The sequence below is a fragment of the Lemur catta genome, chromosome 1 (assembly GCF_020740605.2).
Source record: "Lemur catta isolate mLemCat1 chromosome 1, mLemCat1.pri, whole genome shotgun sequence".
Classification (NCBI taxonomy): domain Eukaryota; kingdom Metazoa; phylum Chordata; class Mammalia; order Primates; family Lemuridae; genus Lemur; species Lemur catta.
The window spans coordinates 190,270,753-190,342,841 of record NC_059128.1 but is presented as its reverse complement, the minus strand read 5'-3'; the positions used below and the strand labels follow the sequence as shown (position 1 = coordinate 190,342,841).

Genomic DNA, 72,089 nt, shown 5'->3' with positions numbered 1-72,089 from the left:
TAGAGTACTTCCTGGAGGGCAGATCTTGTCTTGACAAATTCCCTCAGCTTTTGCTTGTCTGAGAATGTCACTATTTTCTCTTTCATATATGAAATTTAGTTTTGCAGGGTACAAGATTCTAGGTTGGGCATTACTCTGATTGAGAAGAGTGAGAATGGGGCCCCAGCCTCTTCTTGCTTGTAAGGTCTCAGTTGAGAAGTCTGCCATTATTCTGATGGGTTTTCCTTTGTAGGTTACCTGCTTCTTTCACCTTACAGCTCATAGGAGGGCCTCTTTGGTGGTTATTTTGGTCAGTCTGATGACTGTGTGTTGTGGTGTCTTCCTATTTGCAATGAATCTCCCAGGAGTCCTTGAGCTTCTTATAACTGGATATCTAGGCTTTTAGCAAGGCCTAGGAAATTTTCCTCATCCAGTTTTCCTCTCAATATTATTATGCTATTTTATTCAAGGAAGACATTTTATAATTGATTTTCAAATTGCTTTCTGTAACTTTTTCTTATGATTCTTTTTTAAGGCCGGGCATGGCGGCTCATGCCTGTAATCCCAGCATTCTGGGAGGCCAAGGTGGGTGGATTGTTTGACCTCAGGAGTTCGAGACCAGCCTGAGCAAGAGCAAGACACCATCTCTACTAAAAATAGAAATAAATTAGCTGTACAACTAAAATATATACAAAAAATTAGCCGGGCAAGGTGGTACATGCCTGTAGTCCCAGCTACTCAGGAGGCTGAGGCAGAAGGATCACTTAAGCCCAGGAGTTTGAGGTTGCTGTGAGCCAGGCTGACACCATGGCACTCTAGCCCAGGCAACAGAGTGAAACTGTGTCTCAAAATAAATAAAGAAAGAAAGAAAAGAAAAAAAAGAAAATGATTCTTTTTTAAAACAAAGTCTTAAGGAGGAGCAACTATTCTTAGCTTCATCTTATAAATGAGAAGGAGAGAGAAAGTTTGAATGACTACCCAAGCTAAGCAAGTGGGAATTATGCCAAGTTACCCTGACTTCTACTTCAGTTTTTCCATCTTTATCTGTAAAAATCTGCAGTCACATTCTTCTAACAGCTTTAAAATATACTAATGAAATAGTTTATCAAGGCTTTCCTGTCTTCAGCTGAGGTGATCACTCATCTATTGCTTTTCGTTTGGGTTACAAAAAAAAGTTACATTTTATAACCACCAGATCCTAGTCACCTCCCAGCAGTCACCAGTGAGAATAAAGACGAGTGTCTGAATGTTTTTGTTCCCCCAAAATTAATATATTGAAATCCTACCCCCCAATATGATGGTATTAGGAGATGGGGCCTCTGGGAGGTGATTAAGTCATGAGAGTGGAGCCCATATGTATGAGACTGGTGCCCTTCTGAAAGGTACTCAGAGAGCATTCTCACGCTTTTGCCATGTGAGGTTACATCAAGAAGAGAGCAGTCAACAAACCAGGAAACAGGGCCCCACCAGACACTACATCTGTTGGCACCTTGATCTTGAACTTCCAAGACTTCAGAAGAGTGAGAAATAAATGTTTGTTGTTTAAGCAACCCAGTCTATGGAATTTTTGTTATAACAACCTGAACCAAATAAGATAATCAGGTTATTTAAAATGGCACCCGCATCACTGCTTATAATTCATAACCACCAGGAGAAAGAAACTGGCTGGAAAACTAAGTAAAATAAATTGATATATATATATAGTTCATAACCACCAGGAGAAAGAAACTTGCTGGAAAACTAAGTAAAATACATTGATAACAAAATGTATGTTGCAAATAGTGGGCCAAAATCATTCTCATGATATTAAGTAAAAGATTTCACCACTGTATGTTCAAGATGCCTCACTGATTTTTCATTTATTTTTTAGTTGAAAGGAATAAATATAAATGTAAATTTTTCCCATTTTTTTTCAGAAGAAACTTACAAAGAAAATAGGTCACTATGAAAGATTAGGAATGAAAGAATAGGAAAACACAAAAGGACTAAGAAAGTGTGATTAAAAACATTTTACTCATAGTGTTGTGTTATCTTTATTAAAAGCTTGATCCACCTAACCTAGTACTTTTAGTTACTTTTTCCTTTAAACCTGCATGATTTGTGCTAATTCTTTATACTCTCATTTTCCTCTGGCAAACAGCAACCTTCATTTGGAATATGGATGACTCAGCATAGAGTCACTATCTATGGCCATGTAAAGAATGAAGCAGCTTCCTCTTCTAGTGATAAAACCTTCATAGTCAGTGGACTTCATTACTAGTACATGCACCTGTGCCTACAAACTGAGAAGGAAAAAGGAGATAGAGAATTGAAACAAAGATGAGAAGACAGCTATGGAATACTGTTTTATGGCATAATCAGTGGTACCCAGAATTTCTCTTATGTTCTTCTACTGAGAACAAACAGAAAAGTAGCATATTTCTCAATGTACACAGCAGAACTTTTATACTTTTGACAGTTGTCTCACATTTCCATTAGTTACCTAAAGCACCATGCTCTTATCAAAAAAACAGAAAACTTTTCCATCTGGGAGGTTAGGTTAGGGGAATTTGTGCTAACCCTATGAAGTAAAAGACATGTAAAAGCAAGAGGATTGAATCAAGAACATGCAAATCAGCTATGAAGTGTCAGATTTTAGCTCCAAGAAAATGTCATAAAAAGAACTTGTACCAAACAGACTTTTCAACATGGCTGCAAAATTGCACATACTTGCCTACTGATCAACTTCCTCTACACCACCCCCTCACACACACATGCACACACACACATTCTGAAGAGTTGGTAGCTGCCTTGTGGGTGGTGGTTGTAATCATGGTGGTTGTTATAGTGGAGTTGGTTTGTTCTGGTTTTACTTTCATTTTATATAAAGAGCTGGATCTTTAAAACATTTTTAAGTTGGCCCTTGCATTTTTATGAACAAGATATTCAGGTGAATATATTATAAATGTAACACAAATATATTTAGTGGCCATGAAAAATAAAATTTTTGGATTCTTGGGATATATTCTGACAGTAATAAATATTTTTAAATTATGTGATATTTATGGTATAATAAAAAATTCTCCAAAAAGTAATTAGCTAAAAAAAAAAAAGTAATTAGCTAAATAAAATTAGCTAAAAACTGCAATTGTAGCCCCTATTAGAAATTGTCCTGACAATTACTATGAATAAAGCCAAAATAAAAAACTTAGTAAGATCAAGAAGATAAATTTACTTCTTTGGAAAATGGTACACATGGAACTACATGTGCTAAAGCTGACGGATCAGAGGATACCGTCTCAATCCAGGGCCAACCCTGCCTGACTCCATCGCCGCATACATGCAAGATGCTTTTCTTATCTGAGTGTTGGTTTCCTCCTTCATACAATGAGAGAGTAGCTGATATAACTCCTTCAACTGTTAATAAGATAAAAACAAAATTATTTGGTAAAAAGTATTTACAAACTCATTAATTTACAAATCACTATTAGTTATTAACAAAATTGTCAAAGATAAAATTTCTAAAATATTCAGGTTATTAAACACTGAGAATGAAATAAAGGATCAAGGACTGTTATAGAGGTTATATATTATCATTTATAAAAAATTAAGATAAAGCACTAAACTAAGAAAATAGAGTATTTCAGATAACATAACAATATAACAATAATAATAATGTACCTTGCATCTACATGCTAACTTACGACTTAAAAACTCATTTACCCTTCCCCATGTGGACATTAGTATTCCTGTTTTATAGCTAATAAAAACATTAAGTAAGCTGGTGAAAGCAGCCCAGCTCTAAACTGCGGATCCAGGACTGAAATCCAGTCTTCATGTGTTCTTTTCAAAGAAGTGCTATTTAGGAAGCAAATTTTCTAATGACTCTAAATGCTTCTATTATATGACAAAATTCAAGTTAAAATCTTTTAAGAAAAACTAAGAATAGATAAGAATATGGAGAAATCAGAACCCTTGCATACTCCTGGTAGAAATGTAAAATGGTGCAGCCACTGTGGAAAACAGTATGATGATTTCTCAAAAATTAAATATAGAACTATTATATAAGTCAATCATTCTAATTCTGGGTATATACTCAAAAGAATTAAAGGCAGGGATTCAAACAGATATTCATACATTCATGTTCACAGCGATACAATTTATAATAGTCACAAATTAGAAGCAACCCCAGTGTCTATTGACAAATGAATGGATAAGCAATGTCTAATATATATATTTATAGGAATATTAATTCAGCTTTAAAAAGGAAAGAAATTCTACAACATGGGTCAGCCTAGACATTATCCTAAGTGAAATAAACCAGTCGTAAAAGGACAAATGCTCTATGATTCCACTTAAATGAGGCAAATTGAGCAGTGATACTCACAGAGACAGAAAAAATGATGGTGTTTGTTAGAGTCTGGTGGGAAGGGGAAAATGCGGAGTTATTATTTAATGGTTACAAAGTTTCAGTTTTGTAAGATGTAAAGAGTCTGAAGATGAATGATAGTTATGGTTTCACAATAACATGAATGTCCTTAATGACATAGAATTTTACACTTAAAAATGGTTAAAATGGGCAGGAGGATTGCTTCAGCCCAGGAGTTGGATGGAGGTTGTAGTTAGCTATGATTATACCTCTGCACTCCAACCTTGGCAACAGCATGAGACCCTGTCTCTAAAAAAAAAGGAAAGAAAAAGGTTAAAATGGTAAATTTTGTTATACATATTTTATCACAATTTTTTAAAATGAATTAATTAATTAAATTTTTAAAAAATAATATGTCCATCTGATGAGAAGTATCTGTGGTGGTTAATTTTATCTGTCAAGTTGGCTAGATTATACTGACCAATGTTTGGTCAAACAGTAGTCTAGATATTGATAATTGAATTCAGTAGTCTCAGGTTACAAAGTCAATGTACTCAAAATAGTAGGACTGTCATACATCAATAACAACCAAGCTAAGAATCAAATCAAGAATACAATTCCATTTACAATAGCTGCAAAAAAGAATACAATACCATGGAATAGACTTAACCAAGGAAGTGAGACATCTCTACATGAAGAACTACAAAATACTGATTAAAGAAATTATACATGACACAAACAAATGGAAAAACATCTCCATGCTCATGAATTGGAATAATCAATATAAAATGACCATACTGCCCAAAGCAATCCACAGATTCAATGCAATTCCCATGAAAACACCAATGTCATTTTTCAGAGTTAGGGCAAACAATCCTAAACTTCACATGGAATCAAAAAAGAGCTCAAATAGCCAAAGCAATCCTAAACAAAAAGAACAAATCTGGAGGCATTGCATTACCCAACTTCAAATTATATTTCAAGGCTATAGCAACCAAAACAGCGTGTACTGGTATAAAAGTAGACACATAAATCAATGAAACAGAATTGAGAACCCAGAAATAAAGCCAAATACCTACAACCAACTGATCTTTGACAAAGCAGACACAAACATACACTGGGGAAAGGATGCCTCTTTCAATAAATAGTGCTTGGAAAATTGTATAGCCACATGCAGACAATGAAATTGGATCCCAATCTCTCATCATATACAAAAATTAAGTCAATATGCATTAAAGACTTAAATGTAAGTCCTGAAAACATAAAAATTCTAGAAGAGAACCTAACAAAAACTTTTCTGGACATTGGTATAGGCAAAGAATTTATGGTTAAAACCCCAAAAGCAAAAGGAACAAAAACAAAAATAAGTGGTACTTAATTAAATTAAAATGCTTCTGCATAGTAAAAGAAATAATCAACAGAGTAAACAGACAACTTACAGAATAGGAGAAAATATATACAAACTATATTTACAAACTGACAAAAGACAAATACCCAGAATCTACAAGGAATACAAATAAATCAGAAAGAAAAAATAATAATAATCCCATTAAAAAGTGGACAAATTACATGAACAGATATTTTTCCAAAAAAGAAATACAAATGGCCAACAAACATATGAAAAAATATTCAACATCACTAATCATCACAGAAATGAAAATTAAAATGACAATGAGATACCACATTACCCCTGTTAGAATAGCCATTATTAAAAGGCAAGAAATAATATATTGTTGGTGAAGAGGTGGTGGAAAAGAAATGTTTGTACACTTTTGGTGGGAATGTAAATTAGTACAAACTATATGGAAAACAGTATGGATATTTCTCAAAGCCCTAAAAGTAGACCTACCATACAACCCAGCAATGCTATAATACTACTGGGTATCTACCCAAAGAAGTCATTATATCAAAGGACACCTGCACTCATAAGTTTATTGCAGCACGATTCACAACAGTAAATGTAGAGGATATTAGAAAAGGCATAAAGGCCTGGGTAAAGGGACTGTGAGAAAGGTGGAAATCTGGCAGTCCTGCAAACAGGACTTGGGATATGAATGCTTATCAGCCAGCTGCATACAGCAGGCTTTGGAATGCATGGGAGTGTGACTAATGTTGGGTCCCTTCCCTTTTCTTTATAGCCTTAAGGAGTCACAAGGAATCCCAAGATAAATATAGATATGTTGCTTATCACTAACTAGATTTCTTTAGAATAGTGTGTTTACTGGCACCAGAGATTTTTATCTATATGTTCTTTCCAAACATTCTCTCTGTATGTTCTTTGCTTTGACCTTGAGTGCCTTTCTCTGCAATAAAGACAGAGGTTTGGGAGCTCTTTGAAATGAAAAGTCTCTCCTCCTTTAGCCTGAGATTGTGGTCTGGAGCATTCTTCATTGTGCCGTGACACTAGTAGAGAGGCTGGACAATCTCTACAGTAAAGGTATAGAATCAGCTTAAGTGCCTATCAACCTGTGGGTGGATAAAGAAAATGTGATGTATATACATGCACCATGAAATACCACTCCACCATAAAAAAGAACAAAATAATGTTTTTTGCAGCAACTTGAGTGGAACAGTTGTTATGCTAAGTGAAATAATTTATGAACCAAAAACCAAATGCTGCATGTTCTCACTTATAAGTGGGAGCTAAACTATGGGTACACAGTGGCACGCAGAGCAGTATAATGGACATTGAAGACCCAGAAGGGAGGAGAGTGCAAAGTGGTTATGGAAAGAAAAATTACCTATTTCATACAATGTACATTATTCAGGTGACAGGTACATAAAAAGCCTAGGCCTCACCACTATACAATTCATCCATGTAACCAAAATACATTTGTATACCCAAATCTATTGAAATAAAAAGGGAAAAGAAAGAAAGAAATTCTGCCTGATTTTCCAGGCTTCAGACTTAAGACTGCAACATCAACTCTTACCTGATTCTCCAAGCCACAGCTTGTGAGCTTCCATGTTTGCATAAGCCAATTCCTTTCTTTATGATTATTATTATTATTTCAAAGTATTACGGGGGTATAAGTGTTTTTGGTTACAAGGACCACTTTTGTAATGCTTGAGTCAGGGTTAAAAGTGTGTCCATCATGCAGGTAGTGTTCGTTGTACCCATTAGATAGGTTTTTGCCCATCTCCTCCACCCCCCTCCTCCCTGCCTGATTTCCACTGACTTTTACTTCCCTCTATGCACCTGCGTGCTCGTCAATTAGTTCCAGCTTAAGAGTGAGTACATGTGGTGTTTATTTTTCCATTCTTTAGATACCTCATTTAGGATAGTGGTCTCCAGTTCCATCCAAATTGTTGCAAAAGGCATTAATTTATCCTTTTTAATGGCTAACTAGTATTCCATGGTATGCATAAAAAATCACCCAAGGCCGGGCGCAGTGGCTCACGCCTGTAATCCTAGCACTCTGGGAGGCCAAGGCGGGTGGATCACTCGAGGTTAGGAGTTGGAGACCAGCCTGAGCAAGAGTGAGACCCTTGTCTCTACTAAAAATAGAAATAAATTATCTGGCCAACTAAAAATATATATAGAAAAAATTAGCCAGGCATGGTGGCGCATGCCTGTAGTCCCAGCTACTTGGGAGGCTGAGGCAGTAGGATCGCTTCAGCCCAGGAGTTTGAGGTTGCTGTGAGCTAGGCTGATGCCACGGCACTCACTCTAGCCTGGGCAACAAAGCGAGACTCTGTCTCAAAAAAAAAAAAAAAAAAAAAAAATTCACCCAAAAACTAAAGCTCAGAGCTCATATAAAACATTAGTACCACCTTTGTTAATCTACTCATGAATTGATGGGCACCTGGGTTGATTCCACATCTTTGCAACTGTGAATTGTGCTACAATAAACATTCAAGTGCAGGTGTCTTTTTGATAAAATGACTTCTCTTCCTTCTTTTCCCAGTAGTGAGATTGCTGGATCAAATGGCAGATCTGCTTTTAGTTCTTTGAGGAATCTCCATACTGTTTTTCATAGAGGTTGTAATAATTTACAGTCCCACCAACAGTGGGTAAGCAATTCTTTCTCTCTGCATATATGCCACCATCTGTTGTTTTTGGATTTTTAATAGAAGCAATTCTGACTGGGCTAAGGTGATATCTCATTGTGGTTTTAATTTGAATTCCCCTGATGATTAGAGACATTGAGCATTTTTTCACACATTTATTAGGTCATTTGTCTATCTTCTTTTGAGAAATTTCTGTTCATGTCTTTTGCCCAATTTTGAATGGTGTTGTTTGATTTTTTCTTGCTGATTGTCCAACTCAAGGAAACCAGAAAAATAATTCAAGAAATGAATGAAATATTCACTAATGAGATTGACATATTAAAAAAAATTAAACTTCTGGAAACGAAAAATTCATTTAAGGAAATACAAAACAGAGTGTAAAGTTTTGAGAATAGATTAGACTAGATAGAAAAAAGAATCTCAGAGTTTGAAGACAACTTTTTCAAATTAACTCAGTCAGTCAAAAATAAAGAACAGAGAATAAAGAGGAATGAACAAATCCTATAAGAAATATGAGATTATGCAAAATGGCCAAAGATAAGAATCATAGGCATCCCTGAGGATGGAAAAGAAAATGCACAGAGGCTGGAAAACCTATTTGAGGGAATAATTGAGGAAAATTCTCCTAGGCTTGCTAAATATTTAGATATCCAGGTATAAGAAGCTCAATGAACACCTGGGAGATTCATCATAAAGAGGTAGTCATCAAGACATATAGTCATCAGACTGGCCAAAGCCAACATGAAGAAGAAATTCCTGAAAACTGTAAGATGAGACCATCAAGTAACTCACAAAGTAAAATCCATCAGGCTAACTACAGACCTCTCAACTGAGACCTTACAAGCCAGAAGAAATTGGGGCCCCGTCTTCAGTCTTCAGAATTATGCCAGCCTAGAATTTTGTAGCCTGTAAAACTAAGCCCCATATATGAAGGGGAAATAAAGACTTTTCCAGACAAGCAAACACTGAGGAAATTTGTCAAGACCAGATCTGCCCTGCAAGAAATACTCAGAACTTCATTATACATGGATCAGCACAATAGTCACCCACCAGAGTAAAACCATCCAAAAACTAAAGCTCAGAGCTCATATAAAACATTAGTACAAGAAGTAAAACAAAGTAATGAGGTACTACCCAACAGGATGAACAGAACAGCATCCCACATATTAATTCTATCAATCAACATAAATGGTTTGAATTCCCTACTCAAGAGACATAGGTTGGCTGAATAGATAAAAATAAAATACAAGCCAAGTATCCTGTCTCCAGGAAACACATCTAACTCACAAGGATTCTACAGACTCAACATGAAGAGATGGAAAAAATATTCCACTCAAATGGAAACCAAAAGAGAGCTGGTGTAGCCATTCTTATATCAGATAAAATTGGTTTTAAACCAACAATAGTAAAGAAAGGCAAAGAAAGCCATAATTTAAATGGTAAAGGGAGAAATTCAAGAAGACATAACAATCCTAAATATTTATGCACCTAACACAGGAGAGCCCAGATTCAAAACACAAACCCTACTAGAACTAAGCAAAAAGATAAACAGCAACATCTTAACTGCTGGAGACTTCAACATCCCACTGATAGAACTGAACAGATCATGCAAGCAGAAAATAAATAAAGAAGCACTGGACTTAAATGGGACTCTAGAACAAATGGGCCTAACAGACATTTACAGAACATTTTACTCGAAAACTATTGAATGTACATTCTATTCATCAGCACATGGAACATTCTCCAAGATTGATCATACTTTAGTCTATAAAACATGTCTCAATAAATTAAAAAAAAATAAATAAATCATACCCTGTATCTTCTCAAACCACAGTGGAATAACACTAGAAAAAAATTTCAAGAGAAAGACCCAATTCTATACAAAGTCATGGAAATTAAACAACATGCTCCTGAATGATTATTGGATCAATGAAGAAATTAAATGGAAATGAAAAGATTTCTCAAAATGAATACCAAAGGGATACAAGCTATCAAATCTCTGGGATTCAGCAAATGCAGTCTTAAGGGGAAAATTCATAACCAATTCCTTAAAATGTTGTGTCTATTTCTTTCTTTCTCTCTGTCTCTCCCTCTGTGTATGTGTGTGTAAAAGAGAGAGAGAGAGATCTGTCTTATTGGTTCTATTTCTCTGGAAATCCCTTGATTAATATAATACTTAAAAATCTTAAAGAAACTTAGTCTTAAAAAAACTAATGTATTCGACATTATTAACCAGTATATGAATATAAATTAAAACCACAATGAGATACCATTGCACACCTATCAGAATACCTAAACTAAAAAAATAATGATAACATCAAATGCTGTAAAGAATGCAGAGCAACTGAATCACTCATATGTTGCTGATAGGAATGTGAAATGATATCACCACTCTGGATAGTTTTCCAGTTGCTTTCAAAACTAAAAATAGATTTCCTACATGATCCAGCAATTATACTTTTTAGTATTTATCCCAGAGAAATGAAGACTTATTTTCACAGAGGCTCTTTTATACAAATGTTCAAAGCAGATTTATCCATATTAGCCCCAAACTTGAAACTATCCAAGTGTTCTTAAAAAAGGTGAATGACTCAATAAACTATGATATATCTATACCGTGGAATACTATTCAACAATAAAACGCAATGAACTACTGATACATGCAACAACTTGAATGAACCTCGAAAAAATTATTCTGCATGAAGAAAGTAAAACTCAGAAGAATTCATATTGTGAGATTTCATCTGTGTAACAATCATGAAATAACATAATTATAGAGATGGAGAACAGATGGGTGGTTGCCAGGGGTTCGGAATAGTGGAGGAGTTGGGTATGGCCATAAAGAGGGAACACAAGGGAGTCTTGGAGTGTTGGTTCAGTTGACTATCTCGACCATGATGGTGATTACACAAAGTTACACATGTGACAAAATTGCATAGAGCCACACACACTCTCTCTCTCTCTCTCTCTCTCTCTCACACACACACACACACACACAGGGATGTTGCACACATAACTGATAAAATCTGAATAAACTCCATGGACTATGCCAATGTTGCATTCTGAATGTTGATATTGTCCTGTGGTTGTGTGGGATGTTGACATTAGAGGTTTGAGAAGGGGTGCCTGAGACCTCTCTGTACATTTTCTTGTAACCTCCTGTGAATCGATAGTTATTTCAAATTAAAAATTAGGAAAAAAAACTAATAAAACATGCTTGTTTTTAAGTAGAACCAATTCTGAATAAATTCTTCATTCTACAGTTTTTTCAATAGACATGTATTTTTCCTGATCCACTTTAAGACCATTTTTGTCCGTTTAATTTGCCTACAATTTATTTCCCAAATAATAAATGCCTGTGTAATGAAATAAAATTATCAGGAGGCAAATTCACACTCATAAAGTCTGTTTACAGGTTTGTGAAATGTAGCTACACAAAAGTTATCAAGCCTAATGAACAAAATAGTCATTCCACTCATACAAATAATGTGATTCTGTTATTTTAACAGTTTATGGCCTCCTTTAAAGAAAACAGCATTGAGACTAGGAATGCCACAGATCACTCCACCACCAGACATTTTTATCAACTAGGTTGGTGTCCTTTCAGTACCAAATTGATGAGCAATCATGGCAGACCATCTTATTAAGCTAGTTTGCATATTTATGAAGACTCTGTAGCTTAATAAACTGTTATAGGGCAATGAAAGTTTATGGAGATCACTAGAAATGTCAGACTAGTACTCCAAAGACAGAATAAAATTTAGTAATTCTTGTTTAAATCCCAACCCATCTAAAATAAAAACCAGTCTTTTTTTATTAGGCCTGTCTCACTCATAAGGAAATTCAATTTTCTTATGAAGTGTCCTGTTTACCTAATATTTAGTTGACCATAATGAAGCCCAACCATAAGATAGGATATATGTAACAAATTTCAGGCATTTAGGTTTAATTTCATAAAAATTGACTTCTGCTCTCTTTAGCTATACAAATAAAAGTTGGTGAATAGTTAGAGAGAGAAAAGGAGAATGGTAGCTAAGATTATAAACAATACACCATTCAATGAAACTGCAACAAGACTACCCCTAAAGCTAAAATATTATATTATCACACTGTGGTTTTGAACTTGATAATGGATCAGATCCTTTTGTTTTGAGCAGATCCTTTATCAGCTTAGAGTTTATCTCTACAGTGATGATTATTACTGCTCAAACCAAAATTGTAGTTACACTTTTATGTATTGTATTGACTAAAAGCAACTGATATGTTTATAATTATAATGGTCTTTAAAGGCAAGGTTCTGTAAGTTACTTATGGGGCTCCAGTTACAGCCTGGCCCTTTTTCTCCCAGTGGTGGCATCTATCAGCTTTCCTCCATTCCTAAGTCTATCTCCTCCCTCCGTGAAGCATGGAACATGGGACAAGCTGGACCTATTTTCATGGCTGGGAAGACATGGAAAAGATAAATGCCTAAAACCTAAAATCCTGTAATCCCAGTCCATCACAGCATATAGGGTTATTAAAATGATTTCTGCAAAAATCAAAGAAAAAATGTATTTGTTGTACTTTTAAGTAACTAATAAACGTAGAGGTTGTCCTTGAGAGAGTCATAGTGGAATTAAAACCTCTGACTAGCCAATAAGCTTAGGTGGATAAATCTTCTTTCTTTTTTTATTTAGCTACTAAGTGCTTTTTTCCATGTGTATTTTCTATATAGACCCAGCCAAAAGTACTTATACTTACAAACTAAACTGCTTCAACCAATATCTTTTCTACATATTCATATCTACCAATCAGTGGATGATGTTTGAGATAGCTGAAGGTAGAGAAAAAAAAATCTAGTGTCTAAGCTAAACCAGAGGAAAAATAGGCACTAGATTTTTGTATGCCTTACTTTAGAGACAAATTAAATGATTTTTGAGATGGCTCAACTGTTTCATTAGAGTAGAAGCTGCTCTCTTTTATATCAAGCTTTCTTTAGGAAACCAGGCAATCATGCTGAATTAACCTTCTAATCAGGTACAGAAGGAGCCCTAATTCACTTTTTTTTTTTTTTTTTGAGACAGAGTCTCACTTTGTTGCCCAGGCTAGAGTGAGTGCCATGGCATCAGCCTAGCTCACAGCAACCTCAGACTCCTGGGCTTAAGCGATCCTACTGCCTCAGCCTCCCGAGTAGCTGGCACTACAGGCATGCACCACCATGCCCGGCTAATTTTTTCTATATATATATTTTAGTTGTCCAGATAATTTTTATTTCTATTTTTTTAGTAGAGATGGGGTCTCGCTCAGGCTGGTCTCGAACTCCTGACCTCGAGCGATCCACCCGCCTTGGCCTCCCAGAGGGCTAGGATTACAGGCGTGAGCCACCGCGCCCGGCCCCTAATTCACTTTTATTTCTCGCTTTTAGGGTTTTCCAACTTCACTAAATATATTTCTTCTTTCTTCCTCAATAATCTAAAATTAAGTGAGCAAATTTAACACTTTTTAAAGTTAAATGTATTGTAAGAATAATACCTTCCATTTAAAGTCTACATAAACAAGTTAGGCCCTTTTGACTTCATTAAATCCCTGTAAAATAATTATTGTGACACCCTGATGAGCTACATAGGTACAGTATCATTGTCTCCATTTTATAGATGAAGAAACTGAGGCTCATAGAAATTAAATGATTTCCTAAAATAACACAACTCATTAACAAAATAATTTGTATACAGTTTCCTTCTATCTTCACCATGCTTACTGAGACATAAATTTTACAAATACATTGTTTAAATAAAGTTTACCCTAATTTGAAAAATGTCTTTAAATTAATACACAGAAATCTATAGAATATATTACTTATTTTCCTTTTAAATTCAGTTTGATAACCTCATATGCTATTATTACTGTCAGTAACTACAATATACTCTTAAATTTATCTTTAATTAATTCAAAGTACGGAATCTTTGAACAGACACCTTTTTAATGACTTAATTGATTCTGGAGCCTATTATGTCTTATTTTTAGTCTCCTACAGGGCCCAATTCTTGATAATCTTTCTTTTATGCAACTTAACTATTTACATGAATCTTCTCTGACTTTTTAGAAACTAGGCATGTATGCTCAGTAAAGGAAAGTTAGACACATAGCCTTTTAGAACACCACATCTGTGGAAGCACCACTCACACGCAGAAATAGTATAATTGTGTATTTATTAGAAAATGTTTTGAAAAGATGGCAGCCAAGTATCTTGCTCTAATAAAATCAATATTATTTGATAATTTTCTTTGTTACTATTTTTTATTTCAAAATATTAAGGAGATACAAATGTTTTTGGTTACATGGATTGCTTTTATAATGCTTGAGTCAAGGCTATAAGTGTGTCTTGACCCAAAAATTGTTCATTGTACCCATAAGATAGGTTTTTGCCCATCCCATCCTTCCTCTCCCCCATGCTTGATTTCCACTTAGTTTTACTTCCCTCTGTGCACATGTGTGCTCATCAGTCAGTTCCAGTTTAATAATGATTACATGTGATATTTGTTTCTCCATTCTTTAGACACTCCAGTTAGGATAATGGTCTCCAGTTCCATCCAAATTGTTGCAAAAGGCATTAATTCATCCTTTTTATGGCTGAGTATTATTCCATGGTATACATATACCACATTTTGTTAATCCACTCATGAATTGATGGGCACTTGAGTTGATTCCATATCTTTGCAATTGTGAATCATGCTGCAATAAACATGAAAGTGCAGATGTCTTCTTGATAAAATGACTTACTTTCCTTTGGGTAGATACCTACTAGAAGGATTTCTAGATTGAATGGCAGGTCTACTTTGAGTTCTTTGAGGAATCTCCATACTGTTTTCCATAGAGGTTGTACTAATTTCCAGTCCCACCAATAGTGTATAAGTGTTCCTTTCTCTCTGCATCCACACCAGCATCTATTGTTTTGGACTTCTTAATAAAAGGCATTCTAACAGTGGTGAGGTGATATATCATTGGAGGTGAAAGATTTCTACAAAAAGAACTATGAAACAGCGAGGAAAGAAATTACAGATGACATAAACAAATGGAAAAACATAATATGCTCATGGATCAGTAGAATCAACATTGTTAAAATGTCCATACTGCCCATAGCAATTTACAGATTCAATGCAATCTCCATCAAAATACCAATGTCATATTTCACAGATCTAGAAAAAATAATTCTATGCTTCATTTGGAACCAGAAAAGAGCCCAAATAGCCAAAGCAAACTTAAGCCAAAAGAACAAATCTGGGGTCATCCCATTACCAGACTTGAAACTATGTTATAAGGTTGGAGGTTATAGTAACCAAAACAGCATGGAAGGGTGGGTGCGGTGGCTCATGCCTGTAATCCCAGCACTCTGGGAGGCTGAGGCAGGAGGATTGCTTGAGATCAGGAGTTATAAACCAGCCTGAGCAAGAGCGAGACCCTGTCTCTACTGAAAATAGAAAGAAATTAGCTGGACAACTAAAAATATATAGAAAATATTAGCAGAGCATGGTGGCACATGCCTGTAACCCCAGCTACTCAGGAGGCTGAGGCAGAAGGATTGCTTGAGCCCAGGAGTTTGAGGCTGCTGTGAGCTGGGCTGATGCCACGGCACTCTAGCCAGAGCAAAAGAGCAAGATTCTGTTTCAAAAAAATAATAATAATAATAAAAAGAAAGAAAGAAAAAAAAGAACAGCATGGTATTGGCACAAAAGTAGAGACATAGACCAACGAAACAGAATGGAGAACCCAGATATAAGAGCATCCACATGCAGCCAACTGGTCTTTGACAAAGCAGATGACAATATACACCGGAGAAAAGGAGCCCCATTCAATAAATGGTAATGGAAAAATTGGATAGCCACATGCAGAAGAATGAAACAGGATCAATATCTCTTACCATGTGCAAAAACTAATTCTAAATGGATAAAGGACTTAAATGTAAGGCATGAAACCATAAGAATTCTAGAAGAAAATGTAGGAAAAATTCTTCTAGATGATGACCTAGGCAAAGAATTTATGACTAAGACTCCAATGGCAATTACAGCAACAACAAAAATAAATAAATGGGACTTGATTAAATTAAAAAGCTTCTCCATAGCTAAGGAAATAATCAACAGAGTAAACAGACAACCTACAGAATGGGGGGAAATATTCACTAGCTATACATCTGATAAAGGACTAATATCCAGAAACTACAAAGAACTCAAACAAATCGGCAAGAAAAAAATAAAACAACCCCATTAAAAAGTGGGCAAAAGACATGAACAGAAGTTTTTCAAAAGAAGATAGACAAATGGCCAATAAACATATGAAAAAAATGCTCAATATCACTAATCATCAGGGAAATGAAAATTATGATTTGATAATTTTCTAACAGATGGAAATAAAATGTCTTATAGAATAGATGGTTTCTTTATTTGTAAACAAAAGTATCTTATGGGCTAACAGTGGTCCTATAGAAATCAAATACCTATGGAATAATTAGCCAAATATGGAAACTATATAACAAAATTTTAAAATATCTCTAAGTAGAAACTTTCAAAACTAAAGGGAAAAAGAGAAACAGACAATAACAAATGTGACAAAGACACATAATGTCTTTAATTTTCAAAGAGCCCTTTTAAATGTATAAGAAAACTATTTTAAACAGTAAGAGAATTTAAACGGAAACATTTCAGGAAGATTATTAAAAAGCGCATGAAAAGTGTTCAACCTCATTAATATTCAAAGAATGTTGGTGAGTCTGTTGTAAAGTGTGATAAAGGTGTACTGCTAATGGCATTGTGAACTGGAAAAACCCTTTTTAAAAGGAACATGCAAATATGTTGCATGGGACATAAAAATATTCATGAAACCTTGACCTGACGGTCTCCCTCTGGGGACTATATTCTATATGTGGCAGACACTGTGAGGTCAGTGATGCACCCCCATCTTAACCTTTTCTTTAGGTGCCATCTTCTGGCTAAGTGTGGCCAGTGCCACAGTTCTGATCAAGAAGTAGAAAAGTAAGACTGCTGCTTTCATTGCTCCTTCTTCCTTTTTGAGTGGGAAAATGATAGTTGTAGCTGTAGTAGCCATCTTGTGCACATAAGAGAAAAACCAAAAATATTGTAGAGCTGTTGGGCTTGAAATCAGTGAATCACCAAATCAATGCCAACGACCACCACATAACCTCCAAACTTGCTGTGTATGAAAAACAATCTCTGGTTTGTTTGAGCCACTTAATGGTACACAAAGGAATGAATTTAATAGAAGAAAAAAGTGATGTGCTGTTGGGAGCGGTCTCTGATTACGGGTGAGCACATAGCCAATAGAATCATTGCTGGGAGCCTTGTCAGGGCCCTCTACCAATCACTTCCCACCACAACTACCTGCAATGGTATATAAGCCCACGGTCCTTCCTGTTCGGGGTCTCTCGCCATGTAACTAGACTAAATGCCTCATTAAACTGCTGTTGGAAGAACTCCAGTTTGTTGCGTCGTCCTTGCAGGTGAGTGCGGCGCGACAAGTGGTGCCGAAACCCGGGAACTTCTCGCACCGGCGGAGACGACCTCTTTGGAGGTGAGTTCAGAACCACAGCAGCTGGGGCGGCTTTATTTTGGACCCCTGCCCTCTTCTGACGCCAGCACCGGGTGCTTGTGACTTACCCCATGGGGAACTCTCCTAGTTGTCACCTGTTGCGGGCCCTGCGGGGTCTTCTGGCCGCCCAGGAGCTTCGTATCCCTGACCGTGTCCTGCGCCATTTTGTGCAGGACGTGGACCGGGTGGCCCCATGGTTTCTCCACTCGGGGTCTTTAACGATTCCGAGTTGGGATAAGCTAGAGCAGGACCTTCACCGTGCCCGAGAGTCTGGTCCCCTTTGGGAGTGTGTTCTCCCTGTGTGGGCACTGGTGCGCTCCTGTTTAGAGGACAACTGTTGCAGCGGTCCGGTCCGGGAAGGTCAGCAAGTACTCAGTGATTATCAAGATAGTATGTCTGAGAGAGGCAAAGTGGGTCCGGCTCGGCCGGGGCGGCCGAGGAAAAGGCCGAAAAAGAAACGTAAGTCCGCGGGTAAACAGAAACGTAAGTCCGCGGGTAAACAGGAACGGCGGGGACGCCCGCCGCCTGAAAGGGACATGGAGGAGGTGGCTCTCAAAATGGCCTCCCTCCACATGTCGGCTTCCTCTTCTTCCTCTTCTTCCTCTCGTCCTTCTTCTTCCTGTTCTTCTTCATTGTCTCGCTCTTCTTCCCGTTCGCGTTCTGGCGAGGCGGAGGAGGGGCTGTCTCCGCAGGAGAAGGCGGAGCTGGAGGAGGCCGCGGCTAGATATGAGGCGGAGCGTAATCGCCCGCCCCCGTACGCTACTGCCCCTCCTTTTCCCGTTGCAGGATCCGCCCCTCTAAATATGGAGGGCGGAACCTCGTTTGTGCCTCCCCGAGCTAGAAAGAAGATACAGAGGGAGTTTGCTTTCCCCGTCTTTGAGGACGCTAATCAACATCGCTTTCATGAACACCTAGATTACAAGCAACTAAAAGCTTTGGCTGAAGCTGTCAAGGCTTATGGGTGCAATGCCGCTTACACCCGTGGCCTACTGGAACGGCTAAGTGCGCATGCCATGACCCCCAGTGATTGGGCTGGTACCGCGCGGGCCTGTCTATCCATGGGGCAATATTTAGATTGGAAATCCATATATCAAGAAGCCTGTATTAATCAAGCTCGGCAGAACGCGCAGCAGGGCCAGCCTGCCTGGGATGCCGATATGCTCTTAGGACAGGGTCGTTGGCAGAATAATCAGCTTAATTTTCCCATTCAGGTCTATGGCCAGATTAATCAATTGGCTATAAGAGCCTGGCAACAACTGCCTAATCGCGGGGAAGTTGCAGGTAATTTAACCAAGGTCATCCAAGGCCCTGCAGAACCGTTTTCTGACTTTGTGGCTCGGATGGTGGAATGCGCTGCAAGGATTTTCGGCGATGCCGACTCGGCTATGCCATTAGTGGAACAGTTGGTTTTCGAGCAGTGCACGAGAGAGTGTCGTCATGCTATTGCCCCTTGGAAGGGAAAGGGCCTCAGTGCATGGTTAAAAGCTTGCAGAGAAATTGGAGGCCCTCCCACCAATGCGGGCTTGGCGGCTGCCATCCTCGCCGCTAAGGACACTTCCGAAGTGACTTGTTTTAAGTGTGGCCAACAAGGACACATTCGGAGACAGTGCAAAAGCCAAAATACCCGCTCTATGGGACCTCCACGCTTTCGGTCGGAGTCCCGGCCTTCCATACTGGAAATCTGCCATCGGTGTGGTAAGGGCCGTCATCGAGCCTCCGAGTGTCGGTCAGTCAAGGACCTTCACGGACGCTGGCTGCAGCCTTTAACCTCCACACCTGGTGCTCGTTCTAAAACATTTAACCAGCCAAAAAACGGGAGGAGGGGCCCTCGACCCCAGGGCCCACGAATGTATGGGGTCTTCCAGCAGCCACCGGTCCAACAGCCACTGGTGCCCCCGCAGATGCAACTGCCGTCCCTGGTGCCCCCAGGGTCCGGAGAGCCACTGCGGGTTCCGCAGGACTGGACCTCTGTGCCACCACCCACTCAGTATTAACCCCCGGGATGGGATGTCAGCCCATCCCTTCTGATTTTCGCGGTCCTCTCCCGTCGGGATTGGTGGGGTTAGTGCTAGGTCGTTCCTCCTCTACACTGCGAGGCTTAGTTATTTACCCAGGAGTTATAGATTCAGATTTCACAGGCACTGTTCAGATTTTAGCCTCGGCCCACAGAGGTGTAGTATCTATCTGCCCTGGTGACAGGATTGCTCAGCTGTTAGTATTACCCAGTCTTCATTCTCATTTTCCCAGTGCTCCCTGTCCTCGGGGGGAGGGGAGCTTTGGTTCCTCGGGGGGTGTAGGGGCATATGTAACCCTTGAGTTGGGAGAGAGACCAACACTTACATTACAAGTTCAGGGCAAGTCCTTTTTAGGTATCTTGGATACCAGGGCGGATTCCAGTGTTATGTCCAGTCGATGGTGGCCTTCCTCCTGGCCCACTGTTCCCTCTACACATAGTCTGCAAGGCCTCGGATATGCCTCTGCCCCGGCCATGAGTGCATCCCGTCTCAAATGGCGGGACTCCGAGGGTAATGAGGGTTCATTTCAGCCATATGTTATGCCTATACCTGTCAACCTATGGGGACGGGAAGTGTTAAAGCAAATGTCTTTTCGGTTGACTAATGAGTTCTCTCCACAGAGTCAACAGATGATGCGTGCTATGGGCTGCGTTCCTGGAAAAGGACTGGGCCCCTGGCTACAGGGCCGAGCGGAGCCCGTTATACCTGAGCCGCGACCTCCACGACAAGGGCTGGGTTTTTCTTAGGGGTCACTGAGGAGCAAGCTATACCCATACCGTGGCTAACAGCGGAGCCGGTCTGGGTGCCTCAGTGGCCCCTGCCTTCAGTCAAACTTACTGCCGCTCGAGAGTTAGTCTCTGAGCAGCTCCGCATGGGCCATTTGGAGCCATCTCGCTCTCCCTGGAATACACCAATCTTTGTTATCAAAAAGAAATCTGGCAAGTGGCGGCTCTTACACGATCTCCGTGCAATCAATCGCCAGATGCAGCTGATGAGGTCAGTGCAGCGCGGCCTCCCGCTTCTGTCCGCTTTGCCTAAGCATTGGCAACTTCTTATTGTTGATATTAAGGACTATTTCTTTTCCATTCCGCTACACCCCAATGATCGGGAGCGTTTCGCTTTTACGCTTCCATCCCTTAATCATCAGGAGCCTGATCAGCGATACCAGTGGAGGGTCCTGCCTCAGAGGATGGCTAACAGTCCTACCATGTGTCAGCTGTATGTGGCGGCAGCAGTTTTCCCTGTGAGGCAGGCCTTTCCCTGTGTCCAGATTCTCCATTATATGGATGATCTTTTGCTTTGCCACTCTGACACCTCAGTGATGCACAAAGCCTATGCCGCCTTGTGTGACAGCTTATCTTCTTTTGGCCTAACTTTTGCCCCAGAAAAGGTCCAGGAAGGCGATGTAGGCACCTTCTTGGGGGCTCGTATCGGTCCCTCTTCTATTCGACCCCAAAAGATTGAAATTCGAAAAGATTCTCTGCACACTCTAAATGATTTTCAAAAATTACTTGGCAACATCAATTGGATTCGCCCCTTCTTACATCTCCCAACCTCTGAGCTGCGCCCTCTGTTTCAAATATTGGAGGGTGACCCTGATATACTGTCCCCCCGTTCGTTCACCTTTGAGGCTCGGCAGGCTCTCGCTAAGGTCGAGGAAGCTCTTCAGCAAGCTCAGTTGGTCCGCATCCAACCGGACCGCCCCTTTTCCTTGTGCCTCTTGCCCTCTCCCGTGGCGCCCACGGCAGTACTCTGGCAGGACGGGCCTTTGCTGTGGATTCATTCACATGCTTCTCTGCGGCGTGCTATAGAACATTATCCTACGCAGGTTGCAGATTTGGCCTTATCTGGGCTTTCGTTGTCCCTTTCCCACTTCGGTATTTACCCTACAGTTATTCATTGCCCATACACCAAGTCCCAGACTCAAGTCCTTTGCTCTTCCTTAGATTCTTGGGCAGTACTCTGTTATATCTTCCCAGGAGACATAGATAACCATTACCCTAAACATCCCCTTCTTCAGTTTGCACTTCGCAATCAGCTTATCTTTCCTCATCTGACTTCCCCTGAGCCTCTAATTGGGGCTACCATTGTTTATACTGACGGGTCATCCACAGGCACCGGTAGCTATGTAATCAATGATCAGGTGTTTACGGCCCGCTTCGCTTACTCTTCTCCCCAGCACGTTGAATGTGCTATCGTTGAATTGGTTCTCCGAACCGTGCCAGAGCCCCTTAATATAATCTCTGATTCTGCTTATGTTGTTCAGGCTGTCCGTCACTTGGAAACAGCCCATTCTCTTAACTCTCGCAGCACGGTGTTCTCCTTATTCTGTGCTATCCGTGCTGCCATCCATTCGCGCCGGTCCCCATTTTTTATAACGCACATTCGGGCCCATTCCCTTTTGCCGGGCCCCATGGCGCGAGGCAATGCCCTGGCGGATCATGCTACTCATGCTTATTGGGTTGGCTCTCCGTTGGAGGCAGCTCGCCAGTTTCATTCTCTATACCATACTCCTTCACTGACGTTACGTCTCAAATTTGGCCTCTCGCGGGCAGCCGCACGCGATATTGTGCTGCAGTGTGCGGCCTGTGCACCTTTTCGTCCAGCACCTCATGTAGGTGTCAATCCTCGTGGTCTTCGGCCACTCCACTTGTGGCAAATGGACGTCACTCATTACTCCTCCTTTGGCACTCTTTCTTATGTCCATGTTTCTGTTGATACCTGCTCTGGCATAATTCATGCCACTCCCTTGACAGGTGAAAAGGTAAGTCATGTCATCACCCACTGCTTAGAGGCTTGGGCTGCCTGGGGTAAACCTCAGGTTATCAAAACTGACAATGGCCCTGCCTATACCTCACAAGCTTTTCGTCAATTCTGCACACGCCTAGGCGTGGAGCACCGCACGGGCCTTCCCTATAACCCCCAGGCCCAGGGTATCATAGAGCGTGCCCATGGCACCTTAAAGGCCTCTCTCAAAAAACAAAAGGGGGAGACGGGGACGAGCCCTTTGGGCTTATGTACCCCTAAGCCTGTGCTCTCTCTCACCTTGTTCACTTTAAATTTTCTTTTGCTGGATGATCAGGGGCGCTCTGCTGCGGACCGCCACACCAACCCCGGTTCCCCTTTATTAGAGCAGGTCTTGTGGAAGGATGTCCTGCTTAACAAATGGAAAGGCCCGGATCCGGTTGTGAGCCGGTCCAGGGGAGCTGTCTGTGTTTTCCCGCAGGACACTCCTGGTCCAGTGTGGGTCCCGGCACACTTAACGCGGCGAGTGCAGCGGTTGGCGGATGTGGAGGATGCAGATGATGGGGCGTCCGCTGCCGGGAATGCTGCTGCTCCTGACCTTTCTGCTGCTGGCCGCATCGGTGACGACGGACCGGCGCTGGGCCATCCTGTCGGTGTTCCTGAGACCGATGCCGGTGACCCATGATGCCCAGATCTTCCCCCGGCTGTTCGCTACTAATGCCTCTTTGGGCCTTGCCAATCTTACATGGAACTCCTCCTCAACATTTGAGACGTCGGTCCACGCTATTCAGCAGCGTAATCTGTCTTTCCCCTCCACACCTGTTTGCCTCTGGCCCCCTTTTATCTGGATCACTGCTACTTCCTCTGGTCCTGGTGTTCTCAATTGCTCCACGGCAAACTGCTCCTATGCCCGTTGCTGGAATGCCTCCAGCCAGTCCATGGCAATTGTTGCCCGTATGCCTCGGCATATTCCTTGGCCGGTGGAGGCTCCTAGCTTCTTGACCCTTTTCCGACAGCGAAGAGATTTTGGCGTTACTGCAGCTGTAATTTCTACATTGGCAGTGACTGCCGCACTGGCAGCCGCTACGGCTGCAGCGGTAGGCTCTGTTCAGACAGCACAGACGCTGAACAACCTATCGGCATCTGTGGCTACAGCTCTGGACACACAATCCGCCGTCAACGCGCACCTGAAGGGTGGTATCATGATACTGAACCAACGTGTGGACTTGGTCCAGGAGCAAATAGATGCCTTATGGCAGCTGGCACAGCTGGGCTGCGAATGGCATTTCACAGGACTATGCATTACCGCGGTACCGTTTGATAATGCTTCCGCCGCAGCCAACAAGTCTCGTCAATTATCTGCTATGTTGACAGGACACTGGTCTAGTCAATTTACCGCCTTGACCCGGCAGTTGCAATTGGAGATCACCCACATTAACTCCACACGCCTGGACTTGACAGTGACCAATGGTCTCTTTCCTACATTTCAGTCAATAGTCCGAGGACTTCGGGACTGGGCTGGCCTGGGGTCCCTAGGGTTCATGGGGATCCTGGGAGCAGGTTTCGTGATCTGGGGGTTCCTGCGCGTTCGTGCACAGCGCCGCAGGGACCGAGTGGTGGTCACCCAAGCCCTAGCCACCCTCGAGTGTGGTCAATCCCCTGGCATCTGGCTACAAATGTTATGCTCCAAAGGTCAAGACCGCCTCCCCTCTCGCACAGCGTGACATGGCCCATGCACTCTGAGGGGTTTCCCCATTGCACCAGATTGTGGCGTGTCACCCCCTTACCAGCCGTTGCACCTCCCAGAGTCTCTGCTCATTGCACGGGAGACGGTGGCCTTTGCACCTGCTTCAGGGACTCCACCCCCTGGATCCGGACCTTGAGGTTGGAGTCCCCAAAGCTTGTGTTGCAAAACAAAAGGGGGAATGTGCTAATGGCGATTTATAGGAGGATTTTTTATTAATGAAAAAAGTAAAGAAACCTATTGCCTACTAATTAGGAAATGTTTAAGAAATAAAGATGCACAAAAATCAGATTTAAATGACCAGTCTGAAGATTACATACATGGTAGATTGATTGATTGTATTCATGACCCCAGTTGTTATCACCTATTCCTGTATTCACTCTCTTTGCCATGAGACTTTGCATTTACTTTCAACAAAGAGGTGAACCTGTTTCCCTGCCCCATGATTCTGAGTTCAGCCATGGGTCTTGTCTTGGACAATGGGATTTCTCCAAGCATGACACAAGAAGTTGTGAAAAAGATTTCTGCAATTGTGCTTTTCCTCACACTAACATCTTACCCATCTCCATGAAAAGAATTTCAGGCTACTTTGCTGGAGCTGAGACATGTAGAGTAGAGCCAAGTTTTCCCAGTTGTCCGAGCTGAGGCCACTCTTAAGCACCTGACAGCGAGGCAGCCTGTAGACGTATGAGGCTGCCCAATCTAGATCAGCAGAACTGCCTAGATGAGCTAACGTAACAGGAATCCCAGATGAGATCAGCTGAGCCCACTCCAGAATACCTCATTCTATAGACTGTGAAGTAAATAGATATTTATTGCTGCATGTCACAGAGGTTTTGTGGTTGTCTGTTACACAGTATTCATGTGGCAGTAGATAACTGATACAATGTAAAAAATTAAATTGTTTAAAATACACATTCATTTATTTAATATTCATTGAGCACTCACAATGTATCAGGCATTATGTTCTGTGAAAAGAGGCAGGATACAGAATTGTATTGTCCTATGAATCTGAAGTTGTCAATTATACGTATGTATGTGGGGAAAGGCTGGGAAGAATGCAATGACCACGGGTCATTTTTATTTGCTTGTTTGCTTTTGCCTTCCTTTAACATGACCTCTCCAGCACCGTGTTTGTAGGTTGGTGGCACGCAAAGGGTGGAAGGTATGAATTGAAGGAGCAAAGAGAATGAATGACAAAAACTGTGTAGAAGTGGGTAAGGAGACATTAGGATGACCAATCAGTCCTTTTTGGTATAAAAAAATACAAGACCGTGTTTGTAGGCTCCAGTAAAAACACCAAAAAAAATGGAGCAATTGAAGAGTTGAGAGACAGAGCAGCACTGAGGTGTGAAGTTAGTGAGGAGAGGCAGGAGGAGCCAGAATGCCAAGCACAAGTGGGGGCTTAGCTGGAAAGAAAATAGAAAGAAAGGATGGGGATAGTTTACTTGTTTTTAACTGTGGAAAGGCAGGAAGGTGATAAAGCTGCTGCCTGAAAGTCTCTATTTTCTTAAGCCTCAGTGCAGCAGCAAAGTTATCTATTATATTAAGAGTGAAGAAGGTGAGGTGAGGAGGGGACAGAGAGAGCTTCAAAGAAATAATGAACATCTGTGAAAGGAAACTGAGTGTGGGCAACCCAAAGGATTTCTGAGTTTTTTTGAATTCTGCTGAAACTTCTTATCTTCATCAAAGCAGAAGTTATGTTTGAGAAGAATTTTGAAAAGTACTTTGAAGTGACAGCAAAGAAAAAAAGAACCTATATAAAAGTAATGCCTTCATTATTATCTTGATTATGGTATTTCTAAAAGCTGCATTTTTAAAACTCCTTGTTAATTTATTTAGGGCTCAGCATGGATTCAGTAAGACACGGAAATTTAAGTATCAGGTATAAAGAGATAAAATACAGACCAAAAAATGCCCAGATGAGAAAAAATTTCAAGTTATCTTCATGCACTCAATTTACAATTATAACTTTAATTAGAACATCTTAACTGCTCCATTACTTGATGTGGGCTTTTTTTCCCCCTAATTCTGTTTTTGCTGCCTTAATAGTTTCTGGCCTAAACTGCATTAAAAGATTCTATTGTTGTAAATTCCTTAGTAGCACTTTGGGAATAAAAGAACCAAAAAAATGGATCTAACAAAAAATAAACAAAATAGAAGGAAATAATGGAATTTTTGTCAAAAAATATTATTTAACTCCCTCATCTCTGCCCCTGTCATATTGTCTATGCAACTACGGAAGGATGTTTTCTTAAGTATGCTGAGAATTAAACTGATATACATGATTTAAGAACAAGTTTAACTTTGACATCAGTCCTTAAGTTTTGAAGGAAAGAATGGAGTGAGGTCCAGAGTTATTGACACCTACAGTTTCCTTGGCTTCTCCAAAGCAAAGCATAACTTGCATAAGCAGTATGATTTCTTTCATACTCATGTGTGGCTGTGTCCTCAGCATTTTGGAGGTTGTACATTCTTGGCATGCATGACTGATAGGGATAGGAGATGAGTTTGTTTAGCTGCCAAATTATTTTTTAATTTAATTTTAATTCCTTTAGGCAAAATATGCACCTTCTAGTTCAACTTCTGTGTGGCTTCCTTCCACCTAGCCCTCAGAGCCATTCATTGACATCCCTGCTTAGTTAGTGAAAGTATTTGGGTTTGAGGGTGGAAGGCCTATGACTTACAGTAACAGAGATGGATTCTATTTGTATTCAAACAATTCTAAGTCAAAATCATGGCTCCAGAATGTATCTGCTTAGTGACCATGGACAAGATGTATAACGTTTCTGAACCTTAGAAAGGCGTTATCTATAAAATATATTAAATGTCTATCTCACCAGATTACTTAGAAGTTAAATAAGATTCTGTGTGCAAAGCACCTAGCACAGAGTGATGGCCCAATGAATATTACCTCCCTTCCTCCCTTTTACTTTTTATTGCTAAGCTCATTAGATGAGAAAATAGAGTTGTATAAATAATTGTTCGTTGCATATTACTGCTAGCTTTTCTTTTAGGTGTTTTGAAGCCTTTAGCAAAATTACATTAAGGGAAAATTCTACCTAATTATAAATAATAACCAATAAGTGAGTTGGCCTCAATTAAAACAATTTCATCCAAGACTCTTCAAAACATTAAAGTTAAAATATGTGACAACAGTATAATTAAAAAGTCAAAAGTCTTGTAATTGCCTTGTTTTTGCAGTGAGTAAAGGTAAATGCATGAATATTTTTAATTCTCTCCAGAGGACTGTGTTTACCTTTCCCTTGGCCTCATCAGTTTTTATTTGTTTTTTACAGTCATATTAAGGTCCTTTTCAATGACTTCTTCAATAACTGTAGCTTCAGGGTGATTAAGCTTTGCCTTCAAATGAGTGATTCTAATGTCTGGCTCTTCCAAGGAATGACACATTCTGACTGGCATTGACAACTCATCAAATGAAGAGTTACAATGGTTACAATAGATTAAATTCTAAATAAAGGTTCTGTTTATGTTCACAAGAGTAGGAGTGAAAGACATAGTCAAAGCATCTCAGAAGTAGGTGTAACTCAAGCAGTTACCTAATCCAACCATGCATTCTGTGTGAATCTTCTGTGTGTGAATCTTTTAATCATATCCAAGATAAATTCTTGCCCATTTTCTGCTTGGAAAACCTTCAGGAAACAGAAGTCACCACAACCATGAGTACCTAATTAAATTTTCAGACAGATGTAATTTTTACGGTGTTTCCTTATATTGAACTGAAATCCACTGGCTCATTAGCAGAGCTTCCTCCAGTGCCTGCCATCTAGTCCCTACATATAGAGCCATTGACATTTTATCTACTAAGAGAACTTAGATAAAATGTCATCTAAGACGAATGCTGCCCAGCTGTTGGCATGCTGTAGTTAAGCCAGTCAATCATTGTTTCTAATGGCCCAAGAATTGATCCCTTTTAGAGGAGTGTGTGTGTGTGTGTGTGTGTGTGTGCGCGCGCACCCATGCACGTGCACATGTGTGTTTAACTTCTTTATGAATGCAATCTGGGACAAGAAAAGTTCCCAGTCAGTGTTGCTAAGGGATAGAATCCCTGAATTTTCTCCAAATTGAAGAAACTGCTGAAAATGAAGCGGGGGACCCATGTGACCTGTCTTAAATCTTGCAGTGATAGCTCTCTTATGTTAACAAGCTAAATACCTTACATGTATTCTCATTTAAACTCCCAGTCACCCACAAGGTAGGTATTATTACCATTGCTTTTTCAGCAAGGAGAAAAGTGAGATGTAGAGAGATAAAGTAATGTCCAAATTCACACAACTAATCAGTGGAGAAAGCAGAATTTTGACACCATCAGTTGGATCCAAGAGCACTATCTCTTCACCTCTGTGAAAGTAATGGCTTCTTCAACATCTAGATACTAGAACAGTTTAATGCAGAATTCCTAGCCTATTTTCTGTGTATTCTTCTTCTTCAAAGACTACCCATGCAGTCAATAATCTACCTCATTTTTCAGTCATGTCTTTCATAAGTTATGCAAATTTTAAGGTCTTGGCCAGGGGAATGAAACACCCAGGAGAGTTGATCAAGATGGTTCCCAACAGCATACATGGTGCCAACACCAGGTAAAATTGTAAAATATAACCCTCCTTCTCTCCATCTAGATAATATCCTTCTTCATCTGACTCTCAAATAGAAGTACTATGTAAGAGTGCTAGTGGGTAATTGAGCAGTTATTGGGGTCTATTTATGCTGTCATTGCACTAATGAACTGTTGGAGATGATTTGTTTTATATTCCTAAAGTCTGGCGGAAACAATTATAACTAGGCCTTAGCTAACAAACCCTTCTTGAGTGACAATACCTAGAAGAAAGAGAACCTTGCCTATCCCACCCATGGCAGCATGGATCACTCCCTCAAAACCCACATGAAAATATACATTCACTCATACATGTGAATAAATTAAAACAAAACATACTAAATCTGAAATAATACCACCATTTAGACTATACCTTCCAGCCCAGACAGTCTGAGAAGCAGAGTTGACAGGATTGGTTGACTTTTATTTTCTCAGCCCACAGTTTATTAGATATGCCAATAAGGACAGACATGTGTCTAATGAATACTTTTAGATCAAACATTCTTTACTTCCTCCTAATAGAACCCTTACCATGATCCACCCCCTGTAGACTCCAATGGGTCCCTGATCCAGGAGGTTAATCTTAACCAGTCATTGTATTGCCAGTGATTGGTTCAGAAACCCTCCTGCCAGTGATTGGTTCAGGAATCCAAGCTTAAGACAGCCAATATACTCTATGGGTTCCCTTGGAGATTATTTGTGACCCAGGGATGAGCACATGACCTCAAGTATAAAGAAAGCCTGAAGGGTAGACTTTATTCTACTCCTATCAGTAAGGACATCAATTCATAAAACTTACAAAAATTTGAAATGAAAACCTATAGTTTATTACTCTCTCATTTAAAATTCAAGCTCTGCTCCAGAAAGCTGTCTAATGTCCCAGCTTCTGACATCACATATGCCCTTTTCCATACCAGATTTCCATCTCAAGAACTAAGCCCACCTTCATTACATCCAATGGGAAGAAAAAGGGGGAGGGTACTCTTTCTCCTTCCCTTTCAGGATATGACTGGAAGTTGAATCCATTGCTTCCAGCACCTCCCACTAGGAAGAACTTGAATCTCCTGACTACATCCAAATACAATGGAAGCTAAAAAATGTCATCTCCAGCTGGAAAGCCATGGTTCCTGATAAATCTTCAATTAGTATGTAACAAGGAAGAATTGATACTGAATAACAACAAATACCTCTGAAACGTCAGGGAAAGAATTATTTTCTTCTGGACATGATCAAGGAAGCATATTTCCTTGGATGCTGCTGGCAGCCATATTAAGACAATGACATAAGTCAACCTTAGAATAAAGATGCTGCAGAGATGAGGAAAGAACCAAGAGAATAGCAAAGAAATAGAACTGGAACCTGATATCTTCATGACTGGGGCCATCCTACCTCGTGGCCATCTGTTATGGGACATAATAAATTTCCTTGTTGGCTGAATTATGTTTCTCAATAATTGCAGCTGAAAGGACCCTAACTCCTGCAAAAGCCAAAACCCAAACAATAGGAATATGGAAGAAGAGAAACAACTGGAATCCAATGACGTCATAATAATTTCTTGATAAAGGTTTTACTTTCTCTCATTAGATAGATTAAAGTCATTTTCTTTTTTTTTTTAATTTTGGAACCTCAATAAATTCTTAGTGGCTCCAAGAATACTGATATAAGTAGTTTTCTATAGGAATGTTTTACATCATCTGTATTTAAAAAAAGAATTAATCTAATGCACACAACAGGACGGGCTGCTTTGTGCTGAATCAAAGGTCTCTCTAGGCATGGTACACAAAGATACTTCTTAATTAGAGAGTTTCATTGTGATCTCTAAGTCTATTGAAATTGTTCAATGGCTCAGTTTTAAGTAGAGTTCACTGAAGCTGCAGAAGTGTGAATAGTAATGTAAAATAATCATTGCAAAGTAAGAACAACACCTAATACCAGCATAAAGCATAAAAGTACAAGAAAGAATAGAAAATATGTTTTCATCATGCTATGTAATGTCCTACAGCTACTTAAATATCCACAAAAAATACACTGCATTTAAATTGTTCTAAGTTTAGCTCATAATTGTATAACCAAGTTTAACTCACAAATTCATACCTCAGACAGAGCCATATTTACAGTCCCATTGGAAAGACTGATTTGCACTTTTCTCACACACAGGGAAAATGACTACTTCTGTTACTTGTTGGAGTAGAAATCACAGCAATATACCACCTGGATTTGCAGGGGGAAATCACTTGTAAGAAACACACACTGTTCAGCCAAACAAAACATAAAGATTGTGTCAGTAACATAACAATTATATATATCTACACTATAAAACATTCCCTGTCTCCCCAACCATCCCAACTCCCCCCCTGCAAAAAAAGTATTTTCTCATGTTTAAATATCCATGAGCCACTCTAATCCTGCCTGAGTGACTAATATTGTTACATCTGTTCTAAAGTAATAAATAACTGCACAAATAATTCTCACAAATGGATACCCCTAAATTATCATAGCCTGAATTTGAATTTTTTCCCATAACTATCTTACCCCAAGTCAAGTATTTCAGATCATTACTTTTGACCTATGTCCCAGAGTGGATGGATACATGGAACAGACCTGTCCCCAACTTCACCCATTTCACATCCTGGAGCAGAGCTGAGCAAAACTACAACCAATCTGTAAACACATGAGTAAGAAATAAATGTCTGTTGTTGCCAGCCAGTGAAATTTTGGGGTTGCTTGTTACTACAGAAAAAGCTGAATAATATATACCTAATCATGCAGGGGCGAGAGACCTGTGGCCTTGGGGCCACATGTGGCCCTCTGGATCCTTGAGCAGGACTTTTGACTGAATCCAAATTTTACAGAACAAATCCTTTTTTTTTTTTTTAAGACAGAGTCTCACTCTGTTGCCCAGGCTAGAGTGAGAGTGAATGCCGTGGCATCAGCCTAGCTCACAGCAACCTCAAACTCCTGGGCTTAAGCGATCCTCCTGCCTCAGCCTCCCGAGTAGCTGGGACTACAGGCATGTACCACCATGCCCAGCTAATTTTTTCTATATATATATATTTTTTTAGTTGTTCAGCTAATTTCTTTCTATTTTTAGTAGAGACGGGGTCTCACTCTTGCTCAGGCTGGTCTCGAACTCCTGACCTTGAGTGATCCACCCGCCTCGGCCTCCCAGAGTGCTAGGATTACAGGCATGAGCCACCGCGTCCGGCCAACAAATCCTTTTAATAAAGGGATTTGTTCTGTCAAGTTTGGATTTGATTGAGGCATATAAGAGGATATAATAAATGTAACTCTAAATTAGCCCTTTTGAACCTGACAATTAAAAATTATTTGACCAGAAAACAATCAATTGGAAACCCAAAGAGCCATTTTAGTCTTGGAAGTTTAGTAAGCTTATCTTTTGTCTTCTCTGACACTTCTTGGTAGAACTGAACAGCCCAAAACTGCTACACAAGTCTTTGAACACTTGAAGGTAAGAGATGGGAAATCCCTATTAAAAATTTCAAAATCCTATCTTAATGATGTCACGGAACCAGACTGAATGCTGAACTAGCTCCTTCTGTTTTAATCCATCTCTCAGCTTCTCTAACCTTAATACCATTTGGGTATGATATTCCTACATTCTATTATAAGCACCTTTAAGCCTAGAGACTGTATCATATTCATCTCCATATAAATTCCTCCAATATTTATCAGTACTATGCATAGATAGACGGATAGATTAGATAGGTATATAGTTCTCCAAATTTACCAACTGCTTTCCAAATTGTTAGTTCTACCTATAGAAGCCTCTGCTGGGAATGGCCTTGCTCACTTTTTCACACAAGTGTCTAATGGATCCTTCAAAACACAGTTTAATTTCATCTTTCCTCTTTCCCACTAAACAGTCAGCTCCATGAAGGCAAAGACACATCTTTCTTGTCCAAAGCTATATCCTCAGCATCTAGCATGATGCCCAGCATGAGGTAGGCACTCAATAAATATTTAATGTATGGATAAATAATGCAAAATCTCCCCCAGTCCTCTCAGACTGCATTCAACCTCTGTTCTCTTATCACAGGGGTGGAGAACCTTTTCATGTTGGAAAATCGTATTAATTTAGCTGTAATCAAATAAGGCCACATTCAAGAAACTTCAATTAGATATAATTAGAAATGTACATTATTTTGTAAAAATCTAATTACTATGTACCTAATAAGTTCAAAAAATGAAAACTATTTGTTATTTTTAAAGTTAATTAAACTTTTAATGACTTGTTATGTCTACTTTTTCTTGGAAAACATTTGAATATTTGGTTGCAGCACGGAGGTCCACAGCTTCAGTTGATCCTTTAGACGTGTATCAGTCATTTGTGACCTTAAGGGTGTCTTGATTTGGGTTAGGTAGTAGAATGTAGATTCGCAGCAATAAGTGGTTGAAAACAAGGAGGCGTTTTTCAGGCATGTTGTCAAAGGCATGGGTGTTCTACTACATTTTTCCATATTTCATTTGGATCTTTCTCAGCATCAAACAATGACTTTAAAATGTCATCGATTGAGAGCTCAATCAATTCCACCTGCAGTTCTTTAGGTGCCTTGGTGATATCAACTAGGTGAGGCTGAAATGCTAATTTGAGTGTGATGTCGGATTCTCAAAGTCAGTGAACCTTTCACTGTGTTCTCCAATTAATAGGTCTATAACAGCTGTGGATTCTTCAAATGATTCACATATATCATTGTGCTTATCAATGACCTTCGCTAACTGAGAAAAACGTTCCCCTAAAATTTCCTTTGGAAGAAGTGTTTTGGAAAAAGACAGCTTTTTTGCCACATATCATATACAGACTTACTTTCACCTTACAAAGAAATATTCAAGTCATTTTGATTTGCCATGATATCACACAGAAATGCTGCATTCCTCTAGAAATCTTCTTTCAATAATTCAAATTCCTGATTCTGTTCTTAATAAAATTTAGCTATCGGTTCTCACAGAGATAAAATTTTGGCTAACACCTATCCCTGCGAGAGCCAATGCACTTTAGAGTGATAAGGCAAATCTGCATTGAATACCTCATCATTCAACTTTAGCATGTTACAAAACTGACAATGCCGTGTTGCATTTGTATGAATATAGTTAGCAATACTTATAACTTGGTGCAAAGTGGCACTTAAAATAGTAGCTTTAGCACAGAGATTTTGCTGATTCAAGAGACAATGAAAAGAAATGAAAGCATCTGGATCAGTTAATACATTTTTTTTAATTTTTTTTTTTTTTTTTTTTTTTTTTGAGACAGAGTCTTGCTTTGTTGCTCAGGCTAGAGTGCTGTGGCATCAACCTAGCTCACAGCAACCTCAAACTCCTGGGCTCAAGCGATCCTTCTGCCTCAACCTCTCGAGTAGCTGGGACTACAGGCATGTTTCACCATGCCCAGCTAATTTTTTTCTATGTATTTTTAATTGTGCAGCTAATTTCTTTTTATTTTTTTAGTAGAGATAGTCTCTCACTCTTGCTCAGGCTGGTCTCGAACTCATGACCCTGAGCGATCCACCCGCCTCGGCCTCCCAGAGGGCTAGGATTACAGGCGTGAGCCACTGTGCCCAACCAGTTAATACTTTTTTTTATCTGTACAATAAACCCTTCATATTTTCCTGTCATGGAAGGCACACCATCTATACATATGCTCACTGGATTTACCACATTCAATTCAACTTTATGACATTTATCCTGAAAATTATTGAAGATATCTATTTCCCATGTTCTGTTCACAAGAGTGCCCAAAGCAAGTAACTGTAGCAAAGAAAATCTGTTATGACCCAAATGAAGCATTAAAATTTGTGCAGAGTCCGTATCAGTTGATTCATCCAAAGCAATTAAATAATATATGTTTTCCTTTTGAAGTATTGCATGAAGTTGTTCTGTTAAGTTGAAGGACAATTCATGCTGCCAATCAGTTACTGTTCTCCTTGAAAGAGGCAGCTGTTTGTACTTTGAAACATTATTGGTGTCTAAGCATCCTACAACTTTGATAATGCATTCTTTCATAATTTCTACATCACTGAATGGCTTCCCTTTTTTTCCAAGTATATAAGCTACTTTATAAGTTGTTTCAGTGGCACTATTTCCAGGTCTTATTGCTGCATGAAAGAATTGTCTTTACTTTTGCTTTTCATCTTTTTACTTCTGCAAGACAACTTTTCATACCTCTCCCTCTAATTTAAAATATGTGTGGTCCTTATGAGTGTTATAATGCTGATGAGCACTGAATTTCTTTAATGTTGACATTGCAGTATCACAAAGCAGGTAAATCATCTTTAGCAGAAACAAGGTAATATAGCAATTCCTAATCTTCATTTAAAAATCTGTTTTCTTCTTTCAGCATTCTCTTGCTCTTCTTTAACATGATAGGCTGTTAAGCAGACAGAATTAAAAAATGCTATCAAGCTGTGCAACTATTCACAAATTCCACTTCAAACAGAAACACAATGCACCATTGTCAAAAGCTGATAAGAGACTGGCATGCTCAACCCCCATAAACTCTCACCAACCAGCCTTGTGCAGTAGTGGCACCAGTCAGGTGGGAGAAGTTAGAACTAAATCATGAGCATAGCAGCCATCAATTTAGTTCTTATGATTTACTAATATCCTAATGGTGCCAATCTAGGAGGATTATTTCATTGAAACTTATTTTATTCTTTGGTATTTTAAATACATTCATTTTAAAAATAAAATAAAAATATAAAAGGCAAACAAAAATGTATTAATAAAAATAAAAGAATCTGTTCCTAAAATTTGGATTCAGTCAAAAGCCCACTCTTAAGGACCTAGAAGGCCACAGGTTCCCCACCCCTGTCTTATCATAATTAATACTTACTTCAATTGAAGAATTTGTAAAATTGTATGCCAATTATGTCACAGTCCCTGACAACTAGCAAGTGACCAATAAATATTGGAGGAGTGAAATATTTATGACAGAAACAGATTGAGATTCACAGATCTTAGAGCTGATATTAAAGTAAGGAATAAATAATCCAGTTTTCTTAGGTTGGACATCACAGAACCATGCTGTCTTTTCAAGCACAGTCTGAACTTAAAGATGGGCAGACATTGCCTGGGTCTGGCTGGGCACACCTCCACCACTTTTTTCACTAATTTTGGTTTCTGTTTCTCATGAGATAAATTGCCTTCATAGGTTTCTTTGTATTTTTTCTGTTTTCTTTTCCCCTCATTTTCAAGAGCATCTTAAATCATTCTCCTGCCTGAAAAATACTGGACTCCATTTCCCAATTTAATATTACTCACTAGCTTCTTAAGCATTGTAATTTTCTAGCAAATCATTATTGAAATATTAGCATCCATTTCTAAGATGACAAACCTTCCTACAACATTGTACCATAAGATTCCCAGACTGGCAATAAGCCACTAATAGTCAATCATTTGCAATAGTTCTGAACCAGTCATCCAGGTATAGCCCAATAACCCTTAATCTTTTCTCTTTTTTAATGATACAATCATTTGTTGATGAATAATTTTTTTCTTCCTTTGTCCAACATCTCTTAAAGATAATTATTCAAAATTAAAAAAAAAACTCTAAGAAACAACAGCATAGTTGAAATTCAGAGGTATAAAAATGTACCTTTCATTGGTCATTCTTATTCCCCAATCTTCCTTTAAAAATCCCCATCAGTTTTCTAATTCCTGAAATTCCACCAACAGATAGTCTGCCATTCTATCTGTTGGCTTTTTATGTCTTTTTAAAAGATAAATATCTGGGGAATAAAGTAACAAAGGATTTTCAGTCACTTATATCAAATTCACCTTTTTGGAAGCAAATTTTGGTCCTACAAAGATAGAGATGCAGCAGGGGACCCGAAGTTTGAGAGTTTTGGAAAGCTGAGGGAAATGAATGAAAAGGAAGAGGTGGCTCAGAAAACAAACTTGAGCTGCTTGGGGAAAAATAGGGAAATGGACTAAAGCTCATACAGACAATCCAATGAACTCCTATCAGTCAATAAGAAAGAAAAGATAATCCAATCAAATTGGGCAAAAATAATCAGTGGCCACTTCACAAAAGAAGATGTACAACCAACCAATCAGCATGGCCAGTCAGATGTTCAATATCTTAAGCACTAGTGATACACACAACAACGTGAATGGTCTCTCAGACAGGATGTTGAGGAAAGAAGCCAGACATAAAAGAGTAAAACTGCATGATTCCATTCATAAGAAGTTCAGGAACTTAAAGAATTAATCTGAAATCAGAAATAGTGGCTATGTTTGTGGGGTGAGGTGACTTGACCGAAAGCGTACACAAGAAGCCTTCCGGGTACTGGAAAATTTCCATATAACAATGTGGTCATGGCTTCATGGTTATAGTCATATGTTTAAGGTCATCAAACTGTACACTTAACATTTGTGTATTTTTATGTAGATATATTATATACCCCAAATTTTATTTTATTTTTAAAATAAGCAGTCTTTGATGGAAATGTGAGTGACATGATCTGCAGGTCCATGGACCACACATTTTGAGTTACAGAATCCAGGCTTTGGATTCTCTTTTCTCAAAAGGAACTAGTGAGGTGATTATTGAGGCATTTCCAGGGTCAGGTAAAAGCTACAATAATGTCTTTGCTTCCGTTGGTCCTTGACTTAGCCAGGTCTCAACTTCTGATTTCCCCATAGAGTTCTTTAGTCTGCTCTCTCATTATCCATTGAAGGTCTTAGAAACAAGATTTAGGGTCCCACATGGTAACACCCAATTGTAAAAATGTTGTTCTTGGGTTTTTTGTTTAACATTTTTCTTCTGCTGAGTCTGAACCTTTTGAAATAAATTCTCACCTAGTACTCCTTAGGGTAGCTAAATAAGAACATCAATCAACCAACTTGCTGGATTAAATGTTTTTTCAATTTCTCTGATAATTGCCACGGCATTTAGGTCCTCATCCATCCCTGAGACAAAAAAAGATGGAACAGCCATTGCCTTTACTTAGTTGCCTCTTCCATTTGACTGTGACTTCCTTGAAGACAAGAAATTATCTCATTCATCTTTGTATCCCTGGCATCGAGCCTAGTGCCTGGTACATAGTAGATGCTCATTAATTTTTCTTGAATTAAAATAAATGAGTAAGGACTTCATGAAACCTTTTGCCAGAGGCAATTTTAACTTGCATTCAACATCCAAGGAGAGTGGGCGTGCTGCCTTGGCAATAGCTCTGACACTGAATAATCTGGATGTTCCAAATTTCTTGTTGCTCATTTATTTTCAGGAGAAAAAAAGAGAGAGAGAAGCAGGGGAGGATCGTGTTTGCAGGCCAGGCAGACACATCTCAAACTCATCACCCTGTGAGGTGGATCAGATGAGGCAGCAGTAAGAGCAAGGCCACCTGCCCTGCTGCTGTCTTCCGACTGCTGATGTTGCCTTAATCACTGAGCCGATGCAATTTCCTGCCGTTAACCTTCGCTATGGTCCACTGGGAGGTCTCATTTGTCACTGTCATTACCTTTCGGGTCAGCAGAACATCCATCTTTAGGTGGGCCCTCCTTCAGTGCCTTTTTCAGGTGTATAAGAAGCACAGGATCAGTGTGACAATTCAAGATAGTGACCCTGGGTGCCTAATTATGAAGGTGAATCCATGAACTTTGGTATATTAACTCTATTAATAGTGATTTTGAGGAACAAGTAAAGCTCAGTCTCAATTCAAAGGAGTAACACTTTATTTTTATGTATACTTTACAAACCACATGATTTTGTGTCTATATAATTCAGATGTTCTGTGGGAAGGCCTTGAATAAATGCATATCTTCAATTCAACCAACACAACCAACACTATCACCTCTGATCCCACACTGCGCCCAAGCCAATCCTGATTTTACCTCCCCCTCCCACTCATAAGCCCATCAGTGAAAACCTCATTCATACCTGACTGTGAAAAGGAGTCTGACCCATATACAAAATGCATGCTTTCTCACATTTGACTTGAATACAGCTAGCTTTCTTATTTATTTAACAAATACTTATCTAGCACTTACTATGTGCCAGACACAATTTCTAAGAGTTTTGGAAATATAAATTCATTTATTGAAGTAAAATCTCATTTTACTTTATTTTATAAATGCAGAAACTAAGGCATAGATGGGTTCAGTGTCTTGCCCAAGGTCATATCACTAGTAAATAAAATTCTAACCCAGTACATCTGGTTCCTGAGTCTGTACTCTTAACCACTACACTCAGACAACAGAGGTACTTTGGACCTAAATGTCAGGCCATCTTCCAATAAGATTCCAACAACATCGATTAGTTCATTTATTTATTCTTTCAGTTCTGGCCCAGAGCAAAGGAGTCAGGGGATGAACATGTAGCCCGTAAGATCTTACCCTCTACCACTTTCTGTCATATTTTACATCTTATTGTCACTGCTGGATCTCGAGAAGCAGATGTGGAGATCGAGTTTGAAGTGGAAACTGTTCATTAAGAATCAACCTGTGAAGGGAAGGAAGAGGAGTCAGAATTACGAAGGGAAGAAGCTGAGCTGCAATAGGAACTGACAAAGCCTTGGTCAACCAGCAGAGAGCTTTGGAGCAAATACGGCCTGTCAAAGAGACCCTGAAGGGCTGAAATGGCCAGACCTTACATACCCAACTTGCTCGGTTACCAGATTTGGACTGCCCTGGGAAGGGCATAACCTCAGAAGAGGCAGCTCTGCAGCTGAGGCAGACCCTGAAGGAGCTGATGCCGCAGTGGGGCATCTAGCCTTTACTCGAGAGGGATCTGCACAGCCATCTCCGTTGTCTACCAAACTTCAGAGTAAGAGTGGGAGTCTTTACACTAGCCCCGAAGCCCTGTGCAATGTAACCCCTTCCCCCTCGGCCCTCTCACCCCTTGCTGTGTCCTTGTTCACACTGCCATAGACGCACTGGCCTCCTTGCCAGGCAAGCTCCTATCTTGTTCTGCTCCCTCTGTTTTCTCAGCTGTCCACCTGGTTTGCTCTTCTGCTTTCTTCACATCTTGGCTCAAATATCACATTCTCAGTGGGGTTTTTCTGACCCTTGTTTTAAACTCTCTCACTTCCCCTTACTGTCAATCTCCCCACCCCTAGATTTTCTCCTTTGCCTTTATCACTTTCTAACACACTACACAGTTAATAACTTATACGTGTTTTATTCTCTCTCTTCATAAGCCCTCTGAACACAGAGGGGATTTTCCCCCTACTCTGCTCACTGATTTACCCTCAGTACCAAGAGAAGAGCCCGGCACACAGTAACTCCAAACGGATTAGTGAATATGCAGAGCAGAGAGTGAGGCTTCTGCCTCCCCCGCTCCTTCCACAGCTCAGGACAAGAGAGGCACCTTCCAATCCATTTCCTATCTCAGAAGAAAGGACTATGAACATGTAAATCTCTCGTGCCATCTCTATTAGACTCAACGCAATTCTTATAATTCAAACAACAATAATTATGCTTTCATTTTAGTTCCTAGAACAATCAAGTACTCCTAAAATTTTCCACCAAATTCACATGGATCATGCACTAGGCAAATCAGAGAACTCACCTACAGTTTCCTTTAGAGGCTTTGCCAAGCTGAAAGAATAAATAAATGAACTAATCGATGTTGTTGGAATCTTATTGGAAGATGGCCTGACATTTAGGTCCAAAGTACCTCTGTTGTCTGAGTGTAGTGGTTAAGAGTACAAACTCAGGAACCAGATGTACTGGGTTAGAATTTCATTTACTAGTGATATGACCTTGGGTGAGACACTGAACCTATCTATGTCTTAGTTTCTTCATTTATAAAATGAAGTAAAATGAGATTTTACTTCAATAAATGAGTTTATTGGTTTCATTTGCAGTTTTACATGAGGTCCACCTGTATCCCTGCTTAGATGTCAATGAATTCTTGCCCCTTTTCTCATTCCCCTTCCCACTTGGGGTGCTAGCTATGAGAAACTGGGCTGCTACCATCCCTCTTCCCATCATACCAGTCTTTTACCAGCCAAGCTTTTGAGTCAACTCTGCCTACTTTTTTGTTCAGGAGAGTGAGCTCTAGATTCAGATTGCCTGCATCCCTGGCTCCCCACCTCCCAGATACATGTCCTTGGCACATTGCTGAACCGCTCCACACTTCAGCCTCCTCATGTGATACGGATCACTTATGGCATCTCAGACACACACAGCCCTATGCCTGACACATTGTTAGAGTGAAGGAAATAACAGTTATTGTTGACCCATAATCCCCAAAGCCTCTCTCTCCTGCCTGCCCCACCCACCTCTGTCATTGAGAGCTGTATCGCTCTCAATTTTTCCTTCTCCCTGAGTCCTTCCAAGCATTACAGCTTTCTTAAATGCTAGCCTTCTTGCCCCATTTTAAAAACTTTTTGTAAGTGGGTTTATAGGTATAAAATATATTATATTCCAGGACTCAGAACGACCCATTTTAGGTTGGGGGGGAGATAAAAATGGACTGGGCCTCCACTTAGAAGCATCATATTCAGAAAACAGGAGACATGTTGCCCTTCCATAGTTGTAAGTTTCTCACTGCAACCCCATAGAACTGCCCAATAGTCCTATGTCCCACAAGAAAAAAAAAATGTGTAGTTCTCTGAAACACAATGAAATATATAACACAGTATTTTATTAAATCATGTTCTTACTTTTGAAATCTAAGACACCATTTTATTTACTTTGCAACAGACTAGGGTTCAGGGGGTGGGGGCTTGTTTGTTTTTTTAACAAAGATGAAAACCGAAAGCAAAGATAATCTGTGAGCACCACCTTGTGGAGAGATCTACAACTATCACATCCATCTGGACACTATCAATCTGCATTCATTGAACACATATGTAATATGCTGGCCCTGGGGAGAGAGCAACAAACCGGCAAAACTCCATGGCCAGATGGAACTTACTTTCTAGGGAGAAGACAGAATATAAACAAGATCACTATATGAAATACATATTAGATGGTGATGAGTGCTATGGAGAAAAACAAAGCAGGGACCATGGTCAGGGCAAGGGGACTGAGGATTAAAATCGAATGATACAAGAAGGCCTAATTGAAAAGATTATACTTGAATAAAGGTTTGAGAGAGAGGAAGGGACCAGCCACACATTTACATATGGTCAGAGCCATCTAGATAGAATGGCATGTGCAAAATAATGAGTGGAAAGATGCTGGTGAATTTGAGGACTGATGGCAATTTCCAGAGAGAGGGTGGAGGAGACAGCAGGACAAGACAGAGGACACATGGAGCCAGATCACACATGGTCTCTCTGGCTTATAGTAAGGCTTTGGCAGCAACTACTTTGGATGAGATGGGAGCTTCAAGAGGCTTTGGGCAGAGGGTAAGATGAGCCTACTTTCTTTTCAACAGGATTGCTTTGTTTGAAGGGATCAAACACAAAAATAAGCCAGGCACAGCAGCGTGAACCTATGGTCCCAACTACTCAGGAGGTTGAGGCAGAAGGATCACTCGAGGCCAGGAATTTGAGAATGCAATGTGCTATGATCCCATCCGTGGCAAGACCTGGTCTCTACCTGAAAAAAAAAAAAAATCAGAAATAGACTACACTACCTTTAGAGTCAAGCCAGAGGGGCCTCTGCCCTGTACCCACACTTTAGAGGGTCCTACATAAAAAAAGCACACAATATATAAACTTATCATAGTACTCAGAGCACCTTTATTAGAGATGGGGGTTCAATTCTACTACAGCACAACCACATTCTGGTGCAGCACTACCACCTTTCAGGAGCCCCAGGGAAACTCTTCTCCATGCCTCTAGTCCTATGTGCATCAAACAAAACGGAACTGCCTCCAAATGCCGTCAAGGTTAATGGGTTGTACTTCTGCAAGCTTGGGTATGGCCACTGCTTTGGAGGATGGGAGGAGTTGAGGATGGGTGTGCTTAATTAAGAGAAATGCAGTTAATGTATCAAGTACTTTCTCTTGGAGAGCACAAATCCCACAGATAACACAGTATTCTATCTCAGTTGCACTGGCTGTCCATTTTCTTGTTTCTCTTTGTGCTCCACTTCAACATTCTCAAGATACTCTTGAATTGCATGGTATTTGTAAAGGTTGAACATATAATGGCTAAAGAATATTATTCAATATTAAATAATCCATATCACTAAATTCGTATTTATACAGGTCCAGACAGAAAACCCACGATGGATCTAAGTTCTAGAGTATTGTTCTAAGAGATGGTGAAATGGCAATATAAGTGATCATTGGCTTATATGATAAAATTTAAATATTTTGCAATATTTGCTACAATAGTGATAATGCGTCTTATGCAACCCTCATTATATTCAATCATGTTTGAACATGATACATAATATTACCGGTTCATTTCCAAACCTTATTGCCAATGTAATTGAGCAAATTTTCTTACTCCAAATAGAAATTAATTTTTAAAAATTACTAAGAAATACAATGACTCAACGAAGTTGGTCTAATTTGACAAAACTGTCAACAGAACATGAATTGTGTGGAAGGCTTGATTACAAAACATCATATTATTCTGAAATTTAGTTTTAAAAACAATATCTATGGGATATATAGTAATTCATGAATTAATGTCTTTATCTTCTTACTCATTCAAACATTACCTGCCCATTAATAGGATACCCTAACATGCACAATAGTAATTCAGTCATCTTTGATATTTTGTTTACCATCAGTCATATAAAAAACCATAGCTTTATTTTTATTTTTTTCAACAAAAAGGCATATCTTTCAAAGTAGGAGGATAGAACATATTTTAAATAACTGTTTGCCAACTTGATATACAAGTTTTAAATATCTCGACAAGGACTATGTGGGGCCCCATTTGTATTTTGGCCCTGGATCTCCTGTATGTTAAGGGACTCCGGTTAGGGGATTATTACAATAATCCAAGTGGATAAATGTCAGTAGCTCAACCAGGGTTGTGGCAATAGAGATGTGAGAAGTCATAAGCTCTGTATACATTCTGAAGGAAGTACCAAAAGGATCACTAACAGATTGGATTTAAGCATGAAAGAGAAAAATCAAATCACATGAGATTTTTTTTTTAATTTTTTTATTTCAGCATATTATAGGGCTACAAATGTTTAGGTTACATATATTGCCTTTGTCCCACCCGAGTCAGAGCTTCACACATGTCCATCCCCCAGACGGTGCACACCGCACCCATTAGGTTGTATATACCCATCCCCTCCCCATCTGCCCGATACCTGAATAATGTTATTACTATATGTGCACTTAAGTGTTGATCAGTTAATACCAATTTGATGGTAAGTACATGTGGTGCTTGTTTTTCTTTCTTTTTTTAATAATTCAATGGTTTTATTTGTATTTAGTACACTCACTTATCCCCTCATTGGGTGTCGGGCAGATGGGAGTGGGGAGAAGGGGATGGGTATATTCACACCCAATGTGTGCGGTGCACACCATCCGGGGGATGGACACGCCTGAAGCTCTGATTCAGGTGGGGCAAAGGCAATATATGTAATCTAAACACTTGTGCCCCCATAATATGCTAAAATAAAAAAATATGAATGAAGTGGGACACTTACCTTACATTAAATTAAAAATAGATAAACTGGACTTCATCAAAATTAAAAACTTTTATACATCAGAAGATATAATCAAGAAAGGTGCTTGTTTTTCCATTCTTGTGATACTTCACTTAGTAGAATGGGCTCCAGCTCTATCCAGGATAATACAAGAGGTGCTAGATCACCATTGTTTTTCAACATGAGGTTTTTGACTTGAGACAGAAGTTGTCATTATAGGGGTTAAGGAAGGCTGTGGGAGGAGCAGCTCAAGGGGAATTTCAGAAACTTGATTTTTTTCATGTCAAGCTTGGGATGTTCATTTAACTCCCAGCAGTTTAATACTCAGGGCTGGCATTCAGATGTGTACATTTGGTAGTCATTGGGTGGGAACAGGGTTGGGGTTATATTCAAATCCTTGGGATGGGAGAGACCCACTCTTGATTTTTCTGTTTTTAACAAGATTGGAGACGTGATGTAGTTGAAGGAAGAGAACACTTTGTTGTGCCACTTCTCCACCCTCAAAGCAGAAAGTAGCCTGAAGAACTCAGAACCTCCCCAAAATCATTCCCCGAGGAGGTTTGCATGCCCCAGAAAAAGCTAATAATCAACCACCAATCCTGGATCTTAACCTTGAATTCATAACTCCAGACTTCATATAAAATGACTACCAGAAACGCAAGTGTAAGACACTGTCAGATATCATTAATCCTACATGTGCACTGTTGCACCCTCTGCCTGGCTGCCTTTTACATCAAATACTTTGATGTGGGTTTTTCCTTCTGCTTTCTTAGGTTAGTTGGCTCTCAGCGCTCCAAATCACTCCAACCTAATAATGGAGATGACATAAAGAAAAAAACCAACATAAGAACATACAAACAAGAGACAAAACTGTAAGTTCCTGAATCTCTTTACTATCTAATTCTCAAATTGGAAAAGAAAGAAAATTCTAAGTGTATCACTCTTTTAATCACTTGCAAATTATCTTACTCTCTCTCTGACAAATACAAGCACAGCCACAACTAAAGCACCATTACAATCTAAAAGGAGAACTGCAGAAGAAAGGGAGAAACATCAGGAGTGGACTTCACTCCAGGATGCTGGTTAATCCTTGGGGGAGAAACTAATGCAACACTTCCAAATTTGATAGCCTAGTTCCATGAGATGTTACTTGATGAGTTCCATCCCCAAAATAAACTTGAGATCATTGGATAAAACAAAATTAAACAAATTTATTTTCTGTAGGAATGTCAGAGACTACACCAATGTGCTTTATAAATCTTCAAGAGGGAGATACAGAATATAGCACTTCCAATATTTGATGCGGAACCCACTCTTTTTCCAGTGGTTCATAATAACAACTTCCAGAAATAGTATTCCTCTGAACACTGTTCTAATATTTTATATATATATGAATGACAATCTCAAAAGTGAATGTTTGCCAAAGTTGGCTGAGCAAGACCATAAAGTTCTCATCACCCACTCCCTGGCTTGATGCACCAAGATTTGAAAATCTGCATAAATATACTTTCATAGAACCAAATTGAATTTGTATTCAATAAATTTGCTTTTTAAAAAATGAAACCACTGAATTATTAAATATTCTCAGTTATTAAACATTCACATTGCAAATGAATTCCCAAGCCCCTACCCACTCCAGCAATGTTATCACTGAATAACTAGAATTAATTATTATAGAGATGATGATAATGATGCCAAAGAATTAATCCTAATTAAATGTTCCACCATGAAGAAAAGGCCAAATTTAGATCAATGATGATTTAATTTTATTCTTAAATCTTTTGAGGACATTCAGTTCTTCTAAGCATAATAATTTGACAAACGATAGTATCTTTACTACAATTGAGCAATATCTTTATCTAATTTCTTTTTACATTTTACCCAACACACAAGTCCCTATAATAAAGGTTTTATGAACAAATCCTTACACATAGATAAATTTTAAAGATACTTTAGCTAGTTTTTACCACTCTTTCTGTGTAGTCTCCCTGAATTAAACATGAGAATAATTCCATTTTGTTGGAAAGTAACCCTCCCAAAATAATCAGAAACTTTGAGAAAGACCTGTCATCATACTATGTCAGCTGTGAGCCTCACATTCGCACAGAAGGAAGTGACACACATTTATATGAGATATAGAGGATATCTAATAAGAATACACTTATTAATTACAAATCTCATTCATATTTTTGTACACAAATATTAATTATTTGAATGGCTTGAGTAATGCCTTTATAATGCTAAATGAGAAAACAGCTAACTACAAAGTTAATAGAAATATGCTTTCAAATACACAGAAATATTTTTAAAGGATACGTCTTAAAATAGGAATAGTAATGGACTAGGCAACATAATCTTTTTAAATTTTTCCTATATTAATTTTATAATCATGAGAAAATGGAAGTTAGTTTTTAATAGCATTACTCTATGTTAACTGAGTTATTCCACGAAACTCAAACTACAATGTTCAAGACACAAATTTATGGTGAAATTCCAGGAGTTTCCTCTGGGTACAAAAGGAACCCAGTAAAAATGCTGTCGTCCTCAGAGCTGGCATACACCCCGTTCCAGTCTTTTGACACTTCGAGCCAGACTTGGTCTCCTGCACTTAATTTCAGGATGACGAGGAGGGAGGCCTGGTCCACTTCCTGACCGTACAGAGTTTCTCTGGACTTGAACTGCTTCTTATTCCAGGCCACCAGGCTGATGCGAGCAGGCCGGCCCCTCACGGTAACGTGGTAGGAAAAAACATATGTCCCAGGAATGGTACAGTTAAACTTCCCCGTGACAGGACTGTAGTTCCCTTGGTCATTATAGAGAACCTTTGCAAATCTGATAGGGGTGTTCGGAGGAGGGAAAGGCTTTGACAAAGCAGCGCTGAAAGCCGACTGCGGGACGCCGGCCACCTCACCCCTGGAGCCTTTGGGGCCCCGAGAGCCCTTCTTCCCGACGGGGCCTCGGACCCCTTTGCTCCCAAGCTCGCCCTTTGGCCCAGTAGGCCCCGTGTGACCGGGAGGTCCCAACTCTCCCTTTTCTCCTTTGGCCCCTGGATCCCCTTTGGCCCCAGGCAGACCGTCAGGGCCACTTTTGCCTTCCGTTCCCGCATCTCCTTTGCTGCCTTTTTCTCCTTTCACGCCCCACTCACCTTTTTGTCCCTTTCCTCCCCTCTCCCCCGACTCTCCACAGTAGCCCTTGTCCCCCACCTCCCCCTTCTCTCCCTTGGCCCCAGGCGCCCCGTTCGAGCCTGGGGGGCCCACTGCCCCTCGGTCTCCTTTGTCCCCTTTGGTGCCATTCTCACATGTGTCCCCCTGTGAGCCTTTTTGTCCTTTCACTCCTGCCAGGCCAATGTCTCCTTTGTCCCCCTTAGGGCCAAGTCCACCTGCAATGGAAAATTAAAACAATGTTTAAGGTCACACGTGCTATAAACAGCATGCTATTACCACAGAGCTCAAAAACTAGACATAAAACCTGCTAACTGGGACCTGGAATCCCAGCTCTCGCCTTGGCAGTGGCTGTGCCTAGGAGTCTCCTAAAATGAGCTCTTTATATCATGCCACACTCTTAGAAGGGGAAAAATGAATGCTTCCCAGAAATAGTAGTTTATATTCAGACCTCATATATCTAGTTCTTTTTTTTACTTTTCAAATAATAAAGAATAGTAGAACTATAGCTGCCCATTGTATTCCATTACCCCTTTAATTTTGTCCCAAAGTATTCTCCTAAATCTCCAGATTGTCCCTCCAAACCCAAAATCTTACAGGCAAAGAAACCAAAACCCAGAAAGATTTAGGGATTGTTGTTTTCCATTTTACAGCTAGAGAGGGGAGCAGAGCTCAGATACTTTTACCGAGTCTCCAAATTCCTAGACCAGTGCTAACACTCATCCAGTCAAGTACACCGAATTATTAGAAGAATAACAGTAATTTGTACCTCTCTGATAACTTTAAATACAAACAGGAAGAGAATGAAGGGCTATACTGCACACATGCCTGCACGCAATAAATATATTTTGTACTCTACCTTGTTCTCCAGGTTTTCCTGGGTATCCTGGAACTCCACTTGTTCCTTGGTCTCCGAGTTCTCCTTTAAGTCCTAAAATGATACCAAGATTAACTTTTTACCAACTATATTACTTATGATGTACCTAACATTCCTTTCACAACCATGTCACATCCCAGTGTTTTCTTTAACCAAAATGGTTTAAAGGTAAAACAGTGTGGAAAAAGAATTTATTAGGGTCATTAGGAATATAGTATTTAATCCTAATTGTGGGTAAACCATTTAAAGGAGGTCTGGAGATAGTGCCAATCCCTTCAGAGTTCATCTTTGTCCTCAGCGTCCCCATGGCACTTCAAACCTCTCATAAAACTCATGACATCCTGCTTGTATTATATATGTATGTGTTTAGGTTTTTCCTATTATGAATTTCGAATGACAGTTGAAATGTCTTCTTTATTAGTGTATGTCCACATTGCCTGAGAAATAACACCATACAAGTTTAAACACAGGACACATTCTGCAATCAGCTAAAACTAGTCATAATAAAAAACCTATCCAGAAAAAAAAAAGTTGTCTTTGACATAGACCATTAAGGAAAAGCCAATTTCCATTTTGTGTTTGGATATTTTTATACACTTTGGAAAAATTATAGAACTGTGAGTATTCATGTTTGTAAAAATCCAAAGATCTGGGTTTTCAGACATTTACCATATTACCAAAAAATATATTTTTATATTGGACCTCACTGAAAGCTCATCTTATTACAGTGCAGTCACACCAGATTGTTTTCAACTGTAAATGATCGTAGCAATAATAATAATATTAACAATATCTCATTCTTATTGAGCATTTTCTTTGTACCAGGTATTGTTCCAAGCACTTCCCATTATGTTTTTTACTTAATCAGTCTTTTATTTAATATAATTTTTATTTGATTTTAATACAGCCTCTTATATAACATAGAGGCTCATGTAACAGAGCACATTTCATCAATTGGAACAATTTTTGATTTATAGAAGTATATAGCACCTCCCCTTCAAGAAAGGTAGGGTAGAATCTTTGTCACCATTTTATCACAGAAGATACTGAGATATGAAAAAATTTAAAAATTTGTGCAAAGTCAAACATGACCTCATACAACATTGTTTGGCATCAATTTCCTGAGTATATTATCTATGGTATAACTAACATTTTTTGTTTCATTTTTGTCAGGGAAAAAGAAACCCTAAGCCAAATGAAAAGTAATGAGAATAGCTTCCCCCTAATTTCACATGACCAACTAGAGAAATCTCACCATAGATCACGCAGGGGAGTTTTCTAAGTTGCTAGTTCCTCCATTACCACTCCACATAAAATAAAAAATTTGGAAATTAACTCATAAGACATCGGGAAAATATCTGGATGCAATCTGAGAGAACCTAACCCTAAATGGAAGTGAAGAACTGATCCTATTCCCAGTCCTTGCCAGTACTCGAATACTAACCTTCACCATGCAGAGTTATTCTAGTTCTCAAGTTCATTTAAGGAGCTTAGGTGCTTATGCTAAATTTACTCATTCAAGTAATGATTAACAAGAATTCAGTGATTCTACTTATTTTTTTAACTTTCAGTCTTAACCAAGAGTCCAAGCTAAGTCTGGAAGTAGAAGAAAAGTAGAGTTGCCACTTTATAGAGACTGGCTGAATGAATTTTTACTTTTGATCCTTCATCAAAGAATATTCTTAACAACCTTATTTTATGATACTTCCCTTATTTTTTCTTTTACTTCTAGAAGTCTAGCTTCCAAAAAGCATGAATCACTGGGGAAGTTCATCACTCATCTTTATTTCACAGGGTTTTCTGCTAACATAATTCAGGCACAAAAGGATTAAATGTTTCCAAGAATGAAAACCACATAACTGACAAGTGTGAAGTAGCTCTCTCTTCCCTTAGCATCTTTTTTGAGTAATTACTTCACTGAATGTTCTACCAGAAATGACTTAGGCAGTTCCTGAGCCATGTGGAGGGTGATGTATAGATGATATTAGGTCTTTTGACATGTGACACTGAGGCTAAAACATTTAACTTGATGAATAGATGGTATTTCTACAGGCTGCCAGTATTCACCGAGGAATTTCTAAATGTCCCAGTGAATCTGTAACCTTCTTTCAATAGCTTTAAGCACTTACAAAACCAGGGATTTCCTGGGGCAGAAAGCATTCTTTACTGATGCATCTGTGGAATTACAGAATTTCTGACCTAGAAAAGGCCTATGAGAGCACCCATAACTACAACTCTTCTTTCATAGTAAACAGGGTATAAATAAATAACTAGTTCATTTTCCTCAATTTCCAAGTGAAGTAAAGTGACTGGTCCAAGATCACTTTTCACTCTTCGTTACTTCAGTTTTAATTAAGTTCTCTTCCCACCATTGATAAATCAAATATTTTGAATTCTCCTTAGCAGGCAGGCTATCCACCTTCAAGAATCTAATATTTACTTAGCAAATTGCTCCCTTAAAAATGTTGCAAAACATACCTTGAATTTTGACATGAAATGAAATTAAATACCCACCTTTCTCTCCTTTGAGGCCTCTTGGGCCTTGGGGCCCAACAACTCCTGGTGACCCTGGGATCCCAGCCTCTCCTTTAGGACCTAGAAATAGGGTTTTAAACCCAGCAGGATAGAAAATTTTTCTTTTGAAATTCATTAGTTAAGGGGGGAGAAGCAGTCATTTTACTGACACCAATAACTGTCAATGTCCTAATGATAAAATCCGGGTGAGAATAAACTATCACAGAGTTCTAAGGGCAATATTTTTGTCTGATTTGCAATTTTGTACTACCTGAATAGATAAATTGAGCCCATTAGTACTTGTCACTGTATTCATGGCAGTGATCAAATGATTCCGGGAAGCAGCACTATATCAAACAACAAGAACAAAATGATTATCTGACATTTGACCTCATGTGGACCACACTTTTAGACTGAAAAACACAATGCTTAGCACTTTTGGATTTTCCACTCATTCACTTATTTATTCATTCACGAACTATTTCTGAACCCTCCTACACACCAAGCATGCTGCTAGGTGTTAGGAATGCAGCCATCAACAGTCCAGCAGTTTCTACTCTCCTGGAGTGAGGAGTCTATGAAAAATAAACATTGAACAAATACCCATGCAATTAAATGGAAATTGCCACACTCTACTTAATGCTGTAAAGAAAAATAGGAAGATCCCATTGTAGGTTACAGTAAAGGGACTTAATTTATGAGATCAGAGGAGACTCCCCTGACTGAGAAAATGACATGAAGCTAAGACCCAAAGAATGGACTAAGATTTCCCAAAGCCAAAAAAAAAAAATTAGACAGGTATTTCAGGAAAAACAAGAAACAGAAAAATCATGATATTTTTAAGAACCGAAAGAAGAGCACTGTGGATGAAGGTAGCAATCAAGGATGAGATGAGGCTGCGAGGCAGGCTAGGGTCAGATCATGCAGGGCTCAGGCCTCACTGAGTGTCTTGGCCCATCCAGGCAGTCCCGGTCCCTTCCGTGTACCTGGGCCACACAGGGAACCTATGCCTGGGATAATTATCCTTCCTGCAACCCCATCCCTGTCCAAGCCATAGGAATTGTTTCCCAACCACTGCAATAATCCCCAATTGGAATAAGTTATGGCCACGTTCTGTGAAAGTTAACCATATAGATAAGTACACACAATGAAATTATATTTCATCTTAATTAATTTTACCCTAATTATTATAATTAAAGCTGATGAAATGGAGAAAACTATATTCAACAGAATTTCTCTTTGAAAGAATATTTTACTTGTTAGAAAGAAAAACTTTAATAAATGGCTTGCAGTGGAGGTTAAGGCTGAAGGCATGTCCAAATAACAAAATATGGTGGATAAGCTCCCCTGCCTAGAAAAGAAAGGATTTCAGGGAGAGGGATAAAGAGAGAATAAGCAGAGGAGGTGAAAGCAAATAAGATGACCAATTACATTTCACCATGCAATGTGTCCCCTCCCTCTTGGCCCCAGAATGCTTGATGTGGTTATACGATTGAGGGAAATTACAAGGGCTATGCCCAAGTTGGCACAGGGAGCTCACAGCAACTACATATACAAGGGTACAAGGGGTGGGAAGGCTGCCTCTTACACTTAGGTGAGATGTACATCTAAGCTTATTAGTATAAATACCATAAGGCTGAACATAATGGGAAGAGCTGGGGCTTGAAGGTGCTCAAATGTATTCAGACTCCAGGTTCTGCACTTGCAGGTAGTGCAACCTCTAGACTTACCAAAAATTCTATGAAATTCAGTTAAATCAGTTGAAATGTAATAATATTTTTAACATTTTTACAAAGATTAGAGATAATATAAAATGCCTAACCACTCCTGACACGTTGTAGGTACCTATTATTATATCTGAACTAATGAGAGAAGCAGAAGATAAAATTTTCAATGGAATTTTACTTTTCTCTCTATTAGGTATATCTGAATACTTTAAAAGATTTTCATGCAGAAACTCTGTAAGTTAGACTCATGACTTTTCAAAGTAGATAATGCAAAATCTGATATAGGCAATGCGTATGTGTATATGTGTTCATATGATCTAGGACTGAAAAATAAAGAAGAAAAATTAAAATAGTTGGAATTGAGTAGGTTTGTTTTCCTTTTTCAAGTTTGTTCAGTGTTGCTCTTATACTAGACTTCTAATTTTTAAAAGACAGAAAAAAAGCGGTGTTCTTGAAAACACTAGTAAAATCAGAACAAATCTCTCTCTCTGAATCTCAAAAACAGCATTCTTTTATATCAGGCTCAGAGTATTCCACAAGATAGAACCAAATTCCTACCAAAGCTAACTGGGAAAAATATATATTAATAGTTTATTGAGCATTTATTCTATTCCAGAAACCACATTGAGTACTTACTTATATGCTTTAGTTCATTAAGTTCTCTTGACAATTCCATGAAGTTAGTATCACTCTTATCCCATTTTTCTGTCTTGGAAACTGAGACCTAGAGAATGAAGCTTGCCTAAGGTAGGACCATGACAGACTAAGCATTCTGAACTCTTAAGCACTATGTTCTGTGACAGAACCAGTTAGGCTAAGACATATGAGCCACTTGGGCAGGCTAATAATTTGGCACATCTTGAAAATATCTGTCACATGTATTCAGAGGAGAGGCTGAACTCTGAGAACAGCCCAGCTAAATCCACTACCGGGCAAAACAAAAGCTCTGATGTTACTGATCTCACAGCATTAGCAAACAGTTTAGCAACCAGCTGTGACTACTTGACCATGCCCTTGAGGTTTTCACCCCCAAGCTGCTTACCAGCCAGACAGGATACAGTCTCATTACATTTCCAGCAATGTTTTAGCAACCCTGAAATCTTGGTGCCCCAGGCCACTGGCCATCTCCTTTACCCTTTAATCCAGCTCTGCATGAATACTGAGCACATTTCCCAAAAGATCCCTACATAATGGGATGAAATGAGTGAAAAGTTTAGTGAAGATGCATAGTTATTGACTTTATAACTTTGAACTCTTCAGGCAAGACACAACAAATATTTATATTTTTTTTTCCAGGGAATAGTGAATTTGAAATTGACATTCTGATCTTAATTTTACCTTGAATTCTCTCCTATATGGCACGTAAAAGCCAAATGTATCAGAATAAAACTGAGAGTATATTCATTTTGTATATATTAAAGACAGCTGATATTTTGAAATATATAATCATGGTGTTCAATGGAGAAAATTGCTGGGCAAGGACACAGGCAACAGTGTTGCCTCAGAATTTCAATGAGAAGCAAACTGAATCTTGAGCTTTATTCTCCACCTCACAGGTAGTTCATCTCTAATCTTATAGCACAAATAGCACTCAGAAAATCCATCAGTCAGCATACACTCTTACCAGACAAGAGAAGTTTTATCTACCTTCTCCAAACCAGCCACTAATGAAAAGATGATATTGGTTATCAACCTGTGCAACTTGAAGAACCACAGCACCAATGCTGGGGTTGGTGTTCCATGACTTTGCTCCAACCAGCACTGTTCAATAGAACTTTCTACAAAGATGGAAATGTTCCATATCTGCGCTGCTCAATACGGTAGCACTGGCTACATGCAGCTTGAACACTTGAAATGTGGCTAGTGTGACTAATGAACTGAATTTTTTATTTAATTTAATTTTAATTTTAATATTTATTAATAACCACATTGGGCAGGCCAGTGGCTACCACATTGGACAACACAGCACCTATTTGCATTTGTCACAGTGGTACACCTAAGCCTGCTACCATTTGTGTGACAATGTAAAAACCTCTGAGGCGATCCCCACCTCCAGCCACCTCTAACTCTAAGGATGTGCAGGTGGGAAACATGGCTTCCTACATTTTCAAATACCTGGCTTTCCAGTCGCTCCAGGTTCTCCTTTCTGCCCTGGGACAGGTGAACAACAATCACAACAATTCACAAAGAAATCAGCCGGGTCAAGAGTGAAGTTTTCAAAGGGAAAGAGAGTGGCAGTGCCAAAGGCAGAACCTAGGTCCGAGGGTTTGGTGGTTGGCGCTGCCATTTCAGCCACTTCTGTGAAGGAAGTCTCTTCTTCTTCCCAAGTGGGGCCACTGGACGGCTTTAGACCCTTTGGCATCTCTTTTCCTTCAGATTTCTTCGTAAATTTGGTATATGGTGTGGTCTTTGCTATTGTGTTCATACCAGCAATAGCCAAGAAAATTAAAATGGCACAAAGCCAAGAAAACATCCACATATTTGAGGCTAGAAGGAAGATAATAAGAAAATATACACATATTACATGAGGTCCAAATGAAAAGATTAATTGATATAAATATTTACTTAAGAGAAATATACATATGAATCTTAAGAATGAACAGTAAACAAAATATAAAATGATATATTTTGATACATATTGTATGTAAATGTGTGCTTGAATCACAACAGAATATTTTATTTACTTAAGGTATTTATTATAAAAAACACTTTGCTTCAATTGTCCTTTCTGGTTGTTTCCTCAGTATCGAATATTCTAAAATATGGTTCTCAATCATTCAAATTATCTTGCCAAGTAACAAACATGATCTATAATAAGTGCAACATGACTTAATAGCTCATATACCCTGTGGAAAATAAATATGTATAATTTCCTGACTGATCTCACTCAGATTTATAGGAATCAAATACATTTGTATTAGAGGGAGATGAAAAATATTGAGTGGAATAGTTTATTCCAGCAAACTCAATTATTTCAAGAAAAAATACTGGTGAAATAGTCCTTAAATCTACTAGGCATAATGCTCCTGTTGTGAGAACAATTTTTTAAAATCTATTGTAATAAATGGAGAGAGACAAAAAACATCGTAAATTTAAATGTGTGCTATGTCCTTAGTTTCTTCACATGCCATTTTAACTCCCCAACTCTTTGCTTTATAATTTTAGGAGTTTTTTTATAAGCTCACATGTATCCTTATATTATTTTAATGGGGCAAAGTGTGGTTATTCTTAAAAGGCCTTTATCAATGTCCAAAGTGATATGACATAAAGTTCCCAATGAGGTGAAATTTTGATAGTCCACAATATTCCATTCCCTATTAACTCCCAGCAGTCCAGTGGCTGCTAACAGATAGCCCAGATTAGAAATGCATATTTTCTGATAGAAGGAAGGAGGAATTAGGATAAATAGTGAGAGCATAAAGGGAGTGGAAATAAGGATAGTAAAAACACCGACTGTTTTATGGAGACCCTACACTGCATAGGTGCCTTACATTCATCAGTCCAATCAGGTCTCAAAGCAGCTCTGCCAGGTAGGTGACACAGTATCATTCACCTTCACAGATGGGGAAACAGGCACAAGAAGCTACATGCCTTGCCCAGGGTCACACAACCAGGAAGTTACAGATTTGGGACTTGAATCCAGGTCTGTTTAATTTCAGAGCCTAAACTCTTTTACACAAATCATGTGGCATTTATAAGGATGAGATTAATGAACAATAAATCCAAACACAGCTCAGTGGAACAGAGCAATGGAGAAGATAGATATAAATCAGTGCAGATGAGAAGGGAGAAAGATGGTGTACTTCATTTCAAAAATCATACAAAAATCCAAAAATGCTAACTTGCTTTCTGGTGGTCTTTGCTCCTGTATTCTTCCATACAACCAATATTTACTGAATATCAACAATGTCACAAGCACTTATGTGATGATATCAAACATAAGCCATGGCCTCTGTCCTCAGGGAGTTTACAGTCTACTAAGGAGAGACAAGAGACAACAAAGGAAAGAGAGGAAAGCAGGAAGGGCCCTGATAACACCACATCCCCCCAAATATGGACTCGCCTGCACACACACACACCCTTCACCCGACAAGAGTGAGCATATAAAACATGGTTACTATGCATCATTCAGCTAAATCCAACCCCAGCAAAACACTAAACAACAGAAATATTCTGTTTGGATATAAAATAATTGAACTCTCATTGGTTCATACAATTGCATTCAATAAAATATTCATTTGTTCAGCAAACATTTATTCGAGCATCTAAGAAGTCTCTGTGGGGTCTTAAAATACAAAGACAAGTAAAAACCAGCCCCATCCCTAAGGATCTTTTCTGCAGTAAATACTCAAAAATAACCAGGCCCACATCTTCAGGCTAAAGAGAAATCAGAAGTCTGGCAGAAAGCCCAAATGAAATATTAAAATATTGGTGGCTTTTAATTCCCTCACCACTTTAAGAAGAATTAGGGTTTCCAGAATGCTGAGTGTTAATGCTCTAGGATATTTCTTATGTTCTCATAGACAAGTGAGATCCTATGGGAAAATAACCCTTCTCTTTCCTTACTAAAATATACCCACATTAGTCTTCCGTATGAATAAAGCATTTTTGATCCTGCAAACATGTTGTGGTAGCATCTTGGTAAACCAGTCCTGAGGAGGTAAAAGAGAGATACCTGGTGGAACAGGGGAGGGGAAGGGAGTCAACACTGAGAGCATGGCAGGAATTGTCCTGGGCACACATAATTATTATTCCAGTTATCATACACCACGCAGGAACCATGCAAGGTAAGATTTATTGTGCCCAAAGAATGAATTATTAAACTGAGGCACAGAGAGGTTAAGCAGCCTACACAAGATCACAATGTTAGTAAGTAGTGGGACTGGGATTAAAATCTAGGTCCATTTGACTCCAAAATCAGCCATGTACTTCCCACTGTGCCACGCTGCCTGGGAATTCATGAGTGATCAGAGATACTGCAGAAAGGAATGAAGCTGGACCCTTCAGGGCATTCGGCTCTGGACCTTTCAGTAGAAGAAGTGACTTCCCACAGACAAGAAATGGAAGCTTAATGGGAGAGGTGAGGAAGGGTCGAGATGAGAAGTCTGGCTCTGACAGTGGAGCATATTGGTGTGGGTAAACAAAGTTACAGAGGGGAACACAGCACAAGGGCCCAAGGGCTACGGAAAGGAATGAAAAGAGCTGGCAAGCACAAGGAAGGGGCTCAGTGTCCCTATTTGAGGGCATGAATTGTCCTCACGTATGTTTCTCTTGCATTGTGGATTCCTGCTTCCCAATTTATATGCAGATGTTAAAGGATAATGTTGGCAGCACTTTAAGACTCTGATAAGCCTCCTTAAGAATTTGGAGATGAGCTCTGACTTGGGAGGGGCAAAGGTTTATGTAACCTAAACATTTGTACCCCCATAATATGCTGAAATAAAAAATAAATGAATGAATAAGTAAGAATTTGGAGATGAGGAAAACATGAAGCCCTTCGAAAGACAGTGGAGCAAAAATTGATAGTACCTTGACTTACAATGCAGATGTATCATTTCTTTATAAGTAGAATTTTTCGTGTTGGTGTAAAAACATAAAAAAATAGCCAAACAAAATTTCCACAATTAGTCAAACAAGTAAGGGCTTCTGTTCAAATTTTAAATCACTAAAACCATAAGACATAACTTACATGATAAGCCTGTAGTTTAACAAAGGGGTTAAGAACAAAGATCAAAAGAGAAGTTTGAGGTCCCAAATCAGAGAATCTAAATACAATAAACCTTTTACTTAGCCTTAGCTTGCCTAGACTGTAAGCATTCCAAGAGCAGATAGTTAGGTCTCTTTTGTTTCTATGTGTTCAGTGTTTAGCATAATGTTTGACAAATAATAAGTGTCCCATAAATGTTTGCTGAACTGAAATGAATAAATGTAGTAGATTGCATTTTTGTCCCCAATGTTTTACTCCTCCCTGTAGTCACATGATCTCACATACCATTTGCTATATGAATTTTGCAGTGTCCTACACAAAAGAAATGGGGTCTGTACTCCAGTTCCTTGACTCTGAGTTCAGTCATACAACTTTGGCCAATAGAACTTGATAGAAGTGACAGGGTACCAGTCCCAAGCCTGGGTCTCAAGGACCCTTGTGTATTTCCAGTTCTCCTCTTGTACCTTTGCCATAACCATCAGAAAGATATGAATGTCCTAGCTTACTGGTCACAGGAAGAGGATGAGTGAAATGTGGAGAAGCTCCCCTAGCCAAACACAACCTAGAACAGAGTCTGCAGCTAAGCTAAAGACAAGTGCGTGAGCCCAGGTAAGACCAGCTGAGGCCAACCAAGATTAGACAACCCTCACCAATCCCACAGATACATTCCAGCTATCTATTGTGTAACAAAGTACCCCAAAGTCAGTAGATTAAAAACACGATTTTATTATAGCTAACAATTTCATGGGTCAGAAATTCAGGCCAGGGTCCGCTAGGGGATTCTTTTGCTTCATGAGACATTAACTCAGTTCACTCAAGATTGATTGGCTGGTGGGTGAGCTGATCTGGAGATGCCTAACAAGTCTGGTGCTTTGATAGAAACGGAGAAAAGCTGGGCTCAGCTGGGACTATCAATCATACAGTCTCTCCAGCATGCTAGTCGCAAGATACTTAAACTTCTTCCATCATACCTCAGGGCTCCCAAAGAGCGTATTCCAAGAACATGGAAGCTGCTAATCTACTAAGGCTATACTTGAAAACTGGCACAGTAACCCCGCCATTGGATTCTATTAGTCAAAGCACTCACAGAGGCCAGCTATACTCAAATGGAAGGGTCATAGACCCCACTTCTCAATGCAAGAAATATCAAATAATTTCTGGCCATTTTGAATCTACCATAGACACACAGCTATAATTTGTAAGCCACAGAGTTTTAGCAAGATTAGGCAGCAAACACTAACTGATACCAATAGTTCCAGCCTCTAGTCTAACAGTATTTTTGCTACCATTGAGGCAAAACTGACTAAGCAGCCTCCAGGCAGTGCCATTTTACATTTACCCCAACAGCAGACACCCTTTGAGCACCTCTTCATCATCCATCAGCCCAAACCTCTGGAAATCTCACCATGGAAAGTGTTCAGGCAGAAGTTGGACCACCCCTCGTTGAAATTCTACTAGGGGAGATCTTAAAGATTCTTTGACCTTGAATGTCCCTTCTAACTTCAAAATCTATGATGTTATTTTATAACAGTGGGCACTCTATTAATACATGAAAGTTAGCTAATTCCATAAAAATTTCATATAAATGCAGGGGACATTATATTTCTTCTAATGGCATACTCTTCCTTTTCATTAAGAAGAAGGTGCCCAAGATTGGGAGGACATTCTTTAAAAATTTATTAGTTCTTTTCCCAGGAAAAGGAAAGTGTTTCCACTGACCTAACAGTGAACATCATAAGATGACTAACAAGTTTTATGTTGAGGGTAGGGTCATGCATTATAAATAAATTAAACAACTGACTGTCAAATAGTGCAGTTTAAGGACTAAAAACCATTAGTTTTGTAGGGAGTCAGTCCTGAGTTCAAGTTTCAGATCTTCCACTTACTAGTTGCTTGATTTGTGGCAAGTTACTGTACCTCTCTAAGTCTTGGTTCCTCATTTCTAAAATGGAGATAATAACAGTAGCTTCATCTTGTATGGTTGTGAAGCTTAATGAGATAATGCATGAAAAGCCCTTAGCCTAGTGCCTGCAGTAACTGTTGGCTGTTTTTTTTTTTAGTGAGGATTAGATATAATGAAATAAACTAGCCAGAAATAATATTTTAAAGCAGTGACCAATTTTTCCTATTCTCATATTGTGCCAGATTGCATTTGGACATTTGGCAGCATTCCCATTTCCTTTTATCTGCTCCCACAGATCTCAGGGGCTCCAGAGCCTGGGAACTATTAATACATTTCCTAGAATCTCTTGCCATCAGGGTTCCAATTTAGTTTCTGCCAATAAAAGATACTCACATGGGATGTGTCAGACAGAAAGAAAGTGGAAGCCATTATTCTTCTACAAGCAGCAGCCAGCAAATGCATGGGCTTTGGCAAATGTGAAGTTTTGAAGTGGCCTCTGGCACACCAACCTGAATTCCTGCCATGATTCTGTGAGTGGCTGTGGCTATTGGCAACAGTATCCTCCAGTCCTGCCCTTGGCAACAGTAGCAATGTCCTGATTCTCTGAAGGCTAGAGACAAATCTGACAGCTAGTAACAGGGTTCCTTGCCCTTTGCAGCTTCCCCCTTCTAATTACCTATATTAAATCCCTTTCTGCCAAACATACCTACCGTGGTTCCAGACCAAATCCTGTTATCATATCTTCTCCATCTAATTTTACCTCCACCTTTCTTAATCCCATCCTGCCTGCCTTGTCCTGTCTTATAGTCAATTCTACATTCTCTTTTTTCTTAACTCCTCATCTAGCCACAACATCTTTATCTATTAGAAACTAGCTGGATCCAACTATGCTCTGAAAAAATTTTGTCAAAATGTTCTCCCTCTCTTAGTCTACTTCATGTTGCTATAATACAATACCATATACTGGGTAATTTATAAAGAAAACAATTTATTTCTCACAGTTCTGTAGGCTAGGAAGTCCAATATCAAGGTACCTGCATCTGGTGAAGGCCTTCTTGCTGCATCATCCCGTGTTAGAAGGCAGAAGGGCAAGAGAGCACAGAGAGCAAGAGAAGGCCAAACTCACTTTCATAAAAACTCACTCCAGCAATAATGACATTAACCCATTACCTCTTAAAGTTTCCATCTCTCAACACCATTGCACTGAGGATTAAGTTTTCAACATATGAACTTCGGGGGATACATTCAAACCATAGCATTCCCACAATTTCTGAGCCTTCAAACATATCATACATACTAGCATTGTATTCAAGTTGTATTCTTGAATGCTAATTCTAATATAAAAACTAAATACTTTGAAACAGTTTTAGGCAGATAGATATGAATGCATATGTTGCTTGAGCTGCAATGGCAATGAAACTTTTGCCCTTATAGAGAGCATTCTTCCCCTCTGACCCTGTAGAATTCTGTAGAATTGTAAGATGAAAGCATTCCTTTACTATTTGAATAGCTACTTTTAATTTCTCACAACATTTCATTTAGAGCAACATTTCATGCTATGTTCCTTCTCATACTCATGCTTCTCTTTTTCTTCCCTTCTTTCTTTCTTCCTTTTATTCAGTCAACAAATGTTTATTAAAACCTACTCTGTGTCAGATACCATATCATATAAAGGAGCTATGGAACAAGATATCTGCTTTCAGAGAGCTCATATTCAATGAGAGTAATGAATATCAGATAGTAAACAGATAAATATTGCAAATTGTAATAAGTGCTATGGGGGAAATAAATAGGAATATTTTATGAAGAGTGACAAGGGAAGATTGTTTCAGACAGCAAGAACATATTGCACAAGCATGTCAGGAGCAGGAAAATGGGGGAGTTGGGGCAGTTGCTGCCACTACTCCCATCCCCTTCCTTCTGAGAGCTACACCCATCAAATAATCCTCTTTTCCTTTTTAAGGTGCCTGGTGTTGCACCCTCAATGCTATGCAACCCTAAGGATGAATTAGGGAGAATTTCTAAGCCATTTCCCCCTGCCCCAATTCTTATAGTAAATTCAGACAGGTAGACCCTCTAGAGCTGGAATCTTGAGTTCATTCACATGAAATATACATATGCCACATCAAAAGGAAGGAGAAACTTTGTAACTATACAGATTCCTATTTCCCACTTAACATTTTAAGAGCTGCTCCAGAATGATTGTAATCAACCCTGATAGACTTTGCTCATCCCTTTGTGTGGATAGATACAGCAAAAGCATCATAATTTCTATTGTCCGGTAGGAAGCTATTTCTTCCAGAATGTCTAAATAAGTGAATACATTACAATTTTATTAAGCATATTGAATAAAACATTGCCTTCTACCAAGTTAAATGCTTCTTGTATTTAACAAGTATGTAGTAAAATAAAAACATTCTCAGCATTTTTCTGTCAGATGTAAAGGAATTGGCTTTAGCTCAGAATATAACACCATAAAAAGAGCCCAGCTGCATATGTAGATACGCTTTTTTTCCCCTCTATGGACACCACAACTTTTTCAGTTCCTCTTCTTCTCCTCCAAACCTGCCTTAAATCAAAGTTGTAGGACAGAAAATGCCAGTCGAGACCCATGGCATAGGGTTGGTTACAGAAGAAACTGCACTTAGGAGAGCAATCAAGCTAGGGCAGGACTGAGCAATAAGTCAGGAGACTGTTTGATGGAAAAGTGAAGTCACCTGTACGGATGAGTAAACAGGTAAAATTAGAGATTAAATTTAGGAACAAAAATAAGCTCTGGCTCCACATCTCCAAATTAAAAATAAAAAATAAAACCTTTAAGAACAGGATTAGGCAAAGGCAAGAACAAAATTATTATTACTTAGTTTTATCTTTTTTATTTTCCTCACAGTGATTCTGAGTATGTCTGCTGTAGTGGATTTTTTTTTTATTTTAGGAATGGAGAGAACTAAAGGAGGTGGAGAAAAGGGACAGTATGAATCTATGGGTGTGCAACTGGATAATGAACCTAAAGTAAATTTTGCAGGGTGGTGTATTCCATTGATAATAAAAAAGTAATGGGGAGCAGAGTATGAAGAGCAAGGGAGAGGGGTACATGGGAACTCTCTATTCTTTCTACTTTTCAGTAAATCTAAAACTGCTCTCAAAAGTAAAGTCCATTAATTTAAAAAAAGAGAAAGCAATGGGGTCCAAACACATTGATTGATTTGTTCACTTATTTGTTTATTAGTTGGTCCTGGTAGCAGTTAATACTCTATCAAAGTTGAACTGCAAACCTGAATTTGAAACTTACGTATATGTCCATAATACATTTTTGTGAAGTGCTGGCAGTTTAACGAAAATCCATGATGGTGTCAAACTGAGCTACATGTTAGAAACTTTCTCCATGAAGCAGAATTTTACTGAGACTTTTCTACTTCTTTGACATGAAGGATTTGCTCATCCATTAAAATAAGTATAACCAAACCGAGCAAACCTCTTCATGTTTTTGGAGACCAAGCAAAATGCCTGTGGTGGGGTGCTCCTTGGTAGGGAATCACTATGGAAAACAAATGGGAGTGAGGTCACCTCTGCTCCCTCCAATCCATCCAGAAATTAGCCAGAGCTTCCCTAAAGGGGAGGTTCTGAGGAAGCTTCAGGATACAGAATCTAACAATGGATGAGCTTTAAAGAAAAGGAGTTTGTCTTCAAAACAAAAAATGTTTTTCGGATGAGGTGATAGGTATGGAATGTTCATAACTAGCAGCTTCCCTTCTGTTGGTAGCCTGGCCTCTCGGTGTTGGAAGCCTGTGTTGATCCTTTTATCAGCCTACTTGCATGCTCATAGGTTAGGAACTGAGATGTGAAATATAGCTACTAAAGATATGGCGTGAAAAAAATGCTTTATTTTAAAAATATTTTTAGTTACCAAACTTCCATTTGTCTTTCATTTCTACAATGTTTTAAGATCTTTCTTTTTTCAATCCAGAGAGTTCTAAACCTATTCCCTGCTCAGAAATATCTTATAAACAAACATCAGGAAAATCAGATGTTTGGGGATGTCAAGAGACATTATGTATCTCCCAAAAGATACCGGTCTCCTGTCCATTGGAATCTGAACTACTTTCAGAGCTATTTAGCATCATGGATCAAGATAAGAGCAGCCCCTGTTACATTTTAATCAGAAGTTGCCAATGTAGCCCTGTAAGTGCCAGAGTTGGTTCTTAATCTGTCTCTAGTTCTCAAAAAGTCCTTGAAAAACTCCTAATTACTTCTCACCACTGATAAAGTCATTATCACTAACCCATATCATCATCAAAAATAGGCAGAAAACATGAGAGGATATAGGCCACACAGCAGTTTTCTGGGGTGTGCTGGCATGCTGATCCTAGCCCTTTCCTGCTTGGCTCTGGCTCCTTAATTTGACCTCAGGCTCCAAGACTTCATCATGGATCTCAGTTCATGAAAGGGAGCCCTGAGCCTGGATCACTCACTGTTGCATAAACCTGAGGTAAGTCTCTTCACCATTAGGGCTCAGTGTCCTTATATTAAAATAAGTTTGGACTGGATGAACCAGCTCTAACCTCTTTTCTAGTTCAAAAGTATTAAAATTCTTTTCCCAATGAATTCTGGCTAATCAGAGTCAGCCCTGGAGAATTAAATAATTGTTACATCCTCATTTTGTCAATCGGTCCAGGGCCTATTCCAGGACTTGCAGAGTCAGCTCATGGAAAGCTCTGCCTGCAGCAGTGGCTCTGGAAGACCCTTTAGAGGTCAAGGGCTCTCCTAGAGAGAGTTAAGAATCTCAGAATAACAGATATCTCTGATAAGCATCAGGTTTGGTATCAGCCCAGAGAAGAACAGAAGGGAGTCTGTCCCTGAAAATGCTACCAAGAGGTTAATGCATCACATGAAAAACAGCAGTAACTTCCTCTTTCAGGACAGCCTTGCTATTTAATACCCCAAAAGACCAAGGACAAAGAATGGCATTGTATAAGCACTGTAACTCAAGCAATTAGCCAGGTAATGGTCTGTGGGGTTCATTATAGCAGAATGTCAATTAAAACACTTGGAAGGAGATTATGCAAAGCTCTTAGATTTCAAATCTTTTAAGCTACCAGTAAGACTAAATTATAGTAAATGTCATATTACTACAGTAGGTATCACATAAATGAAAATAAAGTTTCTTTTCTAATATGGACTCTTGCTTAATATCTCATAAATCCCAGAAATTGAAAAAAGCAGCCAAGTGTCTAGTCTTTATTCAACAATAAAGGAAATGAGATAAAGGATGTCATGTTTGAATTGAATATTTTTTCTCCTACCTTTGGCCTCATTAAGTAATATCTTAACTCTAGTTATTTTTTTTTAAAGATTCAAAAATATACCTCTTCGTTTTATTTTGGATTTCTGCCAATGGATTTAAGGAGAAAGAAAAAAATAGGAATGGATAAAATGTGAATTTCAGAAGGAAAATTGTTTCTTAGAAAGATCTTTAGATGAGATTCTTCTGTTTAATGGCTTGCCTGCCTTCATTCTCACAGAAGCATAGATAGCATTTTCTTTTTTTTCCTTTAGTGCAGATATATTATTAGAAAAAGTGATTTCTTCAAAATGGAAAATAAATGATAGCGCTCTTTATGAAATTTCAAAATGCAAATAGCATTTAGCATCTAAATAGATGACCATAAAGATTTGCCCTGAATACTGTTAGAAAGAACATAATATATAAACATTAGTTTCTGTTCTAAAAACCCTCAAGTCAAGTTTAAGCCAGCAGTTAATTTTTATTCATGAATTATAAATCTTTTACAGGAGGGAGTGAAAATAAAATGACCAATAGATATAGAAATGTAATGTTCCACTAATTCTATCACAGAAAGCTGAATGCATTTTAAATTTTTATTGTTATTCATAATTGTTCTGTAAAATACCACAGGCATAACGTATTTTTAAAAGCAAAATATCTTTTCCCCTTACCAGATAATTGTTATGAGAGAAATTATATTTTTGTGCAACTATCTATGTCCTCTTAACTGAAGATATACCACACTATTATAATCTAAACAAAAACCTGACTTTGAAGACGTTTGTTGCACATCATCTCTGAAAGGTATTAATTATTGCATGGTACCAAAAATACGTAGTTTTACCTCAGTAATGCCAATATGTTATAATCTCCCTTTAGAATTTATTTATTCTATTCATCTTACAGATATTCACAAATTTAGTAACTTTAAAATTAAGAATGATTCTATATTCCATGCCATAATCTTCCACATTTTAAAAATCAATACAAAAAGTAGATTTAATACCAGGGAGGAAAGACTGCCTTTTATCAATTGCATACTTTTATCATTTCTATTCATATTCTTACTTCCTTGAGGCAAATTATATCAACAGGACCTTTTTCAGCCTGGGATCTTATTGCAAAAGACCTGATGGAAGATAAAATAAATCAATGTTTGTAATCATCTCTTACCTTATGGCTGTTTCCTTATCAGCAATCCCTCTCCTGGATGGTACATTGGAAAATTCAATCTCATTTACCATTAGACAGGGGTCTGTTTTATTTCTTTCAAGATTTTCCCCTACCCAATGAGAGGTGAGTGCCCTGTGATGAGGGGAGTGGTAACTTTTTCAGACTCTAAAGAAAAGCTCTGAAATCTGATGAAACGCAAATGCCTTGGGAATGTTGAAGCCTTAGCTCCTCATTGGCCTGACTTTGTCTACCATTCCCCTTGGTTTACAGGACTATCTTTCATCCTAATACTTTAAGGTCATGGTGCCATAATATCAAACAATTTTCCTATTTAGTAAATACCGTAGTTTTCTAAAGTATGTCCACTGTAATCTGTTATTTGGGCAGCATTTGGGTATTCAGAGGCATCTGCTTCTATTGTTCAGGGAGAGCGCACTGCAGAACAGCCATATAGAAGACATTTCTGAACACCCCACCCCAGCCTCCCCGTTACTGAATGAGCCTGCTGAACACTGAGAATTGACCAAAACTTATAGATTCTTGGCCAGGTTCATTTCCAAGAATATATCTTTATTATTATCGGGGGGGCTACAATGAGATGTTCCCAAGAACTTATAAATTATAAAAGTGCTACTGGCCTCTTGATAGATCATTAATTCATTCATTTATTCATTCAACAGCATTCATGAGAAGCTGCCAGGTGCCGGACTCTGTTCTAGGTGCTGAGCATAAACTAGGAAAAAAATTGACAAGGACCCTACTTTCATGGAGTTTATATCCTAATGGGAAATACGACCAAAAATTAAAATACAAATATGTAAACAGTAAAACAAGCTAATATGCATTATGCACAAACTAAAATAAAGTGAATAGGGAATGACAGCAGATTTTGTAGATTGGGTGCTCAGAGAAGGCCTTTATAACAAGCTTATCTTTAAACTGCTACAATCTATTAATGAATGACAAGGAACCAACAAGGCAGAAGAAATCAGAGAATGGGGGAAAAGCATCCCAACTGTGGAGATCCTGAGATGGCAACAGGCATTGGACTGTAAGAGCAACACAAATTGAATCAGAGCAAAAATACAAAGAAAACCAAATTAAATTCCAGACCAGCAAAATGGTGATGTGATTGAACACATTAACATATCTAATATGCGACCTATAGAAGAGGGCTAGTCAGCCATCAAAACATAGAAAAAGGAGGGTGTAAGGCACAAACAGAATTACCACCCATCCAGACAGTCCCAAGGAGCCTGAGCCAATAAGATTTAAATATTTCAGTCCCATTAGCAAGCTGATCCCCATTATAAGCTGGATGCTGCTGATTAGTTTAACCAGATGTCATAAAATACTTGATTAATGTAAATCCTCTCCTGATTCCACACTCACCAAGTGCTTTCTGATTCTGCCCTCTGAGAGAATGTGCTGACCACGACTTCAAATAATTTGATATAGTGATTGCTCATGGTAAATCATAATACAAAGAAGTGAGTTCCTAATTATCATCTGGCTTTCTCTGTAGCTGTCCACTTGGAGAGGATGCTGTGGTCATGCTGATATAACTACAGCAACGCATGTAAATTTCTCATTGTAAATTAATGGGCATTCTAGAAGCTAGCTGTCTCCTATTCATTGTAGTGTTTCTGAGGATCTGATCACTGCTGGACACTGACAAGTTCAAGTTTAATCAAGCCACTACCTATCATATCCTGCCCAGGCCCAGCTGGCTTATTCTTGGCAGTCACTGCCTTCTCCTGACACTGAGGACATGGATATGGCTACTGCATCCTCATCTAAAAGGCCTGATTAGCTCAGCTGAGCATGATGAAGAAAACTACTGCCCCAGGACAAGCAATCATGTCCACGAGGTCTACCTTTGGGCAGACAAATGCCACTTTCCTTATCTTTTAAATGGAGGAGTTGAGCTAGGTCTTTTTTTCATAGATTTGTAATTACATAGGTAGTATATAAATACATTCTCCCTGTAAACATATAAAACATTACTGAGAGCAACACTCCAATTGCTGTCTCCTGCCCCTGCTGCATTGTTATCACATATGAATACTTTCAAACCCTTTTAGGCATTTATATCATATGTCTACATACATAGATCTACCTACCTATAAAAATAGGTGGCATTGTTCACTCTGTGTTTAATAAATAGTTACATGTTGCACACCTTGTTCTGTAACTTACCTTCACTAAACAATGTCTTGGAGATTTTTCCACGTCCAAACATGTAGATCTCCCTTAGTCTCTTCAGTTGTTGCATAGAATTCCATTATATGAATACACTACACTTTTATAAGCTGCCCATCAATTGAGGGCAGTTTAGACCCTTTCCAATTTTTAGCCTCAAAAAATGTTGCAATAACTATCCCTGTATATTCTTCATTTTGCACACCAAAGAGTTTCTTTAGAATAGCTCAAGGAAGGGGAACTACCAAATGAAATTGCCTGAGTCTAGGCTCAGGCTGTAGTCCATATGCAGACCACCTGAATCAGAATCATAGAAGCGTTCATTAAAAATAAAGTAAGAAAGAAATAAGAATGAAGGAAAAGGCACCTTCCTTGCTCCCACCTCAGACCTTCTGAACCAAAGTGCATGGATATGGGAGCCAGAAGCTACTTCTAATACAAGCATCTTAGGTGTTTTCACAGTTACAGTTGGAGAGCCACTGGATAAGGTGGTTCTAGGTGCCTATTACCTCTAAAAATGTACTAAAATGCCCATTTACCAACCACTTCCATGTGCAAAACACTGCATTAAGAACTTTACACATATCTCCTCTTGAACTAAAATTTTCATAGTCTAGAACCAGAGCTGAGTTACAATTAAACTTGGATTCCAATCCAGACTTATGGCTACTGAGATATATAAGAGCCCATGGACACAGTGCTCCACTCCCAAGTAAGCTGTGCCCCCAAAAGAGTCTATTTAACCCCTACGTCCCACCCATGTGATCGTCCTCCCCATCCTCCTTTGCTTCCCTCACAGCTCTCTTCCTGGGCATGCCCCTGGTGAGTTCCATCTCCCCAGTGCATGCTGCCCCCTGCAGGCGTGTGGCTGGCCTGCTGCTCTGACACTCTGGCTTTCCTTTTTTTGTATTTTTCCTCTGTTATTACAAAATCTCCCAGAACAGCCTTTGTCCTTAGAGAAGGGGAAAGCAAGAGAAACTAAATGAGCAAAAACCTATGTCTACTGTAGACAAGAAAGGTTACAGAGGAAGCTGTAAATATGAATACATTAATAATTATACTTAATTAATAATCTACAAGTAAATGAAACCTTATGAGGTAGGTACTATTATACCATTTTACAGATAAGAAAACTGAGCACAGAGAAATTAAAAAATTTGCCCAAGATAACAAGCCATGGGAGGATAGACCAGCATTCAAACCCAGGTCAGTCTGGTGCCAAAGCCCAGCTTGTAAGCCTGCTTTATACTGTTTTACATCTCTAAACCACACATGTCTATAATTTTTATCCTTCCTCCCTTCTGAGTATTATGCAGGTCTTTATTGCTGAAGTACAAGAAACAACCTTGAGCATGAAGTTTAAAGGAGTGTGGCCCATGGAAATCTTCATCAATTCATTTGAAAGTGCTCAGCAGGCATCACACATTATGCTGAGTCACATTAGGAATTCATGCCAGCCTATAATTCTTCACACTCCCTAGCATGCTGGCACTGGATGGATTTATGTACCACTAAACTTAGATAGCTTAAAACACCTCACTGCCTGAGCCCTCGGTAATGCTGATAAAATATATGTAGCTGCACTTATAAATCATTATCTTTACTTACATTTAATAAAATTGAAAATAATGTTTTCTAAGAAGTTGTTGGACATTTCAACTCACTATGAACTGGTTGTGGTTGCTTCTGATGCACTATGCTCCTACATTCTTATTACCTCTTCTATAATAGCAGAGTACTTCGGGTGATTTTTATGCATTTCTTTTAAAGTAAAATTAAAATAAATCTTTATCATTTATGAGCTAGTTCAAATTTAGATGAACTAAATGGAAATGGGAGAATATTCTTGCTGTGGACCAAATGTTTGTGTCCCCCCAAAATTCATATGTTAAAACCCTAATTCCCAGTGTGATGGTGTTAGGATGGGATCTTTGGGGATAATAAGGTCCCTCATGAATGGGATTAGAGCCCTTACAACAAAAGATACAAGAGATAGGATCTCTCTTTCTCCACTATGTGAGGAGAAATTGGCCACGACCTTGATCTGTGACTTCCCAGCCCCCAGAAATAAATTTCTGTTGTTTAAGTCACCAACTTTATGGTATTTTTGTTATAGAATCTTGAACTAAGACAGTTCTTATTCTTAGACCTATAAGCTAAAGTATTTATGAATGAAACATCAGATACCTACAACTTATTTTCAATGGCTCTCAAAAAAATTAGAGAAAGAGATAAAACAAAAATGGTACAATGTTAACAATGGTTTAATTTAAGTGGAGGGCATACAGGTATTCATTCTACTCTTCTTTCATTTTTCTATAGATTTCATATTTTGAAATATAAAAAATGGGGAGTGTATTAGTCAGATTATGCTCTCATATTGCTGTATAACAAACATCCCTAAAACTTATATTGGCTTACAACAAAAAATATTCATTTATTTCTCACTCACAAGTTCACAAGTTGGCTAGGTAGGTCTACTTCAAGCTGCAGGTCAGGTTTATTTCTGTTTTATATGTCTCTCATACTGGGACCAGCAGCTTCCCAGTGCATGTGCAACTTGTAGCAGATGGCAAAAGGTGAGCAAGAAAAACATACCATGTTTTAGATTAAAATTAGTATAGTCATTATTTCCTATATTCCATTAGCCAAAACCAGACATATGGCCAAGCCCAACATCCATAGGTCTGGGAATTATATTATACCCACAGTGAAACATAGCAAGTGTGGGGAGAAAAGGAAGAATTGTTGACAAATAATACAATCTATGTCAGGGAAAACATTTCCTAAAAATCAAAAGGATGAATGGGGACAAACGTTAGAGGAAGGGGAAGAGAATATTTATATGCAACTCAAGGGTTTTTTTTTAAAAAAAAAAAGTTCAGTTTTAAAAAAATTGAAGGAAGCTTCACTGAAGAAAGCATGTTACATGGCACAATCTGCCAGAGGCATAAAAGTATGTAAACATTCTTAT

General features: G+C 38.9%; 1 protein-coding gene across 1 annotated transcript; it reads right to left on the bottom strand.

Annotated features, from left to right (window-relative positions):
* Positions 1–47,044: 47,044 nt before the first annotated feature.
* On the bottom strand, positions 47,045–55,322 carry OTOL1 (otolin 1). The gene is made up of 4 exons (XM_045556509.1): positions 54,959–55,322; positions 51,117–51,197; positions 48,585–48,656; positions 47,045–47,943 (listed from the first exon to the last, which is right to left on the bottom strand). Exons 1-4 carry the CDS (start codon positions 55,320–55,322, stop codon positions 47,045–47,047), a joined length of 1,416 nt encoding a protein of 471 aa, XP_045412465.1.
* Positions 55,323–72,089: the final 16,767 nt, after the last annotated feature.

Bases quoted from the DNA above. Each gene is read 5' to 3' on its own strand.
- OTOL1 (XM_045556509.1), bottom strand. From the start codon at position 55,322: ATGTGGATGTTTTCTTGGCTTTGTGCCATTTTAATTTTCTTGGCTATT. The intron at 51,198-54,958 runs GTATTTGAAAAT...CCCTATTTCTAG, and splicing joins TGGAGCGACTGGAAAGCCAG to GTCCTAAAGGAGAGGCTGGG. The intron at 47,944-48,584 runs GTAGAGTACAAA...TTTCCATTGCAG, and splicing joins AGGAAAACCTGGAGAACAAG to GTGGACTTGGCCCTAAGGGG.